The sequence below is a fragment of the Gossypium raimondii genome, chromosome 8 (assembly GCF_025698545.1).
Source record: "Gossypium raimondii isolate GPD5lz chromosome 8, ASM2569854v1, whole genome shotgun sequence".
Lineage (NCBI taxonomy): Eukaryota > Viridiplantae > Streptophyta > Magnoliopsida > Malvales > Malvaceae > Gossypium > Gossypium raimondii.
The window spans coordinates 44,622,986-44,695,074 of record NC_068572.1 but is presented as its reverse complement, the minus strand read 5'-3'; the positions used below and the strand labels follow the sequence as shown (position 1 = coordinate 44,695,074).

At 32.7% G+C, this 72,089-nt stretch overlaps 3 protein-coding genes across 6 annotated transcripts; 1 reads left to right on the top strand and 2 right to left on the bottom strand.

Annotated features, from left to right (window-relative positions):
- The first annotated feature begins 8,134 nt into the window (after nt 1–8,134).
- LOC105791585 (uncharacterized) lies at nt 8,135–10,939 on the top strand. 3 transcript variants are annotated; one of them, XM_052634600.1, is made up of 3 exons: nt 8,135–8,481; nt 8,564–8,710; nt 10,081–10,939. In XM_052634600.1, exons 1-3 carry the CDS (start codon nt 8,197–8,199, stop codon nt 10,168–10,170), a joined length of 522 nt encoding a protein of 173 aa, XP_052490560.1. In that variant the 5' UTR covers nt 8,135–8,196; the 3' UTR covers nt 10,171–10,939. The 3 variants fall into 3 exon arrangements, with proteins under 3 accessions (XP_052490560.1, XP_012475158.1, XP_012475157.1); XM_012619704.2 differs by lacking the exon at nt 10,081–10,939 and adding an exon at nt 9,510–9,657 and having other exon boundaries at nt 8,137–8,481; XM_012619703.2 differs by lacking the exon at nt 10,081–10,939 and adding an exon at nt 9,550–9,896 and having other exon boundaries at nt 8,140–8,481.
- Nucleotides 9,951–15,217, bottom strand: LOC105791583 (shaggy-related protein kinase theta). 2 transcript variants are annotated; one of them, XM_012619702.2, is made up of 13 exons: nt 14,612–15,212; nt 13,697–13,957; nt 13,232–13,324; nt 12,849–12,908; nt 12,465–12,737; nt 12,219–12,293; nt 11,840–11,896; nt 11,619–11,759; nt 11,118–11,168; nt 10,927–11,022; nt 10,761–10,844; nt 10,413–10,515; nt 9,951–10,338 (listed from the first exon to the last, which is right to left on the bottom strand). In XM_012619702.2, the coding sequence occupies exons 1-13, from the start codon at nt 14,669–14,671 to the stop codon at nt 10,277–10,279; spliced, it is 1,416 nt and encodes a 471-aa protein (XP_012475156.1). In that variant the 5' UTR covers nt 14,672–15,212; the 3' UTR covers nt 9,951–10,276. The 2 variants fall into 2 exon arrangements, with proteins under 2 accessions (XP_012475156.1, XP_052490559.1); XM_052634599.1 differs by having other exon boundaries at nt 9,951–10,515; nt 14,612–15,217.
- Nucleotides 15,218–57,212: 41,995 nt separating this feature from the next.
- LOC105793655 (probable pectin methyltransferase QUA3) lies at nt 57,213–59,861 on the bottom strand. The gene is made up of 7 exons (XM_012622515.2): nt 59,451–59,861; nt 59,168–59,371; nt 58,873–59,083; nt 58,511–58,769; nt 57,984–58,355; nt 57,524–57,619; nt 57,213–57,420 (listed from the first exon to the last, which is right to left on the bottom strand). The coding sequence occupies exons 1-7, from the start codon at nt 59,859–59,861 to the stop codon at nt 57,213–57,215; spliced, it is 1,761 nt and encodes a 586-aa protein (XP_012477969.2).
- Between the last annotated feature and the right edge of the window lie 12,228 nt (nt 59,862–72,089).

Sequence of the window (72,089 nt, the reverse complement as noted above, 5' to 3'; positions counted from 1 at the left end):
TATATATATTTATAATTATATACATAATGATCGAATATATATACATATATATATAGTTTTTGAATTTAGTGGAAGTATGAATGTTGTATATGTATAAAATCTTGGTTTTAATCCAAGGTAAGTATGATATATACATATATATGTATATTAGGTCCGAATATATGTATATAAATATATATATATGTATAAACTCTTAGATTTGATTAAGATATGTAACTTATATTTGTATATGTGAGTTGGTAATTATATATATATTATATTTGAATGATCGTATACATACACGTATATGATTTTATAGTGAATTTAGGTATGACAATTATACAAGGTTACATGAGGTTCGATTATGCTAATATACAAGTATATATTCATGTAAAGTTCTTGAATAGCATTGAAAGTATGAAATTATTAGTTGGATTATTAAAAGATGATCGAATATATGATATTAGTAGTAGATTAATGCATTAAGTGTTATATATATAGGTTTGGATGTATAATTAAATTATTGAGTGGAATTGATGTTTGAACTTTATACATCTATGTTATTTAAAGATATAGTTTATAAATTATTGAGCTGAATTTTATGTGGATTCTATATACAAATATGAGATACAACTTCTGTGAATTTAGATTTTTTTTAAAGCTTAGTACCAATCAGATTAATTGCCGGTGAAATGTTTCGGACTTTACGTCTAGCAGGCTAAGTGCCGGTGAATTGAATCAGGCTATAAGCCTAGCAGGCTAAGTGCCGGTGAACTGAATCAGGCTATAAACCTAGCAGGCTAAGTGCCGGTGAACTGAATCAGGCTATAAGCCTAGCAGACTAAGTGTCGGTGAACTGAATCAGGCTATAAGCCTAGCAGGTGAAGTGCCAGTGAATCTGTTTAAATTAAGTGATTATATGCATTGGGTATATATATATATATATGATTTTGGTTATATGTAATGGATAAATATATGAACATTTGTTTCAATGTATTTGATGAGCATATAAACGTTCGGATCTTTGTGATTAGTGAGTATGTACATATATTTGTTGTCATGAAATTGTTGGATATATATATATATATATATATACATTCGGCCAAATGTTAAACTTATGTGTATTTGGTTAAATATGGATTTGATGTATAGTACGTGTTTGATAAATGTATTTTTCGATTATGGAAATGTATATGAATATTGAAAACATGATTTGATTTTGTTGTAACTAATTAAATGTTGTTAAGTTATCTATTTGCTTATGACTTACTAAGCTGTAATAGCTTACTCTGTGTGTTTTTCTTATGTTTTTAGAGTTCTAAAGACTTGCTCGGGTTAGAAGATGTTGGAGTCGTGATCACACTATCCGGTTATGGCTTCGGTAAATTAAAACTTTGAGTTTTTGGTTATGTGGCATGTATAGGTTAGTTTTAATTTAGTTTTGTATATATATTTAGCCATGCGAAAATGGCTTGATCTAATGCTAATGATCCAAGGTTTAAGTAATTTTGGTCATAGTAAAGGCGTGGGGGATGCTTGGTATATGAATTTGATAAGACGTAATGATATATATATGTGTGTCTTTGATAAGTTATTTGATAATTCGATATGTAAAGGACTAATGGTTTTAATGCTTGAATTACAAAATGTGTTATATGTATACATAGTGGTATGATCGATTATGGTAATTGACTTATTATTGTAAGTATGAAATATTTGCGTTGGGTGTGTATATGAAATTTTGATATGATTTATACTGTATGGAATCGGCATGTTTTGAATGGCTAAAGTACTTGGAAAATGGCTAATGTTAGTCAAGTGAATAAAGTATGTATTGGTTTTATATGTATTTTAGGCTTAATAATTAGCATGCGAATTGAGTGTAAATTGTATGGTTAGTTTGCTAGCCAAATAGAAGATAAGATGAATGGCAAAGCATACACATGTTTTGTACTTAAATGGGAAGTTAGGCATGTATGACTTATTAGTTGAGTTAAAAAAAAGAAAAGAAAGAAAAGTGGTGCATAGTTGATAAGGTTAAATGCATTAGTGGATAATATGTTTATATGCTAAACTTGACTATTTGGTGAAATTGATTATGTTGCATTTTCTAATGGACAATAAGCCAAGCGATATGGATTGTTTGATTTTATGCACATGAATAGAAGTATGAATTGATATATTTGATATTCAGCTTAAGAAGTAAAATATGCTTGGATGTCTTAATGTATGTACATGGAATTTGTAATGTGATGAGTCATCTTATAATTTGATTTTGAATGATATGAGTAAGAGGTATATATGTTTCGAATGATGGGATTTTAAAGCATGTGTAATATGACTATTTTGAGCCATGTTTTATATGGTAATGCCTTGTAACCTTATTTCGGCGACGGATACAGGTTATGGGTGTTACAAACCATGCGAGTAGAAGTTGTGCACATCCAATAAATCTACCTTCGCCCGTCTTCCGGCATGCACTTAATGACCTGAAAGTTTCTGCCAAAATTGCTGGAATCGGTGTAACCTTCTTATCGAGCCGGTCGAATAAATCAGTGACTGCTTCATCCACATACCCCAAGGCTTTAGGGAAGAAAACCAAGCCGTATATACTTAAAGCAAAAACATCTAACCTTTTCCTTACATCTGGGTGTGTGAGAATTGCATCTTTCAAGCCTCTCCAAGGAACGCACTTACTATCCCCTTTTTGCTTAATTCGTGCGACAACCCACTGCTCACTCATTCCTGTTACACTCATCAGCTTCTTTGAAAAGGTTGGCACATTTACCGCTCTCGAATAGACCCTGTCCACTTGAAACTTTGAACAACAGAGTAAAGCCATATACTCCTCTATCGTAGGCACCAAATCAACCTTCCCAAACGTAAAGCAGCTGTAAGCAGGATTCCAGAATTGGGCGAGGGCTTGAAACAAACGCTTGTCTACCTTCACATCAAGCAAATAAGGAAGATCCCCATAATTATTATAAAAGAGCTGTCTAACCTCATCACTCCACTGACCCCAGATTTCCTTCAATTCTTGCAAATTATTTTGAGTTACACTGATATGCGTAAAGTCCCATAACTCCGATACATGCCCGTCAGCCAAATTATCACCCTTTTCTTGCTGCGTTGTTTTAGACCAAGTTCGGACAGCCGCATTGTCCTCCACTTTATCAAGAAACCCTCTTTCCATGATAAGCCTTCTATCTAACAACTGAATATAGACTGACGCCTTTTATGATGAAATGAAATGTCATGTCATGCAATCAAGATAAAACATAAAAAGTCAGTATCTCATAAAACATAAAAAGTCAGTATCTCATAAAACATTAGATATAATCAAGGAATAGTAAAATTCCTAATTGGATATCTACTAGGGTTTAGTATAGTTCTACCTAGAGTGGATTCCTAAGGTTCATTATATGAAGTTTGGCTTCTAGGGTAAAGGTACCCGAACCAGCAGATTTCTCAATCCTCACCCATTATAGGCTCATATGGATCGAGTTTGGTTCAGGGGAATACATTTCCCTATGGCTGCACGGAGATGAAAATCTCACGAAGACATAGGTACGGATGTATCCCGGAAGCAATCCACTACCCTACACGGAGGTGAAAACCTCACGAAGGCATAGCTTCTCACTCCCACTTAAAAGGGTAAAATTGTTCAACTCATGAAATGTATAATACAAACAATATTTAAGTAATAAGATAATGAATACGAAAGGATGTCATGAGTTTTTTAAAAAAAATTATTTTCTCGACAATAAGACAAAAATTAATCAACTTTGTGGCTCGACTTTCGTATGTATCCCCAGTGGAGTCGCCAAGCTGTCGAAACCGTTTTTTTGAAAACAAAAATTTTGGTTGTCGACTTTAAAAAATGAAAATTGAGAGTCGCCACCAATCTTTTATTAAGGTGTGATTGAGTCACCTAAAAAATGACTTTGGTCTACAAATTTTAGAAAAACAGGTCCGGGAGTCTGTTACGTATGAAGAAGGATTAGCACCCTCATTACGCCCAAAAATTGGTACCTAGTTAAATAATTAATGTCTTAATGTGGAAAATTTGAAAAACGTAATCCTTAGCAAAAAACTTAAAACGTTACGTATTAAGACCCTTATCATTTCAGAGAAAGAAAATACCCCACCCAATACGTTAGGGCACGACATTCTAATTTTCCCCAAAAATGAATTAGGGCAAAATACTAGTGCAAAAAAAATTTAAAGGAATATCCATTTATTTAAGATTTAAGAAATCCCGGCCCAATACGTTAGGGTACAATTCCTCTAGAATCTCAAACTCGGAATATTTCCTTTATTATTTTTTTAAAAATGTTCATTTCGAGAAATCAACGCGTCACATCCAATACATTAGGACACAACGTGTTGAATTCCCAATAATGAGTTCTTATTTTTTTGATTAAAGAGAAACGCTCGATTGTTAGATTTAATGAAGAAAATCGGAACCCAATACGTTAGGGCTCAATTTCCTTGAAAATCCTAAATACGAGCATTATCTCAATTTTGAAAATTTTCTATTTTTAAATTTGAGTAAAAGATGATGTAACGTTATATTATATGTGCAAATATCGTGATAACAAATACAACAATAGCATAGAAATAATATAAACAAATGAATATAAAATAATGACATGCAAAAGATATCAAATAAATAGGCAAGATAATAATAAAAATATGCAAACATAAATTAATAAGCAAATGATAAACAACAAAAAAATATACATGTACACATAAAAATACATAAGTTAAAAACAATTAAAATAATATCAAAATTAATTAAATAAATTAAACATGTGTATATACAATATACGAAAAATATTAGTTTTTTCAAAGGTATAAATACATACATAAAACCTATATATATAAAATAATGATAATTACTTATGAAAATTATAAAATAAAAAAATACATTATTAAAAATATTAATTTAAAGAGAAATATGAAAAAAAAACTAAATTGAATCGCAAGTAAAATTCCGGGGTAAATCCACAAATAAATAAAGTCTGGAAGACTAAATTGAACGCACGAATTACATAGAGGGGCTGGAAGGGTAATTTTACCTTCTCCTCTAAAACGGCGCCGTTCAACTGGATTAGATTGAAATTTAAAATAAATTAAAGGCTGAATTTAAAATAATAAAAAAACCTAATTGGGAATATATTAAAAGGCGGAGGGGTCAAAAGTGCAATTTGCCCCTCCGCATAAAAACACGCGGACCCTAAAGTGGATCGGATCGGATTCGGGTCGGGTACTCAAAACGACGAAGTTTTTGTGCGTCTGGAGGCTTTCCAAAATGGCACCGTTTTGGTACCGTATATAAGCCTCCCTTCCTCCAAAAAAATTCATTTTAAAACATTTCCAAAAAAAAAAACCAAATCCTTTTTTTAAAACGCTCCCAGCCTCTCGTTTCTCCGGCCATCAGTCGGTCATTGGCCCTTCGTCGGCCACCGCGCCGGCCGCCGATCTCCGGCGCCAGCACCACCATCTGCGTTGGCCGAGAAAAGGGAAAATCTCCCTTTTAGCCTTCTCGACACCCTTATGCCCAAATCCGGGCTTAAATCCTTCAAAACGCCAGCAAGGAGGTTCCAAAACAACACGAAGCCTTTCGGTTTCTGGCCACCGATCCTCGGGGGTGACTCCCTCGGCCGTCGTACGGCGTTTCCAAAGAGAAAAGGTTGTTTCTCTCCTTTATTTTGATTTATAATAGTATATAAAAAATAAATAAATAAAAAATAAAATAGAATAGAAAACAACCTTAGATTTCGTTTGTTTCACTGTTTGTGTTGTAAAAATTGTGCCTTTTTTTTTATTGATTTCCCATCCGCCATTACAGTATGTTCGATGGCCTCTTATAGCCATGATAATAATAAACCAAAGAAAGAAAAAAAAAATCTGAAAAAAAAATCTGGTTATATCTTTGATTCGCAAATCCATGATTTTCTTTCCATATGTTGTTGGTTTCCTTGCAGGTGAAGATCACGGAGATTCGGGGGCGAGGCTTGGCTTGCGGCGCTGTTGAAGATTAGAAACCCTAGGGTTTCATCCGTTTTGGGCCATTGTAATTTGGGCCACCGCTTTGTTTTGGTCTGGGCCTTGTAGCCCGTTTGTAATCGGACACTATGGACTGTTTCTATTTTACTGGACCGGGCAATAATTGGGTGTTACATTAGTTATATGATATTTTATCTATTATTCTTAATGAAATAGTTCAAATGAATAAAAACTCCATTATTTATAGAAAAATTATTTATTTAATATCAATTTAGTAATTAAATGATCATTAAAAATATTATTGCCAATTAAAATTTTTTTCCCAAACTTGTGCTTATGTATATATAGAGATTATTAAAAAATTATTTATTTTTAGGATTATTTATTTTAAATATTTGATGATGTGATAAAATGTCACATTAGTATAATGTACATGTGACACATCAAGTGTTGTTGTATACTTACTCATCAATCATGTCATCGCTAATTATAAAAATAGATGAAACTTTAACAAAATAGTAATTTATCTATTTGATCTAATGTAAATGAATTAATTGATCTATTTTAAGTAAATAAAACAAAATTGCAAATATATTTCTAATAAATAGCCACCACGATACTTTTACCGACATATTTCATAAAAGAATTTAGAGTAAAGAATTAGATTTCAGTTGGCAAAAGTGGAAGCCTTGGATCCTGAGTATCCAAGTTTGAGACTTATCATACGTAATTATATAGGTAGGCCTCCAAGTCCAATCATGTGCGGTTGTCATAAGCGAGTTTTAATTCAGTCAATTTATTGGCTTCAGTTTAGATTGTATCAATTCTTAGTCTGCTTCTGATGTAATAATTTGATTCTGCATTGTAATTACTCAAATAGTCCGTTTATAATAATTTAATACTTTTGATTACTTGTACTTATATTTATATTTTAATTATATTCTACTTGCCCTTAAACAAAAGGTTTAAGGGTGTAAAAAAGCCCTTAAACTTTTTCAAGAAAACCAATTAAGCCCCCTTATTTTTTTTGCACTCAATTAGGTAATTAAATTGTCAAATTGCATAAAAAAAAGCCCTTTGACCATTAAAATTAATGGCCCCAAAATTTTTTCCGGTTAAAGTTATTATGTGTTGCAACACGGCATGACATGTGGCATAAAATGATAAAAAATAAAAATCAATAAATTTTATAGAAAAATATTCAAAATTTATTAAAATAGAAAAAATTAAAAATATAAAAAATATAAAATATTGTAAAGAATTTATAAAGAAATTGTAATTTTTTATAAAAATAGTAAAAAAATAAAACATATAGTAATATAGAAAAATATAATTTTTTATAAAATTGTAAAAATATTATAAAAGATTATAAAATCAAGTAGAGGAAAGAACTATATCAGTGAATGACTTGATAAAAGTTGATGAAGTTTTTTACACCGAAATTGTTGTGAGAGTTGCTTCTAAGGGAGTGTTACATACATACATACACACACTAAAGATCATTACAAACATATGAAATCAGATAATTTTTGGATACACACGTACACTATATATCATTACAAATATTGACAAGGAAGCAGCACAAGGAATCAATGATGCATGCTATAGCATGACAAAATGCAACAACAGCTACAAGGACGTTCACTTTTTCTAATATTTCTAAAGTTTGGGTTGAAATTGGTTTGATAATCAAAGCCAACAAGAAAAGATTGAATGTAAGTAGAGGAGAAAGGTAAGCACAACTAAGGAAACATTGGATCTATTATGATCGACTTGGTTGTATTGGAGAGACACAATAATTTTTATAATTTTCTTACGACTTTATAAAATTTTATAATTTCTTTTCATATTTCTTAATTTTTATGATTTTTATAAAATTTTCAATTTTATGATTTTAATAACTTTTAAATATTATTTATTAAAATTTAATAATTTTATCAAATTTTATTTTTAATCGTTTTTTGTAACATGTCATGCAGTGATACCAATGACTTTAACTGAAAAAAATTGAGGATAGAAACTCTTAAAGTTAACAATTAAAATAGTTTTTGATTTATTTTAATAATTAAAGTAGCCAATTGGTTGGAAAAAGAAAAGGTAGGGATTTAATTATTTTTTTTGAAAAAATTTGAGGCTTTTTACGGAAAAAAAAAAGGAAAATAGTGAGGTTACAGTCATTCTACACTGAAATCGAGATAGAGAGATATGGCAAACCCCTCTTCCAAAGCTACAGTTCCTGGTTCCCGGGAGCTGCAAGCGTCATCAACTTCACCTGGTGGGGCTGCTACCTCCACCAAATCCGATGACGGAGCTAACCCCTACGAGCCTCAAGTTATGCGTTTCTTGAAAAGGGTAGGAATGCACGATCCCAATGTAGAAAACTACAGTTCCAGAGACTTCTACTCCAATTTATTATGCAACACCCTCAAGACCCACACTGTCCGACGTGGCCACGTCACCTGCTTCGCCACCGTCACACCCGCTGTCGCCGTAATTCTTTGTTTTGAACTTGTTATCGTTTTTATCTGAATTATTGTAACAATTATTCCTCTCAGTTTGTTTTGGGTTGCAGAATTATTTTGGTGGGTTACATGGAGGGGCCGTTGCGGCGATAGCGGAAAGGGTGGCGATTGCGACGACTAGGACGGTGGTCGGTGAGGATAAGGAAATTTTCCTTGTTGATTTGGGGATGTCTTATCTCTCTGCTGCTCCGAAAGATGTGAGCTCTTTTGGATTTTTGATATCTCATTTTTGGTTAAATCCCAAATTATAGTATAGTATTGATTCAAATTTCAGATTCTATCTCAGTTTTGAACCTGTTTCTGTTCCCCTTTTTAGTTATGTTGAGAAAGATTTGGCTGGAAAAGATAGGATTATATGCATGGAATCATGGGGAGATTGCAACTTGCAACCGTGACCTTGCTCAATTTTCATACCATTGTTAAAAATCTCCTCCTAATTCTCTAGTGAAGACCAAAGTCGTTCTAGAATGTCTTTAATAGAACGTTGATTTTTGTTGAACCTCTGGTTTGGAGTCAAAGTGGAATTGATATAGGTTGCTTTTGTCAAATTGCTTTGCATGATCTTCCTTGACCTCTCATTTAAACATTATGCCTTAGGCAAATTCTACCTTTGATATAGGTTAGATTCTAAATTGGTTTGTAACTTCCAAAACTCTAATTCTGTAGAATTACGTCAATCAAGTTTGGACGTTAGATACCAGTTTAGATAACATGAAACATATTGATCAATTTTATACATGTGTGTATCTACTACATTTATACCTTGGATTTGACGATGTTTAAAGAGACATGTTAGAGCCAAGCAGTTTATGAGATAGGTATAGATGTGCGTAATGCGTTTTTAATATACTCCGTGTAACATCGGAATTGATGGCTAGATAAACAGAATAACCTGATTGATGCTTGGAGGAGGAGACTTTTAGTGTAATTAATACTTCTCAGGAAATAACTAGCTTTGTATGATCTAGTCTTGTTCTTTTGCATGCTTGATTGCAGTCTTCCTTGGGATGTACATAAACCATCATTCAATATGCAGGCAGAGCTGATTGTTGATGGAGCTGTAGTAAAAAGTGGAAGGAATATAACTGCAGTTTCTATTGAATTCAAGATGAAGAAAACTGGGAAACTGCTCTTTACTTCTCGTGCTACCTTCCATAATTCACCCCTTGCCAAGTTGTGAAATTCCCAAAACAATATTATGCCCTTATTATCTCAATTTCCAACTCATTTTTCTCAATAAAAATGTGCAGTAGACAAAGTGATCCTAGGATTCCATGAGATCATTCTTGTGCTTATAAATATAATGTTTTATTTTCAAATCAACACAAATCTTTTGCCGCTAAACCGGCGTTTATTTAATGTAACGAAGTAATTTATTATTGATATAGTTCATAAATTAGCTACAGTGAAAAAAATCACCGGAAAACAAAGCGTGGATTTACATGGACACTTTGCATCTCTGTAGTAGTAGGAAAATTATACAATGTAATAAGTTCTAAATCTTCTGTTTTGAAAATTTAGGCTTTTTGAATCATGATTGCTAATAATAAACTACTATATGTGGCAGCCAAAGCCCGTACAAATGAGAAAAAGAACTCAAAAACCTGTTTGGCAAAGCAGTTCTTCTATATCTCATCACCAGCATATCCATTTATAGGGAATTTGGATATCCTGTGGGTGCTTGGCTTGATGGTAGGGTGGTGCGGCAACTAAGCATCCAAAACAATTTACAGTTTGACTATAGATGCTGGTCTCATTTGATCTTATGCCCTTGCGTGTTCCGGAATAAGACGTTGACGTAGTTCGGGAGATGCACCAGCCAATTCTGCAGTTGAAATGTGTAATTTGAGAAGTCAGAACAGGTATAAAATGCAAAAACGATTAACCCACCTAGCTTACCTTGAGCCGTGAAATCGAATAGAGGAGGTAGAGCTCGCCCGTTAGGCAAACATGCAGTGGGGTCTCTCAAATCATCAAAGAAAGGGTGTGCACAAGCCTCAATCTGAAAACCAGGAAGTAAAGATGGAGGTAAGAGTTTGCAAAAGAACATGAAACTATTTTAATCCGTTATGATGGCTTGCAGTCTGTTGCTACCATTCGAAATAGAGTGCTTAAGCTACAACTTGGTCATAAAGGTGGGTTGGGGGATAATCACACAACTGTTGTTCCCTATCAAGATTCAAGTCAATAAACAAAAAATGGATATGCAGCTGAAAACAACAATGATACATAATGTGAAATACTTACAGCGGTGCAACGTAAGTTTGGCGAATACTGAAGCAGCCTTGACACAAGATCCAATGCTTCAGGAGGTATTTTCCGGTTAAATATCTAAAAATTGTAACTTGAGTTAGATATCCACTTTTACTGCACAACATATATGGATAATTAGAAGACGATCCAATAAGCACACCTTATGCCATGGATGAGCTTTGATCTGAGGGAATTTGAACTCTGTATATTTTGGATTCATGCATTTGATTTCTTCCCTAGTGGGAGTTCCCAATTTCTGATATGATAAAGCAAAATGAAGTGAAAAAAAATTAAAAAACAGATAAAATGAAAAGAAAAACTACGAGTCACAAAAAAGCCATAGATGTGCACCTTTATAATTTCCACTAGCTGATCAACACCACTTTCACCAGGAAACAATGGCTGCAAATGGTGTAATACCCAGTATGCTTTAGAAAATACCATCTATCTACTACAAAGTACTAATGCATAGAACAGTTTTCCAGAAGATATGAGTTTAACACACTACAAATGGATGCCTTGGAGAAGAAGACAAAAGGAGGCAGATGGTAGATAGATGAAAGAATAATTTTGTAAAATCTGTTTCGATGAAGGACTTCAGGATGCCAAAGCCCTCTATATCTTACAGAGAAATGACAAGGGCTCAAAAGTGACTGCATAAAAGATGGTGCAGAAATAGATGCAAAGGAGAATATAACAATGTTGAAATGCAGACACATTTTGAATGTCAATGAAACCAGCAGATTTGAAATACATTGAAACTAGAACCACGCAAGCATTAGATGGAAAATAGAACATAAGTTGACACCAAAGCTACATCTAAAAGGAAATATACACATATTTTTAACCCACCTGTCCAAGCAGAAGCTCAGCCATGACACAACCGACAGACCACATGTCAATCGCAGTTGTGTATTCCGTTGCTCCAAATATCAGTTCTGGAGCCCTATAAAATCGTGAGCATATATATGATATGTTGGGTTCACCTGGCACCTAAGGATTGCAGAGTAAGTCTCAAAAGTTTTACAAACCAGATTAAAGGATTTTCAAACTTCCGAAAAATTTAAACATACCAACATCTTCGCACTGCCAAAATCACATATCTTGAGATGGTGAGTCTGGGGATTGACCTGCAAATCATCGAAACATTAGCTCCAATATGCTTTTACCATTTAATAAAACCAATCATTATAAGAACAAAAGCAATGACATGTTGGAGTCAACTATATATCACAGTGAAGAGAAGACACATTAAATCATGCGTGCACACAAAGAAATCCTTGAACAAGCATTATGACTGACCAGCATTACACCACAGTGTCACGTATTATAGCGCATTCAAGATGAAAAAATTTGTCAAGTCGAGGTGATAGGTAAAATTCTCAAACAAGAAATTGAAGTACTTCTTAATATCAATCACCAGTTCATAACATAAATGCAAAAATGTCTTACCAGTAAATTTTGTGGCTTAATATCACGATGGCATACACCAACCACACGGTGTAAATAATTTAGAGCACGGCATATCTACAAAAGAAGAAAAGAGAGAAAGAAAGAGGGAGAGAGAGAGAAAAGCAGTATAGCTTGTCATAATGTGCGCTTAAAATAGCAACACGAAATGGTTAGATCAATAGTTGAACCAGTACAATTTCACAACCCACTACTAATTAGCTAAAGCTAGGCAAGGTCAAGGATCACCTGGTATGTATACAGCTGTACATAAAAAAAGGGCATATGGCGATTCATTCTACAATAGTGTTTTGAAACTCGGAAAACTGTTTCAGGTACAAATTCCAGAACAAGGTTAAGATAGAGCTCATTCTTTTCGGTGGTTGAAAAGAAATAGTGCTTCAATTGGACTGTATTAGGATGATCAAGTAGATGCATAATCTGCAGCTCCCTATTCTTGTATCTTTTATCCTGCAGAACCTTCTTTATAGCAACATGTTCACCTCTCTCCATGCATTTAGCCTACATCATAACATAAAGTGTTATAACTCAGAGAAATATACTTGATAAATGCAAACACTAAGAGAAAATGGTTATAGACAAGAAGGTGATGACATGTCAATATACTCATACCTGAAAGACGACACCAAATGAACCAGTCCCAACCACACGCTCAGCCATATACGAGATTGTCTGGAGCACAATAGAAAAAGATGCTTTGTTAAGAATTAATTGCTGCTTAATACAAACATAGTAATCAAATGCAATGGAATACAAACATGTAAACCAAGTTTCTAACATGACTATGGCTTCAGCAACATTTTTTAGATATAACCTAGATTAAACAACCTAACAGAAAAAAACTTAATTCCCACTCCACCCAGAAGGAAAAAAGCAGTGGGAAATTTTCAAGAAGAAAAAGAATCAAGCAACATTAGTTCACACATAGGCTGCTAAACATATTTCAGATTAGCAGTTAACAATGTGCAACAAAATGTCAACCAAAATCAAATCACCTGTTTTGGATGCCCACCTCGACCACCAACAACAGTTGTAATTATTTGACCTGCTTCTGTTCCATTTCCATTAATAACATTAGATCCAACATCCTGCGCAATACAAGTTTCAAAGCAATAGGTTTAGAAATAATTAGGGAAGCTAACTTTAGATAGCTTTAAATCATTTCAAATAATCAAATAACATTATGCAGAAAGTTGGTCACAAAATTTCTTGAAGAGATAGATTGGTTCCCTGCTAAGGTTCAATTGAAGTCATAAAAAAAGATAGAAACTAGTAATTGCTTCAGATTATATCAAGAGCTTCAAAGCTTTTAAGTATGAAAAGACGAATAACTTCTCAAATGGATGGCATTCCAGCATACTTGATTATAAATTATAGAACAAGTTAGATATGAAGACAAGGTAAAAACGTCAACATACATGTACAGAGACATTTTGAAGACTACAAGACCACAGAATCACCTTATCATAATGGCCAGTAGTTTTCTCATCTCTAATTCTCATTTCATGCATTTCATTAGGGAGCTGATCGAGATCTAATTTCTCTGTTATATTACTAGAACTAGAAGCTGCATTGGACGTGCTTGCTACAGTTTCCGATGAAGTAGAAGCCATATGATGCTCTGGCCCAGGTGTACTCCTATCAGATATATTTGATTCCCCTGTTGCCTTGAATTCTGATTCTTGATCAACCTTTGCCCTCTTGGTGAAGCTATCACCACCCTGATGAGACAAGAAAATTTTCTCAGAAGAATCAAGAAATGGAAAACAAAAATCGAAAGAAAAACAAGCATCCTCATAGAAAGAGTAGCTTTTTATATTTCTATCTTTAATATTAGCCTCAATGTAACTCTCATATTATGTTTTTTTCAGCACATGGAATTTTGTATATACAGTTTAGGAAATTTCCACAAGATTGCATAAATATTACACAAACTGGAAGAGGAAAGTAGCTTAATACATTTACAAATCAATACCCAGTTCAGCCTCAATGTAACCATTTCAAAACAAGACAAAAACAATGCAGCAAAGAGGAAAACAATTACTATATAATTATCCAGCTGTAAAGCGACAAATAGTCACGTACGAAAAAAAACTAGTATTTTTTAATGAAAAAAAAACGCATATTCAACATAGAATAATTAATACCCCAGCTAAATCAAGAAATAATATACAGAAATCAAAAGAAAATTTTTCCCTGTTTAGCTACTCATGAATGAAAAGTGCAAATATATATATATTCAACGAAGAGTCTTAAAAATAAAATAAAAATAACCCGTTATATTTACTTTCTTTCCTTCAAACCATTTTCTTAACAAACAAACGGAGCTTAAAGCCCATCGGGTCCATAAAAAATAAGGGGGAAATAGAACTTACGGAATCGGAAATAGAAGAGCGAGAGGAAGCAATGCTCTTGAGACGACGCATCACATTCATGATCTTAGAAATTCACCAAAACCAAACCCTAATTTCTTGGAATAAAAACGACGAATTATGCCGTCATGAGAAACAAAAGAAAAAAAAACAAAAAATGTAGAATAGAAGAGAGAAGAGAAGAGAGAAAATCCGCTTTCTCTCTTCTACTTCCACCTTCTTCGATTCTATTACCAGAGAATATGAACCAAAAAATATCCTAACAAAAAAAATTAAAATATTCCTCGATCTCTATTTATTCTTTCCTATGTGTTTCTTAGAAAACACAAATTGAAAGAAAAAAAATTAAAAATTAAAAAAAATTAAAAGCCACCATATAAATTTCCTGGTTTGGTGTTTATGGTTGGTCAAAGCCGATCATACCAGCCTCATCTTTTGAACTTAAATCAAAGGATAAATTTGAAGCGTGGATAGTATTATTGTTAGAGATCCAACTATCGGTAATAGAGAAAATTTTGGGTAAATTGACAAAGTTTTTGTTTTGTTTTTTTTGTTTTTATGGTTTTGTTTATTTGGAAAGGTCCAAAAAGTGTATTTGCGGCGCATATAGGGGACACATATATCCATCGCCAAATATTCGGCGGAGCTTTGGCCAATCTTTGACCGTTCTTTTGCCGGTTAAGTTTAACTTTTCTTTTAACAAATTTTCTAATTTAAGGCTTAGGTCTGGACACTATATTTGTTTAGGATGGGGTTGGATCCGAACATTCATGAATATTGGATTTGAATATTATGAATTTAGATTTTATAATTATTAGTTGTGGTTATACAGATAAATATTTTGAGTGTTTATTATTTAAATTTGTATTGCTTATTTAAATAACGGATTGAGATTTAGATATTTGAATTTATTATATATAAAATGTTGAAGAAGGAGCACACCTTTTCGTCCATTGTCTGCACCAAAAGATATTTGCTCTTTGCCAAGAAAAAACCTTTATTGAGAATCAAAACATGCATGAAATGAGCTTTGGTGTCTTTAATCTGTTACTTTTGTGAAGCTCTATGGGGGTGGTTTATAAGTTCTATGCCAACCTCCTCAAGTCAATCAATGATCCATCTAGCAAACTCTTCTACAATACCTATGTTTTGGAAAAGATGGTATAGTTTTGACTGTAACACCCTTATACCCGGTTCGACTACAGGGACCCAATAAAAAGCTATTATATTTAGTGCCAAAGTGATCTTGACTAGACACTATGTAATTTGAACATTTATACATAGTATTATAACTTATTTAACTCAATAATTATTACTAGAAACGTCTGGAGCCATTATTGGTTAATTGATTACGTTTAGAAATTTTTACTCAAAACAGAGGTAAGTATCGATACTTAAACACATGGTAGCGATACCTTATGAAAGTTATTTATACCCCTGAACAATATCGATACCAAAATAGCATTCTGGAACTTCAAATTTTTAAAATTTTGATGAAGGTATTGATACCTTGGGCCTAGGTATCGATATATTGCCTTTAAAATCGATACCAAATATGATATCGATACCGATATCACATTTTGTTTTGAAAATTTTGAGTTTTAAGGCCCAGGTATCAATACTTGTCCCCTTGGTATCATTACCTTGGGTTAATCTTGATAAAAATCATTTGGAAATTTGCTAAAAACCACTGCAATACACCAGTTTCATCTCAACACTTAAAACCAATTCAAAATGCATTAAAACTACTTAAAACAACTCCAATTCAATCACAATTATCACATTATCAAACCACAATTGCATGCATACATATAGCTTTCAATAATTCATTTCATATAGAACCAAAATAGTTAAATCAAAATACCAAAATAGATAAGTTTTAAAAGTTTGTATTTTAGTCCGTAACACTTGGAACACATTTGGTCTACCTATGTACATGCCATTTTGACCCAAAATATAATGCCTACACTTATTCCCTCGGTGATGTGATGACATGAGAACTCACGACCCCAACTTAAGCTCGACAAGTCTAACTATACCTACGCGTTAAAAATATACGCTTTAAGCCGGTAAAGGCTTAGTAAGCACTACAAGAATAAATGAACATAACATATATTAAAAATGTTACTAAAATACATCATATACTCACACATGGACATCAATATAACAAAACATTCATTTCAAAAAATTTATTTACCTTGAATAATTTTTATACTTACCTTGATACCTTAAATACTTGTATTACTAGCATTTCACACATTTGCCCACAATAGACTGTTTAGAACAATTCAGGATATACGAATCAAGTACAGGGGTGCAACTATATGCATGAGTAAATAGAGAGCACCAAGATGCTATACAGAGAACACAAGTGCACTAAATAGAGAGCACTAACGTGCTAGAAAACGGAGAGCACGTTGAGGATCCTTAATGGCATGCCACTAATATCCTAATAGTTCTAATTCTGTCTATTCGGGTATAAAAGCTAAATTTCATACATTTATATATTTTACATGAGTATTTCGGAAAAGATTTCATATTTTTCCATCTTTCACAATTTAGTCCCCATTTCATAAATCACAAGTATAATGCTTTTTCTATACACTTTTATTTTTCTCAACATAAATATTTAACATTCAACCAAGTATATCATTTTATGATCTTCACCTATACTTTTCTTAACATATTTCATAATTTCACAATTTAGTTTTTTATTTAACATAATAATATTTACTTAACTACCCTAGGTAACTAACATACTACAATAAAAATATTTAAAGAAAATAGATTGAAATTCCTTGTAGTACTTACAAAAAATTGAGATGATATATTTCCTCCTCTTCTCACTCCTTGGTTTTCTTTTCCTTTTCCTTCAATTTGATCATCTCCTTCCTTTTCTTTTTATTCAATTTCATAACAAACATTTAACATTTATATGTTAAAACCACAATCAAGTGACTTTCCTATGATATTTAATATAAATAAACATGTATGGCATGATAATTTCTTCATCTTTTACCTTAACTCCTTGAAGACCAAAACCTTAACTCTTGCTTTTTCTCACCTTTAATATATCTATGGAGATTCTCTTATGAAAATAAGATACTCATTAGCCTTATCTGTAGGTTTTACTAAAGAAATAGCAAAGAAAAAGGAAGGTTTTGAGCTTGGTTTGTTCAACAATGGAGGAAGGACACAAATGGCATAAAAACAAAGATAGGTAAAAGTAGAAATGAAGGTGACGATTGGCTTGTGAAAGATGATAACTTTTCATCTTTTCTTCCATTTTCTACACCATTTCACAAAATATCTCATCATTTTTAATTAAAAAGGTTAAATTGCTAATAAGTCCTCTAGCCATCCATCATTACATTTTACCTTTAATCATTATGTCCAGAAATATCTACTTGGCTAATTACCAATTTACCCGTCTTCATCTTTCATAATGCCTAGGATGACATACTTAACTTTTGGTAAAATTTATTCTTAATCCTTCCTTCCTTTCTACCACCATTATGTATCTCCTAACTTTTTATTTTTACTACTTTGGCTACAAGAATTTCTATTCTATTTCAATTAAGTCAATACTTCTATTTAAAATTTTCCTATCTAAGGAGTATTTTCTAATTTCCTGTTGGGTCTAAATACTTTTTAATTTAATACTTAAAATTTCTATTTATTCTATTTCAAGAATTTCCAACTAAATCATAACTCGATACCTCTCTGTACCTAGCTCCAAGGCATACGCAGATGTTACATTGACCTTGCACAAATCAGGGAGTTGTTGCTTCATCTATGCTCCACTGATATCAAACTTGATGTGTTACACCCTAGGTTTGTGAGTCAGCTCAGTTCGGGAGAGTACGCTGGTGAAGACCACCAAAGTCACGAGACATAGACCAAATATGGATGGTAAAAGTACTTCGTAGAACTTCGCCAAAACTGTGGAGTGCCAAAACTGTGGAGTTCCACTCCACAGATGTCGGCTTCTTGGTTATTGCGTGAACCTTATTAGGCGGACTCTCCCGCTAATAAGACTGCTACCCATATTTTTGTGTCATTGCTAGTGTAAGTATAGTAATTAGTAGTGCACGTTTTAGTCATCTAGTGTTTTAGTTGAGGTAGCATGTCAGTAATTAGGACACTTCGATAGCCTTATAGGAAGTGGTTAATTAGTGGAAGCATGTGAGAACGAGTAATGATTAGAGTGAATCTTGAGTGGGATTTGGATGTGAGTTATCTATAAATAGGATAGCCTGATAGTGGAGAAAATATTTTGTTTCATCTTCACTGCTAGAATTTGTTATCATTAAAGAAAACCAGAAGAGTTCTTCATCGTTAACGAATATGTTATTTGTGAAGCTTACAAGAGCTTCTGACTTAAGTTGTCTGTTGGTAAACTCTTACACCTTCTTTTAAGTTTTACTAGTTAGTAAGAGCTTGTTGTAAGAAAGGTTCAATAGGATTTTCTTTGGATACCGGATAGGAAGGAAACTTCTATCCAGAAACTATTTGTATGTCTTCAGCTTCATGACAGTTCATAAAGTTTTGGTTATTTTTTATGTTTAAAGAGGTCATTTTATTATTTTAGCCAAAGAAATGGGAGAATGTCCCAGTATTAGAGGGAAGGAACCTGTAGAGTAGTTAAGCTTTGAGTAAAGAATTCTGGTGAGTTCATTTGTTCATTGAGTCTATAAATCTGCGTTATTTGATTAATTGTTATCACTGTACAACCAGGTAATTAGCTTTGTCTTTTGAATTTGGTGTCTGTGTCTAAGGAAATGTATTTAAAGTGTCAGTGCATGCAAGGGTGTAAACAATTAAACAGAACTAGAAATATGATATATTCACAGTGAAAATACTCCTTCCTTAGTGCACAAGCTTCATATCTAGAATGGTTTAAGGAGGCAACGGAGGGACGTTATGTACAATGATAAATAGAAGATAAAGGATAATTTTTTTTCTCATATGGCACTTGAGTGCAAACCATGACTGGTGAAAACCCGATCTTACGGGGGAACATGTGTGTGTTTGAAAATAATGAGGAATGTTAGGGGGTACGGAGGTGATGAATAGCAAATGGCTCTGATGAGCAATATGAAGATACAAAAAAAGAGTTATTTGGAACCAGAATCAAAAGCTAGCACAAGGAATGGGGTATGTGGGAAAATGGTGCTTGTGTGAAAAATAGTAGTGCATGTTGCATGAAAAGTACTAGTAAGCCTGGTAGTTGAAAAAAGGTAGTTCGCTCAAGTGGTATACACGCAGAGCAATTGTGCTTGTGTCCGTCATAAGATAACCTATAAATTAGTTAATGTTCGTCGATAGGCTGAGTTTGATCGCGATAGTATCCTCTAGTTGATACTTCAGATCAGAGAGTTGTATCCATCGAATGTGGCATGCTAGTCTATTAGTTGAGTTTAATCTCCTAATTTCTAATGATATTTTAGTGGGATTTATTTCCCAAGAAATCAATGAGTTCTCTCGAACTTACCTAGTTTCTTATTACTTTCAGGTTGATAGTTGAACGTAGTGATTAAAGGAAAATAGCTAGATCATCAGCCATTTGTGAGCCTTCTTTGTTTTAATGGGTAACATGTATTTGGTAGGGGGTAGTAGGACGATTTTTAGATACCGTCATTTTAAAAGTCATTAAATTGTATTTTGACAATGATATTTTGAGATCTTCGAACGTTGATTAGTAGCCTTGTTAGCTTATCATTAACTGTGAGTTATAGATGTTGTCTAAGCTGTCGTCAATGATTATTTACTTGTATGTTAATCTTTTAAAGTGGCGTGGTACTATTTTAATTTCATCTTCAATTACATATATACTTTCAAATTTGTGGAACATCATTTTGGTAAATGGTCCTAAATTTGTGTGTTGCTGCGAATGAAGAAAGAAGAAAGATGTCGATAAATTCAATAAATACTAAAGGGGGAAATAGAAAGCAATGCCCCTTCACCAGTGAGCATCCCTATGCCTTTTGCGAGCCAGGGAGTTTTGGGAACGGAGGCTAATGAAGCCTTGATGAAAATGATGAGCCATATTTTGGGGCAATGGTTCAACTGGTATACGGGAGTTGCCCCAAACTAGTCTCATAAACACTATGACGAATCAGTGAGACAAGAGGAGGCTATGAGGATAGTAAAGGTTGCACTACTAGCAAACCTTGCACCTCTAGTCTCAACTATAATAGTGTCTAGAGAGGACCTTGTGAAGGTCATCCGTAAGCGTAGTGCCAAAGAGTTTCGAGGAAGTAAAAAGAATGATCTAGTTGTAGCAAAAAAATGGCTTTCCCAAGTCTATCGGGTAGTTGAAGAGGTGCATTGCTCCCCAGCTGAAAGTCTGAGATGTACCATCTCTCTACTTGAAGATGAAACGTAGCAATGGTGGACCATAATAACCAGTATGGTCCAAAGGGGGCAAGTGAATTGGGAATTCTTATTATACAAGTTCGGAAAAAAGTTCATCAACAAACTCTTCATCGAACAGATGAAGAAAAACTTTCTGGAGCTCAAGCAATGAAGGATGACAGTATTTGAGTATGAGAAGGAGTTTATCAGGTTAAGTACGCCAAGGACCTGGTTCCAGACGAGGAGGGTTTGTGTATTAGGTTTGAAGGAGGTTTAAATAAGAAGCTTAGGGTATTGTTTATCTTCCCTTGAGATTATAGATTTTGCTTCCTTATCTACGAAGGATCAAAGAATGGTGACAGTTATCCAAGAAAGAAATAAGGTCAGGGACAAAGAAAGGAGCAAGCGCAAAGGTTCTGACGCGATTTCTAAAGTTGGGTTCAAGAGATCCAGAATGTAAAAGGATATTCTATTGCCCCAGCAAGGGAGTCACAGATTGTGGGTTTCCACCAAGAGTGGAGTGTACGATAAGCGACATCTTTAGTTAGCATGGGAGGAACCCAGAGAATGAAGGTTCCCATGTGTAATAGTTGCGGGAAGAACCATATGCTTGGAACTCTTCTATGGCACAATCACTACAAACTTGGGATTCATAATGATTTTTTCGTGCCATGAGCACCATATGCTTGGGGTTGAAGTTATCATCAAGGAACTTGCAAGCCTTTATATTAGGAGATCTCTACTTGACAAACTTATTATGATGGTTTTTCTGTCTAGTTTTATTTTGAAGATTTTTGGGTTATAATATTAAAGATTTTAAACTTGGATTTCATTTACTTTGGGTGTTATTTTGCGAACCCTTCTTCTATCTTCTTACCATAATATAATTTTTAGTACTTTGATTATTAATGCAACCCTCATTACTTATGCATCAATTATTAATTTGTTTGATTATGTTACTAGTTGAGTATGATAGATTAAGGGGGAGTTACTTAGGGGGAACATTTGTATTTATTGATTAAGGCTATTCTCCTATTATGATTTTGTTTAAAAATTTGTTGTAAGAGGAGATTGCTGAGGCAATTTTTGAGTAGTGCCTAGACCAGTGCCAATTAGTTATGGCACAATTTGCTCAGAAAACTTTTTATGTTTAAGTTGGAAAATTTTGGCACCAAAAATCCTTGGGCTTTGATTCTTGTTGGTACTTTGGATGAAAACTTGTCCATATTTGATATCCAAACTACACATAGCAAGATATCTTGGAGATTGGTTTAGATTTAGATCGCAACAACCAACTTCCCAAGTTTGGTGGATCGAATCCAAAACTTGGAAGTATATCCTGAAGATTCAATACTTATCCTGAGTTGATTGAAGACATTCTTTATGCTTATTATCTTGCTTGTTTTGGGGGAAGATTGATTGTAATTGATATAATATGTTATAATGTCTCAATTACTTATATATTGTGGAGACTTGTATAGGTATTATAGTGATCTGAGAGCACTTATTATTATTGTTGACCTAAGCTTTATGAAAAATCATTTTGATATAACAAACACTATATTTTCAATAAAAATCATTTTAAACAACACTTGGAAAAATTGCACTTCAAATCATATCTAAAATTAAAAAATGTTAAATTTATACTTGGAAAATTTTTCAACGCCAAGTCAATTAAAAACAATACTTCAAACAAGTTAAAAATGCTCTAAGCCAAAAAGTATCGATCCAGTATCAATACTTTTGGTCAGGTATTGATAAATTTCTAAAAAATGATACCAAAATAGGTTACTGACTTGCAAATAAGTTACTAAGTATCAATATGGTATCTATATCTTTTTGCTTGGTATCGATAAATTTTAAATGGTATCGATTTTGGTATACTTTTATCGATACATTTTTTAGTATCGATACGAAATTAGCATTCTATCATTTTGAGGTATTTATTAAGTATCAATCTGGTTGATCGGCTGTTTAACTTCACAGCAATAATGTGCAAGCGTACACTGTTGATGCAAGTATACTAGACAGATATGAGTCTATCGGATATTAATCCCGCGAGGATGGTTGTCTTTTGTCTATCAATGTCAGTGCAATAAATATATAGAAACAAGATGAATTGTGAGAGTAATTGTCGAAGAAATAACTTGAAAATAATAAGATAAAATATGATACTGATAAATTGGGACCCCTAAAGTGAATATTCAACAGAATAGTAAGTGCTCATAAGGTATAAAAGGATAGGTGATTGTTGATACTTTAAATTACAATGAATATCTTACCAAGCTTAACTTCTATATTTAATCTAAGACTTAAACATGCACATTAGCCGCACCTTCCAGTGATGGCAATGGAACACTATTAAGAAAAAGTGGATTAAATTCCTCTAATCCTCAAGCAACTTCCATTGTCATGCTTGTTAGCTTGAACTGTCACTGCACTTTTCAGTGTCAGTGACTGCAATAACACATCCATGCTAAAAACATTCAAACCCAAAGATTAAATAGTAGAAGCAAGATTGAATAAAATAAAATTGAACCTAGAAATCATGTATACTTTCATACAAACATAAAATAAAATTTAACCTTCCGTATTGACAACGCATACATTTTTTTTCTTATCTGAACAGCTGTCAAGTACGGCGAAAATTCTGTGCATAATCTGAAAATACTTATGCAACGACATTGGTACCAAAACATGACAAAATTTAAGGATAAATAGGTTAAGATCCACTGAGTTATAAAATGCAGTTTACTGAACTAAAAATGCTAAAATATGTACTAAATATAACTACATGGGGACAAATTAACCAATAAGTAGGGAGAAAACATATGTTCTTTCTAGTACTATCACACCCCAAAACTTAAGTTTTTACTTGTCCTTAAGTAAAACAGAAACTAGCAAGGCTACACAATAATTCACTAAGGCAAATAATCATTCTAGGAACTTGAATCATCTAAAATCCCAATGAATGAGTTACATTCAGATGATAGAATATTGCATCAACAATACATAAACAAGAATGAATTAGATTGCAACTTCATCAAAACTAGCATCATTCTTTAACTCCTAAATTATATATATCAATACATCTTTTATTGTACAATATATGTCTCCTTTTTTGTGAATAAGGGACATCATTGCATTACTGTAGGAGGGGTCACATTGAGTGGTCTGATATAAACTACTATCGCCAATAAGTTGTGGTGTTTCTTACTGGTTACCTCTATAGCTTCCGCCAGTCTAGCTCCATCTCGCTCCAGATTATCAGTAGTAGCACCCACAAACTCGGATACATTGACAATGTTCTCAGCAGATTCTTTCTCAGTATTTTCTTCTTTGGCCTTTTCGTTCACAACTGCAGCACAGACTTCCTCTTTTCCCACATCAACTTTCTTCTCAATAGTAGGCGCGTTTTGACTAGCATTGAAGTCACCCTCGACCTGGCTATCAATCTTTCACATACATTCCTCAGTGTTCCTTGAGTTCTCTTCTTTCTCATCATCAGAGACGTGCATAATGAGAGTGGATTCCACTGATTTGTCTCGGTCCCTTAATTTGTCTTTCTCAGATAAGGGTTCATAATCTCGATAATCAGTGGGAACACTGGAAATTCTGGGAGTGTGGCCAGGCTTAACTGACTTAGTGCGGTTACAATAGAGTTGTTATAGGCCTTGGTATAAGCGTAGAACAAATTTTGTGATCTATCCATATCCTCTACTGTAGCGAAAAGCCTAACTTGCTTATTACTGATGAAATTGGTCAACTTCTCGATATCCTACATTTTGCGCAACAATGATGTCTCTACAGTTAGGTTTGTTCCCTTAGTTTCTGCCTTGGTTTTTCCCTTCCTTGTCTTACTGATCTCTGCCCCTTTCATTGTCAGTGTATCTTTGCCATGAGTTATTCTTTCGATAAAGGCTTCATTTATCGGGCCTTTATTCTCCAGGACCTCTTCATCATCACGGGGCACGATCCCTTTCTGCTGGCACAGTAGCATCACCAATGATGGGAAAACCAAAATTCCAGTTTACCTTGTGGTGCAGTCAGCAAGTTCTTGGTAGAGTATTGAACCGACATCAATCTTTCAGCCCTTGGTAATTGAATGTAGTAGGTACATTCTATCGAAGTTGATTGTGATGCTGTGAGTAAAGGGCAGTAGCATGCAGTTGACAAAATAAAACCAGATTTTGATTTACAGTGTTAGGAAGCGGCGATGCATCGTATAATTATTTTGATGTGAACCCATCAACAATGCTCCTTTGACACATGAATCCTTCACTAACAGTTCCCTTTTGTCATCTGTGATATCCTCAATAAACTCAGAATGTTAATTTACATCCACTTTAGTGTTGTACAACTTATTGATTTTTTTAGCATCCTGTGGGATTAAGCCTTCTCGAACAAAGATAAACTCTTAACTCATGGTCATAAAGGTTAGCGTAAAACTCATGTACCAATGAAGAAGAATAGCTTCCAGGATGAGTGTAGAAAGTTTCCCACTTTAGCTTAGAGATGGTTTTGTAGACTTGCTTGCCCAATTCTTACTGTTGTGAAAGGAGAATGCCCTATTCTGGGTGGAAATTTAGCTTTAAAATGTTGTCTTAGAATCGGTCATTGGCCGCTTTCGTTAAAAAGGTCACCGGCTCTTTTTTCTTCGTTGGCATGGAGGATTCTGATTTGTGAACTGCAATTGCAAATGATGAGTGTTCTTTAACAGGCTTGGTGGCTTTCTTGACCGATCCTCTCGTTCTTGCCATATTTTGTTTATTTTGTGGAGTGAAGACAGTTTAAAGTTATAAAGATACGAGCTTGGGGAAGAGAAAGTGAATAAAAATGGCTACTTTGTATGTGTTACAGTTGGCATAGTGAATGGGGTTTATAGCGAGTAAAAGAAGAAGATGGAAAGGCATGATTTTTTATTCATGTGAAGATATATAAAGCTAGTAGGAATAAATGTGTCCAATAGGAATTGCACCCGTTCGGACAAATCAAACGGCTAGGTCACTTTTAATCAAATGGTGGGATTTGAAAATTCTGATCTACCCTTCATTTGCGGTGAGTCATACGTGACAGTACAATAGTATGAATTGGGTTGATAATAAAGCCCAAGTGCGTCGACAATAGTACTTAACTATTCTACAAGAATAAAAAAATAAAACAAACTTGAGCAGAAACAAAAATAAAATTACTTTGAACTGGTGTTCATCATGTAAACCTCTGATTGTGGCTGTAACATGAGGAAATACTTCGACAACTTCAAAAGGTCTAGACCATCGTGAACATAATTTACCCGGGTGCAGTTTGAGACTAGAATTGAATAATAAAACTTGTTGACCCGCGATAAATTGTCACTGTAAAATAATTCTGTCATGTCATCGTTTGATCTTTTCCTTGTAAATTGCAACATTTTCATTGGCATTTCGCCTAATCTCCTCTAGTTCAGTGATATCCAACAACATTTTCTTTCCAACAACTTCATATTCCATGTTCACTTGCTTAATTGCCTATATTGCTTTATGCTCCAGTTCAACTGGCAAGTGACATGCTTTCCCAAAAACCAATTGATACGGCCACATCCCTAATGGAGTTTTGTATGATGCCCGCAATGCCCATAAAGTGTCATCCAATCTAGAAGACCAATCTTTCCTCGAAGGGTTCACAACTATCTCAAGAATGTTTTTAATTTGTCAATTCGATACTTCGGTTAGTCCACTAGTTTGAGGATGATAAGTAGTAGCTATTCTATAGTTAACTCCATATCTCTTCAGTGCGGCTGCCACTTGGTTGCAATGAAAGTGTGTACCCTGATCACTAATCAATGCCTTTGGTGTGCCAAAGCGGTTGAGTATATGCTTGTGAAAAAAATTTAAGCACTGTCTTTGCATCATCCTTTGGGACTGCAACAGCTTCAACCCACTTCGAGACGTAGTCAACAGCTACTAATATATAAAGATTTCCAGTTAAACTTAGAAATTGTCCCATAAAATCCATACCCCAAACATCAAATAATTCAACCTCCATAATTGGCTACTACAACATTTCATTGCGTCAAGATATAGAATCAGTGTGCTGACACCTATTGCATTGATTCACAAAATTGTAGGTATCTTTGAATAATGAAGGCCAGTAGAATCCTGATTGGAAAACATTAGCAGCATTCGCATGCCACCGAAATGACCTCCATAAGGAGCATCATGACAGTGCTTCAAGATTGAAAGCATCTCTTCTTCCAGAACACAATACCGAATAATGTTGTCATTGCATACCTTGGATAAATACAGTTCGTTCCAATGATACTTCACTACTTCACGAAGAAACCTTTCTTTTTTATAGCCTATGGCACCTAATGAGACTTTTCCACACACTAGATAATTAACCAAATTCGTATACCAACGAGTTGTATCTACAACAAATAACTTCTCATCTAGGAACGCATCGACAATTTGAAATATGTTTCCGTCTTTCCTGCCAACTTCTAATCGAGACAGATGGTCTACAACTTGATTCTCTGAACCCTTGCGGTCTTTTATCTTGATGTCAAATTCTTGAAACAGTAAGATTTAGCGTATCAGTCTTGGTTTTGCACCCTTCTTTACAAAAAGAGATCTCAACACCGAGTGATCAGTAAATATGGTAACCTTTGCACCGACAAGATAAGAACGAAACTTGTCGAAAGCAAAGACTACAACCAAAAATTCTTTCTCTATAGTGGTATAATTGATTTGAGCCTTTGTAAGAGTTTTGCTAGCATAATAGATGACGTGAAATATTTTTCCTACGTGTTTTCTTAGAACAACACCCACAACAAAGTCGCTTGCATCGTACATAACTTCAAAAGGTTGAGACCAATCTGGTGCAACGACAATGGGTGCATTTACTAGCTGCGTCTTTAATTGAATGAATGCATCCTGACATGCATTGTTGAAGAATAATTTTTTATTCTGTTCTAGTAATGAGCATAAGGGCTTTGTAATTTTTGAAAAACCTCTAATAAATCTTCGGTAAAACCCCACATACCTAAGAAAACTACGAATACCTTTCACATTTTTCGGTGGAGGTAATTTCTCAATGATTTCCACTTTAGCTTTATCTACTTCAATGCCTTGACTAGAGATGCGATGGCCTAACACAATGCCTTCAGTTGCCATGAAATGACATTTTTTACCAATTTAGAACAAGATGTGTGTCTTCACATCGCTTTAATACTTTATCCAAGTTGTCAATGAAATGATCAAAATCATTCCCATAAGCTGAGAAATCATCCATAAAAACCTTTAAAGCATCTTCAATCATATCCGAGAATATTGCCATTATGCACCTTTGTAATGTGGCTTGTGCATTGCAAAGATCGAAAGGCATACGACGAAAAAAAGTACCAGAGGGACAAGTGAAAGTTATTTTCTCTTAATCCTCTGGTGCAATAGCAATTTGATTGTACCCAGTATAGTCGTCTAAGAAGTAGTAATAGGCTCTTCCAGCAAGCCTGTCCAACATTTGTTCAATGAAATGAAGTGGGAAGTGGTCATTCCTTATAGCAACATTAAGTTTGCGATAATCCATATAGACTCGCCATCCTGTAGGAATGCTTGTAGGAATTAATTTGTCTTTGTCGTTGCTAACCACAGTGATGCCACTCTTTTTAGAAACGCATTACACTGGACTTACCCAATTGCTATCAGAAATAGGGTAAATAGTTCTAGCATCAAGCCATTGTATAATTTCTTTCTTAACAACTTTCTTCATCTTCCCATTTAATTTTCTTTGTTGCTCAATCGATTGCTTGCCTTCATCTTCCAACTTGATCTTGTGCATGCAAAAAGATGGACTAATGCATCAGATATTGAAAATACTCCAAACAATAGCTCTTTTATATTGCTTAAGAATATGAACCAATTTCTCTTCTTGAGTTACATCTAGTGCTGTGGAGACTATAACTGAAAGAGTATTGTTATCACCAAGAAAGACGTATTTAAGATGTGTAGGTAGTGGTTTCAATTCCAAGGTAGGAGCTTCGTCGATAGATGGTTTGAAAATTGGAGCTGTTCTGTTGGTTAAGTCTAAGGATTCAATCTGCTATCCATGCTTGAGTTTAATATTATTAGCTTCAACCATGCTGTCACAATTATTTAAGAATTCATCATTAGATTTCATTGCAAACTCCTCAGAAAGTATTGTGCTTTGGTCATTGAATTCTTCCTCAATTAGATCATCTAGCACATTGACAGTATGATATTATTATTTATCCTTGCATTGAATAGATTCGAAACACTGAAGGTAACGTGCTCATCATTAAGTCTTGTGGTCGTTCACCTTTGTAACCATCAATAAGAGTCTGTCCGGTGGCTCAAAATGGTCGTCTCAAAATTATGGGAACCTCCTTATCTGCCTCACAGTCAAGTATGATAAAATCGGCCAAAAAAATGAATTTATACATACGAACTAAGATATCTTTGATTTGACCTTCAAGTTGAGCCAATGATCGATCAGTTAGTTACAATGTCACTGTAGTAGGTTTCATATGACCAATTCCCAACTTTCAGAAAGTGGATAGTGGCATTAGGTTGATGCTAGCTCCTAAGTCATATAAAGCCTTACCCAAATAATGGTTGCCAATTGAGCATGGGATAGTAAAGCTCCTAGGATCTTTCATTTTGAAGAGCAACTTATTTGTCAAAACAACACTACAGCCTTCTGTGAGTGCAATAGTTTCCATATCGCTGAGCTTTTTCTTCTTGGACAAAAGCTCCTTCATAAATTTCCCATAATTCAAAATTTGCACAAGAGTATCTGCTAAAGGAATATTGACTTGAAGTTGCTTTAGTGTGTTTAGGAACTGTTGGTACTGCTTATCCTACTCTTTCTCCCTAAATCTTTATGGAAAAGGTAAATGTGGAGATACATCTGATGCGCTGACACCTTTGATTGCGTCGATAGTTTCGAGGGTCGAATAATAGGCATATGAGTGACAATTTGTGGAGCTTCTTTGTCTCGTACATCGACAAGCTCTTTAGATTCAACCTTTTCATTAGGGGTCACTTTACCAGTATCTTGAGGTGCTACAGTAGAGACTGTAATCGGCTCGCCAGTTTTTTTATCACTCCTGAGAGTGATAGCATTGCAGTGTTCTTTTCCCCTTGAACTGGGATTTTCTGTGTCACTAAGTAGTGTGCCCAGTGGTTGAGTATTCAGATTCAGAACTAGTTGTCCTAATTGTGCCTCCAACGCTTGAATAGAAGATGAATTCCCTTGCACAATAGCTTCTGTGCGAGTCATATGCTCCCGTATTGAAGCCTCAAGAGCTGCTAATGGGTCAGAAAGAAAAGCTTACGTGTGCTATTTTCGTCAATGTTCTTGAACACGCTGACGCGGCATTGAAGAGTGTTGTGGCTGCGTTTGATTCTGGTGTGGATGCATCTAGCTTTGTTATGGATGCATCTAAGTATGCTGATTGTAGTTCTGCTGTTGTTGATTGTAATTCTCTTGTATTGAATTATAATTGCCTTGAGTAGATATATTCCCATATCAGAATGTCGCAGCATTTTGTCTAGTATTCTGAGTTCCCCAAGACTGTTGATTGTCTGCAGAATTATTATAAGAGGTGCCATAAGAATTGTTGTGGATGTTACTGACATAAAAGGCTTTCTTTGCATGTTGTGGACAATCTTCATAGCTGTGGTGGTCACTGTAAATCTCACAAAAAAAGGTAGGAGCAACAACTTATTGAGCGACTTGTATAGGTGCAACGTCAATTGTCCATTGCATATTTTTTTATCATATTTACAAGAGAAGAAACTTGAGCACTAAGTGCAGATATTACGTCCAATTCAATAACTCCCAGAGTAGCTTTTGCTTGTGCAGCTTTAGAGATAGGATATTGATAATCATGCTAAGTAATTGTCTCAAGAATTCCAATAGCATTATTATAAGTACAATCCAACAAAGGACCATTTGCTGATGCGTTGACAGGATTCCTCGTGTATGAATTCAACCCATTATAAAAAATCTCAATTTGTATTTTCTGTTGAATGTTGTGCATGGGACAACGTCGAAGAAAAAATTTATAACGTTCCCATGTAGTGTGAAGATTCTCATCATCCAACTGATGATAAGCTGTAATATCATTTCGGAGACGAGCATTCATTGTCAGCGGGTTAAATCGAAAACAAACTGTGTTGCTAGTGCATACCAAGAAGTAATTAATCTGGAAGGTAGCCCAATGAACCAAGTGCGAGCTCTTCCCTACAAGGAATAAAGAAATAATTACATCTTCAAAGCGTCATCAGGAACGCCTTGTTGACTAAAGGAAACACAAATCAATAAAAATGATTTAAAATGTTCTCGTGCGTCTTCATGTAGCAGTCCAACATATTGGCCATCAGAATTCAACATTTGAAACATTACTGGCTTGAGTTCAAAATTTCCAACTTGGATTGTTGGCCTAACAACTCTCGGTTGTAAGTCATCCAAGACAGGTATTACAAAATCTCGTATAGTCTTGTTTTGTATTTCAGCGTCTTGTGGCAACCGCTGGTCATTAGCATTTTTCTGTTGCATCGAGGGTATGACTTCATAGTTTCATGGTAAAGCCATATTCCTTTGTTCTCGAAGTCTCCTCCAAGTGGTTCTTTTATTTTTTGGATTAAAATCGACAATAAACTCCGAATTGGTTCGGGTCATGCAACACCTAAAAGAAAATGTGAAAATAGCGACAAAAAGAAAACAAGTTAGTAACAACTAAATATTATGAAATAAAAACAAACAAAAATAAACATCAAACAAACGCTATCCCCGACAACGACACCAAAACTTGATCAGCTGTTTAACGTCACAACAATAATGTGAAAACGTGCACTGTCGATGCAAGTATACTAGATAGATATGAGTCTGTCAAATATCGATCCCACGAGGATGGTTGCCTTTTGTCTATCAATGTCAATGCAATAGATAGATAGAAACGAGATAAATTGTAAGAGTAATTGTTGAAGCAATAACTTGAAAATAATAAGATAAAATATGATAATGATAAACTGAGATCCCCAATGTGAATTTTCAACAGAATACTAAGTGCTCATAAGGTATAAAAGGATAGGTGATTGTCGATGCATTAAATTATAATGAATATCTTTCCAAGCTTAACTTCTATATTTAATCTAAAACTTAAACATGCACATTAGTCACACCTTCCGATGATGGCAATGGAACACTATTAAGAATAAGTGGATTAAATTCCTCTAATCCTCAAGCAACTTCCGTTGTCATGCTTGTTAGCTTGAACTGTCATTGTACTTTCCAGTGTCAGTGACTGCAATAACACTTCCATGCTAAAAACATTCAAACCCAAAGATTAAACAGTAGAAGCAAGACTAAATAAAATAACATTTAACCTAGAAATCATGTATACTTCCGTACAAACATGAAATAGAAAGTAATCACCAGCGTTTAGAAAACAAATATAAAAGAAACATAAAAGAAACAAGTGGAGAGTACTATTCCTTGAAAATCTTGACTTGATCTCTCAACTCCCTCTTGTGTCGCACTTAGGGCTCCTCGTCAAGAGCTAATCTGTATCCCTTTCATGCTAGTTCACCTATAGTAAGCTTAACCTGCCATGACAGAAATGCTTCAAAAGATAGATTGAAGAAGATAATACCCCCCAAGAAGCCCTACTTTTTTTTTCTTTTCACGTGAATATTTATATTCTTCCAAATAGCCCAGGTGTCCTTTCATCAGAATCATGTTGCCTTTGTATGTACAAGTTGGTTATACTAGACTAGACATCGCACACATTTTTGTTCTTATCTTGACAACTGTCAGGTGCAGAGACAATTCTGGGTGCAATCTGAAAATACTCATGCAGCGAGATTGGTACCAAAACGTGGCAAAATTTAAGGATAAATAGGCTAAGATCTACTGAGTTATAAAATGTAATTTATTGAACTAAAATTGCTAAAATATGTGCTAAAGATAACTAAATGGGGACAGATTAACCAATAAGTAAGGAGATAACATATGTTCTTTCTAGTACTATCACCGGTATTGATACCTTTTATTTGGTATCGATAATTTTCTCTTGGTATCGATTTTATCGGTTTAATGGTCACTGAATCAAGGCATTAAATGTTAAAATTAAGTATCGATAACTTTTGTTGCAGGTGAATTAAATGAAATGGTATTGATACCTTTTATTTGGTATCGATAATTTTCTCTTGGTATCGATTTTATCGGTTTAATGGTCACTGAATCAAGGCATTAAATGTTAAAATTAAGTATCGATAACTTTTGTTGCAGGTGAATTAAATGAAATGGTATTTTCATCTCAACAGATATATTAACTTCCTCAATAACCACAACGGTTGGAAATCAATTAGAGGGTATAAATTCTATCTTCCAAAGGTTCTACAATAATAAGAAGGAGAATCAAAACCAAAAGGTCAATCAAACAACCTTTGTGCACAATTTTTCTATACTTTTCTTACATACACTTGTGAGATTTATTATTATTCTATTAGTTCAAGTATTCTTCTTTGTAATTGTGCTTAATTGGCAAACACTTTGATCTTATAATGATTATTTCTTTATTTGCTTATTTGTATTTCTTTGAGAGGGTTTATGTCTTAAGGTTTGGGTAGAAACCTTAAGGGAGTTTGTAAGGTTAAACTTTATGCTTAAAGGTTGTCAAATTAGTGAATTTTGGAAAATCTTTAGTTGTGGAAAGTTAAGGTATGGGAGTAGACAATTGGGGACGAACCACTATACATCACTGTGTTCATTGTCTTTATTTATTTTCATTGCTTCCACCAAAATTTTAAAAGGATAATTCACCCTATTTTGGCTATTTCAAGTTATTTTATCGAGTTAAAAATTGGTATCTAAGCTAGTCTTTTTTAAATGATTTAACAACCAAAAAGAATATCCTTGACGAAGCTAATCAATCAACAACTCAATCCAAACAATAACGTCTACTTCTGGGTTAATTTTTCTTGGTGAATCTCATTCTCTCTCCAAGCCTCCTTACTCCAATGGTGCTAACTATTCATATTGGAAGACAAGGATGATATTTTTCATCCAAGCAAATGATCTTGTCGTATGGGATATCATCATGAATGGTCCCTCCATACCACTCAAGCAAGAATGAGAGCTCATAGTTCCAAAGAGCAAGAAGGAATGGAATGAGGAATATAGGAGAAGCACTCAACTTAATGTTAAGGCAATGCAGACTCTATTTTGTAAACTTGGTCCGACGAATATAGTAGAGGGTCGTCATGCTCAAATGCCAAGAAATTTGGGACAAGTTGGAGGTCACTCATGAAGGAAAAAGTCAAGTGAATAAATCTAAAATTGAAATTATCACTCTCAATTGTAAAACCTTCAAGATGAAGCCGGAAGAGGATACTAAGACGATGTTCGATCATTTCACCATCGTCATCAATGGTCTAAAGTCTTATGGGAAGATTTATCCAAATGAGGAGGTGATAAGGATGATGCTTCAAAGCTTACCTAAATCTTAGGAAGCCAAAGTGACTGTAATTGAAAAGGCAAAGAATTTGGAAACATTAACTTTAGATGAGCTTGTCAATTATTTGCTTACACATGAGATGAGACTCAACGAAGGGGCTAAAGAAGAAAAAGGTTGTTGTTACTCTTAAATCCACCACAGATGAAGATAGTGAATCAAGTGGAAAGGTGGATGAAGACAAAGAGATGGTTTTGTTTTTTAGGAGATTCAAGAGGTTTATGAAGTCTAATAAAAGAAGAAGATTCCAAAAGAAGGAGGGACTGAAGCTTGAATCTACGAAAGAGAAACATCTCGTTATTTTTTATGAGTGCAAGAAATCGGGACATATCAAGTTTTATTATCCTCAATGAAAGAAGAAGGGATCAAGTAAACAAAAGCTTAAGGTCAATGTGCCTACTTAGAGTGATGATGATTCCTCTAATGAATAAGTTCAAGAAGTAGCCAACCTTTGACCTTATGGCCATTAATGACTCTATGGTAACTTCTAACTCATTAATTTCTTATTCATTTGATGAGTTAAAATATGTTTATGATGAGTTGGGTTTGGAATTTGAAGTCATGGTTTCAAAGCATAAGAAAAATATTTCAAAATTGAAAATGAAAATGACTTATTTTTAAAACAAATGATGAACTTGAAGAGAAGGTAAACAAAATGTAAGAAATTATTAATGATTTTGAGAAGAAAATTTAGACTTGCATAATTTACTCTCAAAAGTTCATAAAGATCATGAAAAGCAAATTGAGTTGCTTAAGAGAAAAAACTCACTTTAACAAAGTTTTTCCAACAAGTTTTGAAAAAAGAGACAATTTCAAACAAAACTTTGTTAAAAATATTGTTAATCACTATAAACATAGAGGTCCTTTTAAAACTTATAAGGGAAAATTAGTTAGAAGTATATGGGTCCCTAAAGGACTCATTACTACTAAAGATAAGGATATCCTTTCTAAATGAATACCTAAAGGGACTAAAATCTTTGAAACTAATGCTTATGGACCCAAAAGAATTTGGATACCAAAAATAAAAAATTAACGCTATGCTTGTAGGAAAAGAAGCATTGGTTCAAGGTGAGAAATTCAAGCAAAAACTCATAGTACCTTGATAGTGGATGCTCAAGGCACATGACTGGTGACAAGCAATTGTATCGAATTGAAGCCAAAAAGTGGAGGAGAAGTTACATTTGGTGACAACTCCAAAGGACTTATTAAAGGAAATGGTATTGGTAAAAACTCTTCAATCTTTATTGAAAATGTTTTGTATGTCAACAATATTAAGCACAATCAATTAAGTATTAGTCAATTATGTGATAAAGGTCTCAATGTCATCTTTAAATCAAATGGATGTAAAGTAATTGACATTGTGTCTAATAAGATTATGCTTGTAGGATATATGATGAGAAATATTTTAGATGATATGCATGATTCAAACATATGCCTTATTGCCAAAAATGAAATAATTCTTTATTGTGGCATAGAAAATTAGGACATGCTAGCATGAACATATTGCATAAATTAGCCAAAAATGGCTTAGTAAGAGGTTTACCGAAAATTGACTTTAGTTTAGATAAAATTTGTGATGCATGTGTTAAAAGCATGCATAAGAGAGGCATACTAGTAGAGTTCTTCAATTAATTCACATTGATCTTTTTGGACCAATAAGGACTACTAGCTTGGGTGGAAAACAATAAGCTTTTGTGCTTGTAAATAATAACTCTAGATTTACTTGGGCTCTTTCCTTAAGTGCTAAAGATGAAACTTTAGAAAAATTCATTACATTTTCAGAAATTAATAAAAAAAAAGTTTCTCTATCACTAATGTTAGAAGTGACCAATGGAACAAAATTTCAAAATATTGATTTTAAATTTTTTTTTGCAACTCAAATGGGATTAGTCATAACTTTTTAGCACCTAGAACCCCTCAACAAAATGGAGTTGTTGAGAGGAAAAATAGAAGTTTCGAAGAAATGGCCAGAACCATGCTTTGTGGAAACAATTTACCAAAATATTTTTAGGCAAAAGCCACAAACACCGCTTTCTATATTGTTAATAGAGTAATTATTAGGTCTATTTTAAAGAAAACTCCATATGAACATTTCAAAAAACAAAAAGCCTAACATTAGCTATTTTGGATGACAAAGATAATCTTGGTAAATTTGATGCAAAGAGTGATAAATGAAATTTTCTTAGTTATTTTTAAATTCTAAAGCTTATAAAGTCTTTAATAAAAGAACTTTAGTAGTTGAAGAATCAATACATTTTGTTTTCGATGATTCTAATCCTTTTCCTAGAAAGGATACTTATGTTGATGATGATGATGATTGATCTTCCGTAATTTGATATAGCAAATTAGGCTTTCCCAGTATACTTAAGGATCTTATTCTCAAGAAAAGTAGTGTCTTTTCTATAGGTTTTTTTTGTAATTTTTATATTTAAGTTAATAAGTGTAAATTCCTTGTTTTTTTATTCATTTTGAGACCTAGTTCGGCCAAGAGTGTTATTGGGGGCCCTAACGTGTGGTTGCGTGATGTAGGGATGTGTTGGAGGTTGAAAATGAGCGAAAATGACACCAAAAGAGAGGGTATTATGATATCCAAATCTTGAAATCGTGATACCTCCAACTGACTCGAAGATTGGATACCACCCTTCATTGGTATCGCGATATCCACCCTCCAAGAAGACCCCCAATTTTGAAACTGTTTGAGGTATCACGATATCCTCTTGCTTGATATTGCAATATCGATATCGTGAGGGGAAAAATTGAATAAAAATGGTAGTCTTTGTCCACCCAAAGCACCAATCAGTAAAGTCCCGTTCAAGGGTATTTTGGGCATATAAAGTGAGTTAGAATAGTTACTATATGAACCAAAATTTGGCTGAGAGAGAAAGGAGGCCACATTCCCTTAGTTTAGGCTTAGTTTTCTCTAGGTTTTCTCTTAGATTTTCTTCTTTTTTTTTCTTCTTCTTCTTCTTTTTCTTCTTCTTCTTCTTCTTTTTCTTCTTCTTATAGGGTTTTTCATTTTCATTTCTTTAGTTGTAAATATTACATTTCCTAGCAACTTTTCTTCTTGTTTTAGTTTTTCTTAGTGTTAGTTATATTAATTATCACTGTAGTTTAGGTTTATTTAAATCTTTAGTCCTGTACCTTAGTTGTAAGAAATTTTAGATTTAGTTTAATGTATTTCAGTTTCTTTTACTTTGTTGTTGTTAAATTTGTCTCTTTTATGTTCATTGCTTTAGATTTTCTTATTGAATGCTTTTATTTACATGCCTTTTACATTTTATTGCATAAAAATCTCAACTTTTATATTTTTCTTAAACTTTACTTTAATGGCTTCTTTGCTTTTTCATTTTCTTGGTTGTTAGTTTTATTTCCAACATGAGTAGCTGAACTTTTAAAGGGGTTGGTTGATGAAGATGTGGTGAGTTGATTTTTGGATGAAGGACCAAATCATAATAAATTTGTCTAATTTGAATAATCTTAAAAGCTTAGGATTGACGACCCTAAGGGAACATTAAGGCAAGTGAGATTGAGAGGAGATATTGTTGGGCACCAATTCATTAGTCCCAAGTTAACTGGTGAGATCGAGAGATAATCCGGATTAATTTGTCTAACTTGGTAAAGTGGAGGCTAAGAGGTAAAACGGAGCCATTTTAGGAGTTTAAGTGATTTGGATCCCTAATCCAAGGATTAGTAAACCACATCAATGTCAACCAACCACCAATTATTATTTAAAAGTTAATTTTGTAACTTTTCATGTTTTACAATTTAGTCTTTGTTAGCTAGATAGTAAAGTACATTAATTTCTCTTAATTTTTATCATTTGCCGTAATATAGCTTTTTGAGTTTAGTTGGTTAGATTCTTTATTTTACATGCACGACATTTAGAAGTCATTTCAATCCACGATTCTCATGGGTTCGATCCTTGTAATACGCTAGTGTTCCATTGCAACACTACAAATATTACAACTGACCTGTCACACTTGTAGTAAAACTGGGATTTTGATATCTTATCTTAAATTCCCGAGTGTTTATTTTCTACTCTCTCCGGTCATTTGCGAGATCGAGAGAGAGAGGCGATCAATGATCTAGGAATATTAAACAATGATGATAAGGCTAATCATTAATCAAATGACAAGATTCAAGAACAAACACAAGAAGCTCTAAAGGAGCTCACCATAGAGGAGAGAGAAGTCAATCATCCAAGAGAGTACAACTTTGTGAAGGATGATAAGATTTTGGGAGATCCATCAAAATGGGTAACTACTAGAAATTCTCTTAGAAATACATGTAATTATGTTGCATTTATCTCATGCATTGAGCCTAAAAACATCAAAAAAGAATATTGGGTATTGGCTATGCAAGAGGAATTAAATCAATTTGAGAAAAGTAATGTATAGGCTATTGGAAAAACAGGTTTGGAAAACGAAGCAGAAAATAAATTTAGGGAAAAACCAAAGTTTTAAAAATTTTTCCAAAATAATATCTTGATTGTGATACCTAACGTAATAAACATTTAATCAAAATTTCATCGTTTCGATTCGTCTAGGATGAGCATTTCGACCGAGCAGTCTTCTCCGCTATCCTCAAGCTTACGTCTTTCGAATGTGGGCTCGCTTCGAATTAGAAAATTTTTCAAAGAAATTACTAGTGGGGTAATTTTGCAATTTCTCTAAACTTTTGGGTCAAGTTGTAAATAAAAAATGTCTCTAGAGATTTTCTAGAATAATCTTTTCAGAGAATTTTCTCTCTACAACTTTCTCTTGAATTCAAGTGTGTGTATAATATTAAATTAATATAATATTTATCAAATAAATATTAGATTAAATTTCATATTAAATCTTATTAAAATAATAGAATGTTTATCTATAAGATAAACATTAAATTAAAGATAATCACATTAATCTTAAATTAATAAAATACTATTAAGATGAGTATTAAATTAAATTTAATATTAAACTATTAAAATGATATTATTTTGGAAATAATTAATCTGAAATCAAATTCTCTGGTAGAGTCACACTAGGAGTGTAACTCTTCCACTGCTCAACCACCGACGACCAACCACAGGCCACTAGGACACCGTTGTCGCAGCCACTTGCACCGTCGTGTTCGGTAATGCAGGTACGGCACCCTTACGGCATCCCAAGCCGATTCGGCTACTGCCGGACCCAACTAGACCGGTTCGATCTAGCCACCGGTTGGACCATCAGCTCAATTTCACATATCGAGCCGAGTTCGACCAGTTTTTGGGTCTTGGTCTCGGTTTTGGGCTCCTGGGCTCAATTTACGATCTCATGTCCAATTTTCAAGTTCAATTACCCATTAGACCAGTTGTCTGACTTGAAAATTAAATTCTAAAAATATCACATTAATTTAAATTAATTTTATTAATTTAATTTTACTTGATCAAAATTAATTTTTTCAAAAATCACTTAGATTTTCCAAATTAAATTTTTAAGAAAATTCTTTAATCAAATTCTCTAGTTGAACAATTCTCATGACCACCTAATTTAATTCCACATCGAATAAATCGACTCAATTAAATTATTCCCAAAGTCATAGAATTTTTTTCTGATTCAAATGCAGTCCGATCGAGCTTTTGTTGAGCTAGCGGATGGACCAACCGGACATATACAATTAGGCTCTAGTGATTGCAATTATGTTCAGAAGCATCGTTCCAATAATTCACAATTACTTACTCATGGAGTAAGTCCACAAGAAGTATCATGATTGAAAACTCTTTATTGCATACTCTTTCCTAAAGTAAGTCATACAACTGTTTTGTCCAATGACCTCGTCATGTGTGTGTTACCCTCATATGATATCCTTGATTTCTTTGAGTTAAATCCGTTCACTCAATACAATCTTATTTTATCTCATTGTCACCATTGTGTCTTCTTAATGATTAATATGATCACTGTTAACAAATGACTATGATAAATTGCTCGTTCGAGAACAAGAAACTCGTGGCCACGTTCCATATTTATCAATCCACACAATGCCAATGAGAGGATATCATTAACTCTTTAATTGATCTATGAATTCCACTATTGCTAGTAAATCCATGCCATACACAAGTCATGTACCCATCATACTGGCTAAGGGCTCGTTCATCTTTAGAGCATAAGCCTCCACTTATATCAAAGCACATGAGTTGCATATGCATAGTCAGTGACTAACTCAAGATTTAGGTAAAGCACACCATGAGCGTCACAAGTGAATTAATTCACAAACGGATTTAGAATTAATTCATCTTGATTCCAGTCCAATGTATCATTCTACCAATGAATACATCTATGTCTCTATTCATAAAGTCAACTGCTCTGATAACCAAGACTAGCCATCTCCCTAATTAAAATTGTAGACGACATAATAATCCTTCTCAGTATTTGAATCAAATGCTCACTTTGATTATTTTACGGGATTACGGACTCATTTAGATTATCTACTGAAGTAAGTTGTCTTTCTCGCAATGTAAACATTCTTTATAATGCCACTTATCTTCAGTTTGAACTTTAGACAATCAACGAACTAATATTTGCCTTGTCACAATTTCGCTATGCATGCAAAATATAAAAGACATAAATACAAAAGACATAATAGTGAAATGTGAAATTAACTTTATTTATTATTCATTGTTCAAATAAATAGAAAATAGTAACATATTTACTACAATATGTGCACATTTCCCAACATGGACCCTTGTAGAAAAACCTTGTGAAAAATCTACTATAGGTGCTAAGTGGGTTTTGACGAATAAGCTACATGAAAGTGGTAAACATAGTGAGGAACAAGGCTAGGCTTGTTGCTCAATGATACACTCAAGAGGAAGGAATAGTTTATGATGAAATGTATGCTCCTATAGCTAGAATTGAAGTCATTAGAATGCTCTTAGATTTTGCATGCTTTAATGATTTTAAATAATATCAAATGGATGGGAAAAATGTTTTCTAAATGGTTTTATAAATGAAGAAGTGTATGTTGAACAACCACCCATTTTTGAGGATCCAAAATTTCCAAACCATGTTTTCAAACTTGCAAAAGCTTTATATGGTTTGAAACAACTTCCTCGAGCTTTGTATGAAAGACTGTCAAATTTTCTTGTTGAAAAAGGTTTTTATAAAGGGAAGGTTGATACAACACTTTTTATCAAAAGAAAAGAAAAATATTTATTAGTGGTACAAATTTATGTTGATGACATTATCTTTGGTGCTACTAATGGTTTTCTTTGTGAAGAGTATTCAAAGCTAATGCAAGGTGAATTTGAGATGAGCATGATGGGAGAACTAAACTTCTTTTTGGGACTCCAAATCAAGCAAAGGAAGGATGTCATCTTTATCAATCAAGCTAAGTACACAAGGGAAATGCTCAAGAAGTTTGGAATGGACAATCTCAGTCCACAAGCTACACTATGAGCTCTTCTACAAAGCTTAACAAAGATAAATAAGGTAAATGTGTAGATATAAATTTATATAGGTCAATGATTGGTTCTTTGCCTTATCTTACTGCAAGTAGACCCGACATTATGTTTAGTGTTTTCTTGTATGCTAGATATCAATCTTGTCCTAAAGACTCTCATTTACAAGCCATTAAGAGAATCTTTAGGTACATTAGAGACACGTCTAATTTAGTGACACGTCCAATCTAGCTAGTAAGGACTAAATTGTAAAACATGCAAAGTTATGAAATAATCAATTAAATAACAATCAATGCTTGGTTGACATTGATGCGGTTTACTAATTCTTGAATTTTGGATCCAAATCGCTGAAACTCTCAAAATGGCTCTATTTTACCTCTTGGTCTCAGTTTTACCAAATTAGACAAATTAATCTGGATTATCTATCGATCTCACCAATTAACTTGGGACAAATGAACTGGTGCCCAACAAGATCTTCTCTTGGTCTCACTTGCCTTAGTGTTCCATTAGGGTCGTCAATCCTAAGTTTTAAAATTAATTCAAATTAGTCCAATTTATTATGATTTGGTCATTCATCTAAAAATTAGCTCACGTCATCTCCATCAACCAACCCTCTTAATGGTTTAGCTACTCGTGCTGAAAATAAAGTTAACGGTCATGCAAATGAAAAGAAAAGAAGACATTACAGTAAAGCTTAAGAAATATATAAAAATTTGGATTAAATAAGAAAATCTAAAGCAATAAACATAAAAGGAACAAACTTTAGCAGATTTAAAGTAAAAGAAATTAAAATACATTAAACTAAAACTAGAATTGTCATTACAGTAAGGAAAAGGAATAATGCTGTAAATAAACCCTAGCTACAATGCTACCTAACTTAACTACTATAAAAAAGAGATGAATAACAAAAAATTAAAGCAAAACTATATCTAAACTAAGGAAGAAGATGAAACTAAAACCCCTAGAAACAGAAAAGAAACTACAAAGAAAACTAAAGAGAAACTTAAGCTAAAACTACCCTAATGTGGCTCTAATGTGTCTCTCCTCTCTCTCAGCAAAATTTTGGCTAATATAGTAGCTATTTTGACCCAATTCTTGTGCCCAAAATTCCCTTGAACGGGCCTTCAATAGTTGGTGCTTCGGTCGGTCAAAGAGTACCATTTGTGCCATTTTTGTCCCATCACGAAATGGGTATCGTGATACCTTTTGTCCCATCATGAAATGGGTATCGTGATACCCAAGTATAGATGTCTTGACACTGTCAACAATCTTGAAATGGAGTCCTCCAAGGCAAGTGGATGTTTCGGTACCACAGGGCGGATATCGCGATACCACTATAGGTTGTCTTCATCAAGGCCTTTGTATGGGTATTGCGACCCCCATGCTTTGATGTCGAGATACCCCTTCCTCTGGTGATAGGTTTGCATAGTTTTGGGCCTCCGATAAGCACTTATAACACTTAAAAGCACGTTAGGGACCCTAATGGCATAATTGGCCAATTTTGATATCAAAAACTAGAAAAATGAGATATTCACACTTATTAAGTTGAAATCCTAAAAACTACGAAGAGCTACGAAAAAGACACTAATTTTCTCAGAAACAAGCTCATTAAGTTTATGGGGAAGCCTAATTTGACATATCAAATTACGGTAGATTAGTATCGAATCAGCAAAAAAATATTGATACTTTATAAAAAATTATCAATACTCATTTAAAAATATCGATACCCGTCGGGGTTTTATAATCTTGCACCGTTTTTTAAAAACAAAAAGTATTTTTCCCCCAAAATCTTTTCACCCATTTTTTTAAAACTCTCTAAAACCTTAACTCTCCAATAACTTCAAATCTTCTAATTTTTCTTTAAAACTTCTAAACATAGCAACTCTCATTGTCATTTTAATCAAGGATTACACAAGGTTGCTCAAGAATTTCATCATTTTAAAACCAATTTTGAGGTGAATTTTCTTTTTCTTTATTTCTAATTTCATTCAATATTTGTTAAATTTTTTATTTAATATTGTGTTTTTGGGATGATTTAGAATCTATATATCGTGTTTTTGTGCAAGGGGTTGCCTATTTGTGCCCACATTCTTGAAAATTTTGTTTTAACCTTTTACTCACCAAGTGTTTGTAAAAATTCCCAAACAAAATTTCTTAATGAACTTAGTGTGTTTTAGAGCCTTATATTATCATTATGCCTGTTAAGAAATGACCTCGCTCTGGTCCCTCATATGTTGCTACCTCTAGTGGGTCTAATTCATCTTTTGGTAAATCTTTTCGTTCTCCAGGAGAACGAGAATGTTTTGATGAAAACTTTGCCATTAGAATTGTTAATACTTCTAGAATTCTAGACCTTGACTGCTTAGAAATGTTTAATTTTCGTTATATTCCTATTTTACGTGAGTGGCAATGGCTTGACTTCTTTAGAATCCATTCTCCAACTTACAAAATCCTTGTCCAAACCTATTGTAGCGCCAAGCTCAAGGATGATGAGTCTAACGAAAGTCTTATTGCTATCAACTCTTATCTTATGAATACAAAAATTCTCTTGACCTTAAAAGATTTCGAAAATCTTTTATCCTTACCTCCCGGTGGTGTGTCAAACGAAAAGGGTCTGTTTAATCCCGCCATCTATGTTCCATCCAACCTTGTTGTAAATTTTAATATGCATGATCAATTCTTTCATCTTATCATCTATTGGATCTTTAGACCTGTGACAGCCTGATTTTGACCCTAATCGGAACAGTGGTTTCGGGACCACAAATCCGAGTCTAAAAGAAATTTTAATATTATTTTCTGTGTTAATTATGTGTGAATTTACATATGTGAAAGTTTCGTGAATTTATTTTATTGTTTGTGTGCTAAATTTGATAAAAGGGCTTAATCTCGTAAAATAAAAATTTAATGGTTAAATATGAAAGTGCCTAATTGTTGTTGTCTTTATAATTTGGAGGTTCTATGATGCAATTATCCCACTATATAAGTTAGTGGATGAAAATGGTCAAGAATGACCTTATATTATATGTTATATTTATTAACTTATAAAGGTTAAATTAGTAAATAAAATATTATAATGTATTTAAAATAAAACAAAACATAAATTAAAAGCATTATCATGTTCATCTTGCCGAAAGTTGCTAAAGAAAAATAAAAGAAAATAGCTTTGAAGCATTCGACCATTACTAAGCTCAATCAAGGTATGTTTCGGTTTCAGTTTTTGATGATTTTTATGTTTTTGAGATCGTTGCTTTGAGTACTACAAAGCCCATGCTTGAATTTTTGAATTGGTTGTGTATTTTATGATATGCCATTGAAGAGATCTTGTTGTTTTTGTTGTTAGATGATGGAAAATAAATATATGTTGTTAGATTTTTCATGTTTTAATTAGTAATTTTTGATAAAAATGTGTATTAAGGACTAAATTAAGAAAAGTGTAAATTGAGGGGTCAAAATGTGAAATAAATCAAATCTGTGGACTTAGATGGACTATAGGAATATTCGGCCCTACCATGATACATGCAAATTTTGTGTATTTTGTGTTTTATGCAATAGGGACTAAATTGTAAAAAGTGTAAAATGTCAGGGGCAAAATGGTAATTTTCTCATTTATGTGTTTTTGGATTAAATTGAATGGAATTATATTTAAATAATTTTAATTTGAATATGTTTAGATCATGAACCAAAGAAAACGGATTTGGATCGGGGAAAAACAAAAATAATCGAATAGTCGTCTTTTCCGTCCGTCGATATCCGAGGTAAGTTTATAAGCAAATAGATGTTATAATTTTTAATTAAATGTGAATTATATATGCTGAAATGAATATGTGATTAAATATATGTATTAGCTATGTTTATGAATTAATTTCGACTGAGTTACGACGTCCGAAAGCCCCGTATGAGCCTTAGGAATAGTTAGGATACATATGTCATGACATAGGATTTCGATATGTATTTTCGTGTAAGACCATGTCTGGGACGTTGGCATTGACTTGTGTATACGTGTAAGACCATGTCTGGGACAGTGGCATCGTAGTTGATTTGTGTACGACCCTGTCTGGGACAGTGGCATTGATATGTGATTACATGTAAGACCACGTCTGGGACGTTGGCATTGTACGAGCCTTCTGACTATCCGAGTATCCTTTTTATTTTCGAATGGTTCAACAGGTAAAGATAAGTTGTGTACGAATGTTTAAATCAGGCTAAGTGACCAGGTATGTGATAATTGGTTATCTATTTGAAAATAAGGTAAGTTGTATACTTGAATTGATGATATGAAGTTACGTGAAATATGAATTATGTGATTACATATTTGAATATATATGTATTCGGCCTTTGATGTATATGTGTATTGAGGAAAGTGATGATTAGTTATATTAATGTTCAATTGATTATTTGGTAAAGAGGAAGTTAGTACAAATTATATAAGTTTTCATATATAAGTTGATAAATTGAATTATAAGTGAAATTATAATGGTTTATTACTAATTGTATAGCTTAATTTATGTAAATGATTAAATGTTTATTTGCTTATGACTTACTAAGCTTTGATAGTTTACTGTGTGTAATCTCTATCTGTTTTATAGATTTGGAAGTTGGTTATGAGCTCGGCGATCGTCAGAGAAGTCTATCACACTATCGAGTACTGTTTTTGGTATTTTACTAAGTTTGAAATTGAACTTATGGCATGTATAGTCTAATTAATATGTTTGAGTTCGTGTATGTTAATATGAGCCATGTGAAAATGGTTTATTTATTTTGTTAAGCATGGTTTTTATGTTTTTGATCAAGTGTTAGGTATGTTGATTTTGGTATCTCGGCTATGGCATATTTATTTATGTGAATTATGTTTGAGATGTTTTGTTAAGAATGTGGTAAATAATTCGGCATAGGTGAGCTTAGTTGAAGCATATAAGTGAAGTGAGTTTGGTATATATATGTTATGGTGTTTTAGTCATGTGCTTCGACAATGAGGTAAATGATATTCAAGCTTAATTAATCTTGGTTATGTGTTATATATATATATGATATGTGTGATATGTTTGGTTTTGGTATTGGTGTTTCGTCTATGGTTTATTTATAAGTAAATATATGTGAATCTTGTTTGATATGCTTTGTTAAGGTATTGTTATGTAATTTAGTAATTAAGTGAACTTCGGTTATGGCATATAGGTGAAATGCTAAGTAAATCATAGATGAAATGATAGTTAAAATTGGTTTGTAAGAGTAAATTTACATTAATAATTGATTTGAAAGAAACTAGTAATGTGCATGTGCATGTACGGTTATAAGGTATGGAAGAACATGTGTATATTTGGTCATGATCTAGACCTATTTTGGAAGTGTGTTTTATGCTATAAATTGGTGTATGGATATAGGTTTGGAAAATGTGAAGTGATATGTATGATTTTATTATTTGAATCGATATGGTTTGATTAGGAAATGACATATTTTGACTTATGATTTAATGGCTAAATCTTGTACAATTTATGAGGTTATTTATGGATGCCAATTTGTTATGAAATAAATTAGGAACGTGAGTATTTAATAAAGGTACGATTTGCTCATGCAAGTGGAGTTAATATTCCATTTTGTATTTGTAAAATGATATGAATTGTATGGATTTTTGGATATGGCTAAAATGGTGTATTCATATGCACAAACTTGTAATAGATAAATATGCATGTTTTGGTCTTTTAAATGATATATATAAATGATTTTTAAAGTAGGCTTAAAATTTATGAATAAGATACATACAAATTTGGGTAATGATAGTTAAGTGAGTAATACAAGTTTGAATTTAACTTTTATAAATTTATTGGATTAGTCGATTAAAGGATAAGTTGATTTGTATTGAGCGTGTATAGTTTATGATTGAATGATTTCATTGAAATGGTCATATGTGTATAATATAATGACATTAAAGGTATGTAAGGCCATAATATAATGTTACTAATGTTGCATTTGTGATTGGACATTAAGTTGTATACATATTGGTTTCATTATGTACATATGCGAAGTTATGAAATGCAAAGTTTGATATTTAGATAATGAAATTATGTACGTACATATCCTCTGTATATGAAAAGTGAGGATATATGCTTGAATATGATTTAATTATGAAAATGTTATTAATCGATGGATTTAGGGAAATCGAATATTGAAAGTATTATATACTTGAACATGACTCGATGTATACAAGTTTGGTTGAATTTGTTAATTATAGAATATGTTCGATTGAGCTTTGATGTATGTTTAAATTAAATTAGTTTGAATTTTGTAATGTGTTTATTTGTGATACATGCTTAGTAAGGTATGATTGATTTGAATTGTAATTATCATTTATATATTTGAATTTAAAATAATTGAATTAAGGATATTCAAGTTTGATAATGTTATAAATGTATCGTTATTCTTTGGTGTATGAAAGGTGATAAATGACTATGCTGAACTGTGTCTTGTTCGGTAATGCCTCGGCACCCTAATACGACGACGGATACGGGTTAGGGGTGTTACAAGACCTATTTCTAAACATATTGTCATTCGAAACACCGACTATTGGTGGATCAATTGTTTTAAGTCTAATAGGCGTCTGAAAGTTGCTTTTATTATGTACAACAACACAACCAAAGCCATTGGAGGGATCTAGGTACCTATCTAACCTTACCTTTTGGGACATATCTTTCTTACATCTTCACTCATTTACATATAAATAGTCGTGTCAATACCCTTATCTGAAAACATCAACCTATCAGCATGAGGGCACTTCATCATGCCGGGTACAAACGAAACCCTACTATCAGAAAATGGGAGAAAGTAGGCCAGCACGTGCTTAATGAAGATGAAGACCTTAGAGTTGATCTTGATGACATTCCACCTCTTACCGAGTAGGCTCCTCCATTAGCTTCTTCATCAGCTTAACCATTTGCACATTCTCACTTTGATGACTTGTTTGCTACAATCCTTGGTGCTATTACTTCTTTGAGTAAGGAGTTTAGAGGATTCCGTACTCAAGTCAATGATGCTTTTGATCGTGTTAATGATACTGTTAGTAATCTAGGTTCTAGGATAGGAAGTTTAAAAGAGCAAATGGCTCAACTACTTCCTTATTTTCCTCCGTCGAATCCTCAATCATCACCCAGGGATGATTAGTTCTAGTTTAGACCACTCATACATTTGCATCATGTATCATTTTGGTTTGTTTTTGCACTTTATATTTTCTTCTATTGTCCTCTTTCACTTTGGTTGCACTTTAATGTCTTATTTGGTATTTTTGAAATACTATCATGTTTAATTTTAATGTTAGTTCTTTGTTTTTCCAGTTTTCAATCTCTATTATTGAACTAACGACATTTCTCTCTTGTAAGCTTTATTTGTTTTATTTTGATATAATAAAAAGGCGGGAAGAGAAAGGTAAATTTAATGGTTGATTGATTATGATTAATTGATTGTATGCCAAATTTAGTGACCAATTGTGATAACACTCTAGAATAACGTATTTTTATGTATTAACTATGTATTTATTCTGAGTATGATCCTGCTAATTTGAGCAATTATGATCTTTTATCTCATAGGGACTAAATTTGAGGCAAAAGCAAAATTAAAGGCCAAAAGCGTGAATTTAGAGATAAAACGGGCCAATGTGCGACACAAGGAAAAGTTGGTGCCAAAAGTGCAAGCATAGACGACACAATGGATGAAATGCAAAAAGAAGAGATTTTATTCTATCAGACTCTATTTTAATTATATTAGGATAATTAATATTAAGATAATTATTAAGGATTATTTAATTTTAGGATTTTATTTTATTTATCTTTATTTATCTTCAATTAAATGTATTTATCTTTTGGGAATTTAAGTAGGATTAGACTATCTCCCCTAGCACTATAAATAGGGGGTGAAGTGACTCAAAAGAGATCCATCTTTTTCTGTAAACACTCTCTCCCCAAAAGTCTAGGCTTTTGTTCTTCTCATATTTCCTTTCAATAAAATCTCCATTTTTATAATATTTATTTTATTTTCCACTACAACCATGAGCCACTAAACCCATCTCGCCTAAGGTTGTCCATATTCCCCAAAAAGGGTTCTTGAGGCTTAGAGTCCGTACTTAGCCTCCCCGCTGAGTATTCATCGTTTCTCTGCACTACTGGGTTGACGCTTCTGTAACATCCCTTACCCGTATTCGATGCCGGAATAGGGTACGAGGTATTATCAGAACATATACACTTTTAACCGTAGTAAACCAAGTTGTAAAATTTCATCTAAATTAAAACTTTCAAGTTGTTATTCTCGAGTCGTTAATTAGGGTTTTCTTGGCTAAATATACTCACAATCTTTCACTTCCTCGTCGTATGAATTTATAAATTTTCACTTACTTGTTGAATTCGTCCTGAGTACCTGAATTTATCTGTATCATTACATATTCTCATATCGTCAAATTTTCTTTTTTAACTAATGTAATATATCAATTACTCAATATCTAGTAAGCTAATTGTCACATATATATATACATTATCCATTCATCTCCCACAAAGTTAACAAAATTAACCACAATGATAGTACAAATTTTCTCTATTCGATATAAACCAAAACCTGTTATTTCTTTTCCAACAAATCTTACTAAATATACACTTTATACTAACCTGTGTGTTTAACCATTCACCCATGACATAAATATATCTTATCCATTATTGTCGAATATAGATATGCTTCACAAATCATAATTCACCTCACATAGTAACCGAATTAATTTTATCATTTGTCAAATAGATTACAAAATAAGTTATATAACAAAATATAGATACATTTTAAACCACACAAATAAACAAATTTTCATGGCATTACATGATCATCACATATCAAAGACAAATGTTCTTGACATTTCTATCACATAAACCGAATTAATCAATGCAATCTCAATGATATAAGCATCCATATATCATTATTTTCACACATATAAATATCATGACTAAATTTCTTAAACATTTGATCAATTGTTTTCAATCTCGCAATAGTCCTTCAAGATCAATACATATTTACCATTCAATTTAACATTTACCGATTATAATCGGGCATATGACCATTTATACACAATTCATTCATACATTTTATTATCCTCATCCTCCTCTCCATTCCACATCCTCTATGTATAAAACATGCTTAATTAGCATTATACATAATTTTACTATTCACTTATATTTAAATTCAAAGCTGTCTAGTTGAGTCAGAGTCACTAAATCATTTTTATCTGAAGCTACAGAGCTCCAAATTAAGTTCTGTTAATTTTTCCCGAAACTAGACTCACATTTATTCTTACCATAAAATTTTTAGAATTTTTTACTTCGAAAATCAGTACATTTTATTCTTTAAAGATTCCTCCATTTCACTGCTCAACATCTCTGACCTCTCTTCACTAAAAATGAATTATCTCATTGTACAGATTTTGGACGATATTTTTGTTTGTTTCCTTTGAAAATGGACTCATTAAGAATTCTAAGCATATAAATTATAACTCATAATTATTTTTTTACAGTTTTTAATTATTTTCCAAAGTCAGAACAGGGGATTCCGAAATCAATCCGACCCTGCCCCACTAAAATTCAAATATCTCAAAATATAACTCTTTTGCTTGCTCTGTTTCTTTTATGTAAAAATAGACTCATTAAGATTTAATTCCATATCTCACTCAACCACTAACTCAATTCCTATAACTTTTAGTGATTTTCAAACTAACGCCAACATCCATTGTCCAAATGCTTGCTTTCAAATTCACTCATTCACATAACACTATAACAATTTATTTTGTAAGCACGGTACAAAACTTCATCACTCCAGTGACTCTTTTTCAACTCATCGTATTTCAATAACATATTCTTATTGGTTTGCAATTTCTCATATCCCGTTAAACATGTCGGTATAATAGCGAACATTCAGTGGTTTGCACATAGTACCACTCATTTAACTATTATCATTCGATACATGTAGTAGCCTTCACATAGTACTACACACGTGATAAAACTTTCCGGTTCACATAGTAGCCTGCACATAGTACTACACACGTGATCGAAGCTATCCGGTACGCATAGTAGCCTGCACATGGTACTACACATGCGACCTTTCATTTCGGTACACGTATTATCCTACACATAGTACTACACACGTGACCATCACTTTCACTTTCACACAGTGACCTACACACAGTCCATGTCACACATGTGATCATTTCTGTCACCTCATTCGTATCCCTTTTTTATTCTAAATATTCAATCGGGAAATTTTTCACTTTTTCTCATTTTTTTTTCTTTTTCACTAATCAAAGTCAATTCCTTGTCTTTCTTGACTTATAATAACACATTTAACTTATTTTACACTCACATTATTCAATCCAGTCCAAAAATCACATTTTGGAAAAATTACATTTTTTCCCCTAAAGTTTCACAAAATTATGATTTTGCCCCTAGGCTCAGAAATTAAATTTTATTCCTTTTTCTTATGTTTTATGACATGATAAACAATTTTTCCTTCTATAGCAACATCAAATTCTTGCTCTAAAGTGCACTTATGAGCAATAATAATTTTTAACAATTATACCGTTTCACTCGTTTTCGCTGAAAATCGTTTAGCAAAAATTGTTTAAAATATTCTAAGCTTCATATTCTATCATGAAACATAAAAATTCACACTTTTCATCTATGGGTAATTTTTCAAACATAATTTCTAGCTCGAATTAATGATAGAAATAGCTTAAGCAAGTTACCGAGATTCTAAAAATATAAAGAACAAGAAAAACAGGGCTAGAACGGACTTACCATGAAGCTTGAAAGAATGAAAAAACCCTATCCATGGAGTCCACATGATATTCGGCTAGCACTCATGGAGAAGATGATGATTTTGGCCTTATTTTATCTTTTTAATTTGTTTTAATTATTAAATTATCAAAATGCCCTTGACTTAAAAATATCCTATTTCACCTATTTCATGTCCATTTTTGTCCATAACATAACCAATGGTCTAATTTCCATTTAAAGACCTCCAATTTAAAATTTCATAGCAATTTGACACCTCTAGCTTCTAGAACTCAACTTTTGCACTTTTTACAATTTAGCCCTTTTGATTAAATTGAGTGCCCAAACGTCAAAATTTTCGAACGAAATTTTCACGAAATATTTTCATGAAATTGTAGACCATAAAAATATAATAAGAAATAAATTTTTCCTCATCGGATTTGTGGTCCTGAAACCACTGTTCCGACTAGGCTTAAAATCGGGCTGTTACAGGCTCCGTCCATGTCCCTTAAGAAGTAAGCTTTTCAACGTATGCAAAGGTGGCCGCTTTGTATGTTTTGGGAAGGCTGCACAGTCGGTTTGTTAGCTTACTGTGTCAGAGGTTGGCGAGCCGAAGAGACAAAATGGCGTGGGATTCGCCATTGAAAAGTGTTGATCTAGCATAAGATGATCCCACAGAAGCGATTGTTGGCTAGAGTTAGGTTCCACTAAATCGTAAGTCTAAATCCTTGGAGCTGGTGGTCGTAGGCATCCTCTTCCATTATAATTGGCTTATTCGGTTTGGGAAGGATCATCTAAAAGCCGAGGATTGAACCTAAGGCGGAACGAGACAATAGGAGGCTGGAATCTCCCATAAGAAATTCCTTTCTCTCAACTCTATTTTTAATTTCTCGAATTTTTGATTCAATATTCTTAATTCTTTTTTTATTTTATTTTTCATTTCCAGATCCAAACATTTAATTCTATTATTTTTTTTAGGCACGCAGGTTTTCTTGGGCAAGATTCTACCGGGATTTCATGGAACAAGATATTGTGCAAATCCAGTCCCTGAGGATTCGACCTTACTTCCCTTTTACTATTCTTTTTCATTATTTATTAGGGATATGATATTTTTGGTGCTTTCAACGACCGCATCAAATTATTCCAAAATGTTTTTCAACTAATAATGAATACAAATGAATGCTAAATTTAACAATGAGCAACAAAGTTTTCTAAGCCTTAAAGTGAAAATGGTTTTTAGAAAGGGGGAACAAACTTATTCAAACCCAAAATTCACAAATTGTTTTGTTATATCAAAAAGGGGGAGATTGTTGACCCAAGCTTTCTTTAACAAAATCATTTTGATATAACAAGCATTATGTTTTAAATAAAAATAATTTTAAACAACACTTGGCAAAAATTGTACTTCGAATCATATCTAAAATACAAAAATGTTAAATTTATACTTAGAAAAAATTTCAAGGCCAAGGTAATCACTTGTTGTGCGAAGTGCTAAGATATTCTCTCTGGGTAAGGCTTCGCAAATGTATGGAAATCAAACTGAGTAAACATATAATGTGTTTTTCATTTTTCTGCATTTTTCATTTTCGGTGCCTGAAGTGATAGAAATTGGTCTTAACAATGCTTTGGTATTACTTGCTTTTTTGCTTGCAGATATCAAATTTAGACCCAATACAATTAATTGAGAGTTGATTGCACTAAACATCCTCAAACTATGATTCTCATTTTAAATTGGTCTCCAAACTTTAAAATGTTCTAATTACATCCCCAAACTATCAATGTTATATCAATCATGTCCTTTCATTAATTTAACTATTAAATGACACGTCAAATCCTTTGTAACTAAATTTAAAATGAAATTTTAAAATAAATAGAACATTATCGCATAACTTTTAAGAGTAAAAACTAAAAATAGAGTGAATGATAAAGCTTTTATAAAAGCTTTGAAAACTTAAACTAATATTTTAAAATGTTTATTTTACAATATTCATTTTTCTTAGATTTTCACTTTAAATTATATCACATAAGATCTGAAATTTCATTTAACAATTAAAATAACTATTTTAGTAATTCAATGACCTAATTGATATAACTTCAATAGTTTAGAGATATAATTAGAACGATTTAAATTTAGGGACCAATTTAAAATGAAGGTCATAATTTAGGAATAGTTGGTGCAATACTCATTGATTAATAATGAAAATATTTAATTGCATTTTTTCTCCTTTTCAAAAACCTAAATCTTAGAGAGTTAAGAAATCAAAATTTTATATAATAATAATATATAATTTAAGTCATAAAACTTAGACATTGTTGAACCTTAAGTTGTGGTCTATTGGCGAGTGTTCATTTACTTTACAATTAGCCTAAGTTCAAATAATTGTTGTACAAAAATACTTAGACACTACTTGGTTTGTAAAAATATTTTATGTTTTCATTATTAAAAATTGATTTTAATTCTTTTTTATTTTAATTTGAAAAGCACACTTGGTAAAAGATAAAAATTTGTTTGGTACACTATTTTCTTCTAATAAAAGATTAGAAATAAAATAAAAAAAATACTACATTCATATGATTATGTATTTAAATAAGTTTGAATCAAGATTAATTCATTAATCAAATTTAAAGTTAAAAAGCACTGTTTTCAACTTTTTCAATTTTTATGTAAAAACAAAAAAAAATAAGCTTTTGTTGTTTTCCATTTTTCATTGTCTAGGAAAATGAAAAGGAATATGGTCTATGTTTTTTGCTATTATGATTGGATTGGAGGTAGGGAGGGGAAAGGAAATTAAGGGAAATGATCACCTTATCCTTTGTTCGGGTAGGATTTGAAGTTAGTTTAGCAAATAAAAAAGTCAAAATTACTTCATCTTCCTTTCGTTCAATAGGTAATTTATTTGCATTCTTTAGCTTTCCACTCTTTTACTTTCTTTTCTTTTTCTATTTTCTCATTCCATACATTTCACTCTTTTGTTACTACTATTTTAGAGACATTTGCTTGTTAAATTGTACCTATCTTAATGTTATTTAAATATAGTGTTTTTGATTAATTTTATTCTTTAAAAAAATTAAATAAAAATAAAATAAAATAATTTTAATATTGACGAGTCGGGCCCGAGTTTCACATTTTATCCAGGTCGAGCTTGAGAAAAAAATTAAACTCATTTTTTAGGTCAAGCCTGGGCATAGAATTTTGTTAGAACCCGAACTTGGTCTGGCCTGGGACACGGACAACTCTAAATAATAATTTAGGCATCAAAAGTGGGAAAAAAAAGAGTATAGGTACCGAAATGAGAAAATGCATATAGTTTAAGAGTCCAAGCATGACATAAGCCTATTATGAAATACATAACTAAGTTGGTGTCACAAGTTAAACGAAAACTATTTCAATTCAGACAAATCTAAACAAACAAATTTTTATATAGATGGTTATATTTTTCAATAAAAAGAAATAACTTAAACTACAGAGATTCATTATCTTCGCCCACAACATGAGGGTAAAACTAAAATTAAATAAAGTAAAAATATTTGAATGAAAGAAAAGTGATGGGTTTTTGAAGAGGGATGATAGATTAATAAGATACGGTCATTGAATATACCTGATGATAATTTTTAAATTTAAGAAAACATCTCTTAAAATATTCTTTATTTCTTCTTTTCTTTAAAACATCTTACTGTTGTAGTTAAAAGTGTGTTTCCACCTAAATCTAATTTTGAGCTTTTCCATTATTAATTTTAAAACAAAAGGTATTTAAAATTTATATTCCATTTATCATTATATTAAATTATTTAAATATCATATAACTTATTTAATTTTTACTTTCTACAATCATTTCACTTTTCTACCATTTATTCTAATTTCACTTTTTCATTGCAACAGCAATGAGGATCAACAACTAAGATTATAAACATGAGTTGATTTGAAAAGCTTTTGATTTACCTTTGCTTTTAGTTTCAAGTCATGGTTTGCAGGTTTTAATTTTCAATTTCTTGTTTAAATCTATAGTTTCTTGATAACCTAAAGTTTATATGATTTCGATTTTAGAACCATCAACAATACTAAGTATATAACTTTTGAAACTATTTTATGCTCAGCAAAAAACATTTAATCCATTCTATTTTATGTAATATTTAAAATACATATATAATTAATATTAATTGTTTAAAAAATTCAAATCTTAAATTTCATATATTGCAATAAATTATTTTTAATATTTTATCAAAATATAATAATATTAATGAATTTAAACCTTATTACTTCATAACCTCATATTTAAAATGGACATTTTATTATGCAAAAATAATTTTTGACAATAATATTTAACACTTCAATCTTAAACTACATTTTTTAAAACATTTTTCTCCCTGAAATGCTAAATTAACCCAGATCCCTTTTAATTAAATAAAAGCTGCTTTTTATGCTTGGGAGGACATAAACATGGCTTCAAAAGAAAAGAGAACCAAAAAAAAAAAAAAAACCTACATTAGAAAGAACAAAGGCCGAGTCAATGGGATGCTGGAATGAAGAAGCTAAAGGTGCCTGAAGGTTTTAGTAGCAACCAGAATCTTGCCTCTCCCATGTGATTCAGGTTCTTTGTTATTTATGGTAGTTACCCACCTTAGTACATGTGCTATGCGAGCCACCTTTTTTATTACCTCTGGCGAATCTTGAATCACAGCCGTTCCTTCCGGGCGCAACATCCGATCGATCTCCGCCATTAGGTCCACCAGGCTACAGCTGCAGCAACAACGTTGGAACCATGATAAATGTTACTTGACTCGAAAGCCAACGAAAGATGTGATGAATCCGTTCAATAGCAACAGAGGATCAATGCATCTACCTTCTATTCCTCGAACCTGGAAGCTTTGTTAGTGAATCTATGCTAGCTACATGGATGAGATCATAAGTCCGGGGGTACGTTGAGAAAGGCTCACACCTGCAAACATCAATCACCAATTTAAGTTTCCCGTTAAGACCACCGCATCATCATTGGAGAATAAGAAAGAGGAACCCGAAAGACGAGCATCCATGAAAAAGATTTAAGGATAAGGATTAAACATGGATCTAGTTTGAAGGCTTTAACTCTCCTGTAGATAATACAGTTTTCTATGGGAGATCCGATCAACGGGGGATAAGCAATACAAGGTTTGCCTTGAGCAGAAAGGAACCAACACGGTTTCAAGGGTGTCGTAGAAATTTTAAGGCTAAGTACTATTATCAAACGGGCAACTAATTGTTAGTAACCATCAGCTCTGATTCAATTAGGAGTAAACAAGGCTAGAAATGCTATAGTAAATCACCAATCGTGGTATACTCCAATAAGGCCTCTGTCGTAAATAATATCGAGAGTTAATGGCTTCCGAGCAGGAACAACATTCATCACCCATACTGGATCAGTCTCGAGTGCTGCTGCAAAACCTCCGAAAAATGCATTCATGTCCATGACATTGCGTATTGCTGGCGTCCCAAGCTTAACCTTCAACGTATTCTTATAATAGGCAACTCTTGTTGCCCACCGCCTCGTGTCTGCCTGAAACAAGTCAATCCCATTGTTCATGATCAACGCCCTCGAAGGAGCCCTTAATAGCCTTTCTGGCCACCCAGGAATTTTCCCAATAGCATATCCTCCATTAATAAAAGATGGAGTCACACATCTTTTCAAATTAACATACCTATCAACCAAAAACAAGAGAACTTCAGAAGATGATAAACAAGATAGAATGGCAACCATAAACTATCAAACGTGCAGCTAAATTGGTGGAAATTAAAAGGCAAATCCCATCAGAATTCTAAATAAATCTAAACTAAGCAGGTCCGTGATGATCACCATGCAACATTTGGGTCATCTGATTCATCACACAGTCCAATCCTGAATTCATTTGGTTTTAGACACGGATCTCTATCAGGCTTTTTCCAAATGACCGTGTTTCCTTCGACGATAATCAACTCATAGCACAATGCTCTTGCCACAGCCTGGAGCTCTTCCCACTCTCTTTCTTTCTTAGGCCACTGCACAGGGGGTCCAGAGATGACCAAAAATCCACCCGGACGAAGTAACCGGTCCACTTCAATGAAATAAGTTGCATCTGCAAAACCAATCCAATATTTCTTCATGGAACATCGAACAAAAGAGGTTGATATAAGAAACGAATATATCAAAAGCATTTCAAAGAAAAAAAAAAACCCCACTATAAGCTGCAAAAGGGATGAGGCATCGAGAGCAGTGGATGAAATCGAATGCAAATGCAGGAAAGGGGAGCCTGCGAGTGCCGAACATTAGAACAAAGGCCGGTATGCCTCTTTCCAGTGCAAATTGTATTTGTGCTTTGTGAGAATCCCTTGGAGCAAATGAAAGTGTCAAAATGCCTTCAGCCAACAATGAACCCCCAAAACTTGCGACCTGCAAAAAGGATTCATTTACATGATATTCAAACATTACAAAGCAATAATCACAACAAGATGCTAATACCATATATCAACTTACCCCACATCCCATATCAAGAGCAGTCCTAATAATTCCACCTTTGATGGGCATGAAACGTCGGAGCTTGTCAATATATGGTAAGGCTCCATCAGGGAACATGGTTCCACCACCAGGAAAAATGAAATAAGGACCTTCCTCTTTCATCCATCCTTGGTGACCTTTCCTAGTAGCAATTTTGTTGTGTGGCATATTTGAATGCCATACCTAACCATTACACAACTTAATGGAACAGTTTAATAATTTCTATAATAATAAAACCAAGACAAAACACAAATTTGTTTACCTTGTGCAAGCTTTCAGGCCACTGAATGGGAATCTTATAGTCAAGTGGAGGTGGGATCAAACAAAGAGGCATTTCATCAGGCAAAGGGCAATGCCTTTCTCTATAAAAATTCATGTACCTACTTAGCTGACTGTTTCGCTTTGGGTCCTCGCATGGCATGTGATCAACGGAATCGGGAGGGCAGGGGTCAATGGGCTGACGGTGTTCCCCCAGTTCCACCAGTGACACAAACCGATGCCGTTGCTTCGGATCCGACGTGGAAAGCAACAAGGCTTGCCTGCCGGAGTAAGCCAAGGGATCACCGAAAGGGGTGAATACCAACAAGAAGAATAACAATACGAGGCTGAAAAACATGGCGGTAAAGATATCCAAAAACTTCCATTGCCGCGCGTTTCGATTCGGCTGAGCCATGGTTTTGGATGTTCGAAGCGATTAAAGCTTAATCATTCATCCCTGGGTTTCTGGTTTTGGATCCAAATTTCATGGGAAAACGGTGACCAGAAACGATGGGTTGTTGTCCGAATTTGGAGCTTTTGTTGCAGAGGGTGGGGAGCTTGGAACTGATGAGATGAGAGAGCTGGGGGAGTGTGAGAGCTTTCGAAGGATATAGAATTTGGAAACAGTTTGTTTGAGTGGTGAAAATGCAGAGTATGGTAATGCAAAAAAGCATGCAGCGTGGCGTTCAGGTGATGGAATTGCTTGGCGTTGGGAAACTCGGACAAGCAGCAAAGCTGCTTCGATTAACTGGGAATCAAAGGTTTGATTCAAATGGCCCAATGATAGTTTCTTACCAGATTCAGTGAAAAAGGCCCTAATGCCAATATCATAGGCCTAAAATACTTTCTCTCTCTCTCTCTCTCTCTCTCTATATATATAGATATAATTACTTAACTTTATAAATATTATAAAATAAAGAGAGATAAAGAGAGTAAAGAACAAAAAAATATGAGAAGCAATAGAAAATGTATTTTATTGATCGATAGAATGATTACAAAGCTTCTTCAAAGTCTCTATTTATAGGCATAAGAAGTATAAATGAAGTAAATATCTAATTCTAATGAATATTAGAATTTAAAGTACATCAAAACTTATCTTGATCTTGATGAACATCCACTTAATAAGATATTCATAATACTCCCCCTTAGATGACCATTGGTAAATAATGTGTCTCGTTAAAACATTATTAGGAAAAACTCTGTGGGATAAAAACTTAATGAAGGAAAAAAAGTACACAATCTTGTATTACAAGTTGCCTCGTTAAAAACCTTTACCAGGAAAATCCAATGGGACAAAACATTGGTTAAAGGAAAAGAATACAATTTTTTTTAGACTCCCCCTAATGGCAACATTACATTACATCTTTGAGTCGACGCATTCCAATATTGTGTAGTAGTCTTTCAAATGTTGAAGTTGGCAATGCCTTAATAAAAATATCTGCTAAATTATCACTAGAACAAATTTGTTGAACATTTATAACACCTCTTTTCTCAAGATCATGAGTGAAGAATAATTTTGGTGAAATATGTTTTATTTTGTCACCTTTGATGTAATCACCCTTCAATTGAGCTATACATGTTGCATTATCCTCGTATAAGATAGTTGTCATCTTTTCTCGTAAAGGCAAATTACATATCTTTTTGATATGTTGAGTCTCTTCAGGAACCCTCGCCTCCACTATATGACCATCTTAAATGTTTGCTACTTTTCTTTTACAAGGATTTTTATCTTTGGAACAGACCGGTCTTCAACGCTTTAGGCGTGGATTACTTTCTTTTGCACTAACAGTTTGCCCTATTAGAACATCAATTCGTATTGGAGCATTTTCAGCTGGTATGTGAGATTTAATGAATCTGACAGTTGATTTGTAAAATAAATTATCTGTTGAACTTTTGGTTCACTGATAAATGATAAAACTAACATATTTTAATCTTATTCTTAATGCGTTTTTGGATGATTATTTATGCAAATTGGTGAATTTGATGCTCCTAATCCCTTTAATTCATATTCTTATACTTAGGTGAGCATTTGGGAGCAAAATAAGAGAAAATCAAAGAAAAAGAGTAGATTTCAGTAGCCACACGGGCTGGACATGCGCCCATGTGCCAACCCATGTTGATTTCGCAATTTGCTTCCCAAACACGCGGAAAAACTCAATTTTTAGGCTTTTTGAACATTCGAAAGTTTATAAATACCAAATAGAAGAAGAGATATGGGGGCCATAAGAGAATATCGAAGAAAACACTCGAAGAACACCATTAGGAGCCAACTCTAAAGTGAATCTCCATCAAGATTGAATATCTCCTTTTAATTTCTCTTGAAGTTTTTACGAGTTTCTTTATGTCTTGTGATTATTCTGACTTTGAGATGTTTTATTTCAGAATTTTGAAATAATTCCTTAGATACCTAGGGAAGATGAAACCTATGATGAATTCTATTATTTGATTTATGTTTTACATGATAAATACTTGATTCTTGTTCTCAATTATGTGTGCTAATTTCTTGTTTTATATTTCTGGGATATTAATTCATGTTTAATGTGCTTAATTTAGTGGAGGAAAAGTTTCTGTTTAAGAGTAGATCTAGCATAATTGAGTGGAGTTGTATGCAATTCTAGAAATAGGTCGACATAAATCTACCAAATTAGAGTCAAATCTAATGGGGGAATCTATAAATCGAGTTAATGTGACGATAGGAGTTTTAATTAGAAAGAGATTTCAATTAATCAACCTAGAGTCAGTTGTTTCTTACTCTCGAAAGAGATATCAACATAATTTAGGGATTTCTACGGATTAAGGCACCAAGTGAATAAATCATTTAATTCATATCCAAAATAATAGGTGAAGTCTAGGTGAATTCTTTCCCGAGTATTGTCTCTCTCATTGGTTATCTTTCGATTATTTTCCTATTTCATTCTTTGTTGAGTTCTTAAATTAGTTTAGTAAATCTTAGTTTAAAACAATCACTCCAATTTGTCGACTAAATAATAGGAAAACAGTAATTACTAATATTTTTAGTCCTCGTGGATATGATATTTTTACTCACCATAGCTATACTATTGTTCGATAGGTACGCTTGCCTTAGTCGTATTTTAGTTAGTCATGTTTAGTTAGTCATATTGTTTTGTATGAGGATCTTAGACATTGATAATTCACTTGAAGTACTTTATTAATCAATTTAAATGTTGGGAAAACTGGCAACTCATGTCATAACTAAATTTCAAATTAATAGCTTAAAAATATTTGATAATATAAGGAGACTCATATAAATATACATTCCCAATCTCTTATGATTACCCATCTTTGTGTGTTGTGGTGGAGCAGTTGGAACATATTCCGCACATCCAAAAATTGTAAAATGGGAAATATTTGGCTTTTGACAAAAAATCAATTGTAAATGAGATTATTTATAATTTATTGGCTTGATGAGTACAACATGTAAATCAATACAATCTCATGCTGAAATAGGAAGTTTTGTTCTAATAAGTAATGGTTTAGCTATTAGTTGGAGGCATTTGATAAACGATTCAACTAAATTGTTTTATGTATGAACATGAGCTATAGGATGTTCAACTTTTATCCCGATTGGTATACAATAATTATTGAAATCTTGGGACATAAACTCACCAACATTAGCAAGATGAATTGTTTTAATTGCATAATCTGAAATGAATCATTTAAACAAGTAATCTTGCAAACGACAGGTTGCGAGTTGATAACGCATGTGATTATTTTGTAGATGCATCTACCAAAATCATATAATATCAAAATCATTCACATGGTGGATGAATGAGCCCATATTCATTTTAGAAATGCAAGACATTAAATCTCAACTTTATCCAGTGAGTTTGTAATAATCAATTATCATTGAGAACAAGCAACACATGAGAATTCTTTAAATTAAAGAATCTTTTGGTTCTTTAATAAATGTCTATATGAATTCTCAATTAATTTTCACATCATATATAATCTAGGATGGTCTAACTGGTCACGCCAAATAGTTAACAAAAATTCATAAACTATTGCATACATGTATGAAATTTACTTCAAAATCATACATCTCATGCTCACTAAAACTTTTCCATTTATAATTGCTCATATAATTTCTCTAAATAATTAACAAATATAAAGTGTATGAACTACCTTTAACAACTTTACGAAAGTAACAAGTTTCATAGGATTTTATAGTAAGAAAATGTAAGGCATTTACAAAATCAAACCACACGAGTTATTTTAATGCTTCTTATCGAACAACAATTGATTATACAAACGAAATTCATAGAAATGCAAACGGTCATATTAATATAGTAATTCTCATTTTAAGTTTATAAAATGTTTCCAACCAAAAGAATTCAAGAATTAAAATGACAATAATTAAACTTGAAATTCAATATTAGAACCAACTCAAAATCAATTTAGACATTTCTCAAAAAATTGTCTTTAGAACTAAGCATATATGAGTATTGAAAATTTCAAATTGAATAACCAAAATAATAAGAGACATTAAAGGAACGTAATCTATATTCGAACCAAATCAAATCTAAACAATCATAAATTTCATAGGTTTATCAACACAAATTTACCTACTAATATGTTTTAGCCAAATACATTATTTAATTATAAAACCTACTATAGCAACATAAAGAAGTCAATCAATATTCATTTTCATGAACAAATAAGATGTTTGAAACCTTAAGTAACCCACGGAACCAAAACTTAAAGTAAAGTCATATCAAATATTTAAACCATATATCAAATTGATTTAATATCTAAAGATGCTATTATTGAGAAAAATTGTAAAGATAGAGATCTAATTAAGTTGATGTACCTTTCTTGTTCAAGGAAGTTTTGATGATTTTATCAACAAGTAAGCAAATTTAAACTCCAATAGTAAACTTTGAGTCCGATCAAAATTTATCAATAGCAAACTTTGAGAATGGATCTTATTTCACAATTTCATATAGATAGTGGTATCAAATACTTCACCATCCTTAATAACATAAAAATAAAATAAGTTAATCAAAATAATTATAATTGATCACAAATTAGCTAAAAATAATCAAATATGAAACATTAAATAAAAGAAACTTCCTGCAAAAACTTTGCATCTTGCCATCTAAGATCATGGAAATCATGGAGAATAAATTTGATCATCGATAAAAGGTTTTATCACTTTGAGCAAGATAAATTTAATCGTTGATAAAAGGACCTATCACTTTAAGCAAGATCGTGCTGATAACGTGTTATAAAATAAAGAGAGATAGAGAGAGTAAAGAACAAATAAAATATGATAAGCAATAGAGAATATATTTTATTGATCGATGGAATGATTAAATGCTTCTTCAAAGTATCTATTTATAGGCATAAGAAGTATAAATGAAGTAGATATCTAATTCTAATGACTATTAGAATTTAAAGTACATCAAAACTTATCTTGATCTTGATGGACATCCACTTAATAATATATTCATAGCACCTTCAAGTTTCTTTTGTATTTTTTACTTTTTACTTTTTACTTTTTGAATTTAAAATTACAAGTTTGATTGTAAATGAGGTTAAACTTTGTCTATTAAATTTAAATTCATTATAATGTTATTTTTTTACATATCTGTTAAGTGAGTATTTTTAGGCTTAAGGTGTAAAAGCTATTAAACTTTTTCATGAAAAACAACTAAGTCCCCCCATTTTATTTTTTACACTCAATTTGGTATTTGAACTGTCAAAATGCATCAAAAAGGTATTTTGACTGTTAACTTTAATTGTTGATCGTTAAAGTTAACGACCCCCATTTTTTAATTAAAGTCATCATGTGTCGCAACACGGCATAACATGTGGCGAAAAATGATAAAATAAATAAAAATCAATAAAATTATAGAAAATATTAAAATTTATAAATTTACATATAAAAATATTTAAAGTTTATTAAAATAGAAAAAATTATAAATATCACAAAAATTATAAAAAATCAATTTTTTATAAAATCATAAAATATATAAAATATATAGTAATATAGAAAAATTATCATTTTTTATAAAATGGTAAAAATAAAAATATTATAAAATATTATAAAACTTATAAAATCAAGTAGAAGAAAAGTTATACCGTGAATGAATTGATAGAAGTGATGAAGTTTTTTAATCAAAGCGCAATGGAATTGCTTTTATGGGGAATGTTACATACATACATACATACATACATACATACATACATACATACATACATACATACATACATACACACACACATACATACATACATACATACATACATACATACATACATACATACATACATACATACATACATACACACACACACACATACACACATACACACACACACACACACATACACACATACACACATACACACATACACACATACACACATACACACATACACACATACACACATACACACATACATACATACATACATACATACATGCATACATCCAAATGGATTCTAAATTCGGGGTGTTCTTTCCATATGTGTCTCAATAAAGACTGGTTCTCCACATACAGTTCAGTTGAAGGTGGAATTGTGTGCATAGGGAATGGTTCACCTAGTAAGGTAACCGGTATTGGTACAACTTAGATCAGGATGCACGACAAGACAATTAGGACACTGTCAAATGTCAGGCATGTGCTTAACTTACAGAAAAATCTCATCTCCTTGGGAATTTTGGACTCGAAGGGTTGTAAAATTAACATTGAGTCAAGCGATATAAGGTATCCCATGGGGCTCTCGTTTTGGTGAAAGGTAAAAACATTGTTTGTCTTTATGTTTTGGAAGGATCAACAATGACCGGTGAAACAAGACGTCCCTTGTCTGTCAATGAGTCGAAGTTGACAACTTGGTCATAGGAGGGAAAAATGTATGATCGTTTCATATAAGAAAGATTCTCTTTTGGATGCAGGTTTTGAAACGATAGGGCATTGTGTTCGTAGAAATCAAACCCAGGTCAGTTTTAATTTGGCAGTGCACAAGTCGAAGATTAGAAGACTTCCAACTTCTAACTGAATATGTTTAGGGGCATTATTAGTTAACCGAGTATGTTTAGAAATGATATGTTTAGAAATGATTTAAATATGATTTTCAATCAATACAGAGGACAAGAATCGATACTAAAACGTGATGTATCGATACTCATATAAAAGTATCCATACCTCTGATGAGTATCGATACCAAAATAGCATTTTGGAACTCAAAAATTTTAAAATTTTAATGAAAGTATCGATACCCTAGGCCTAGGTATCGATACCTAGCCTTCAATATCGATACCAAAATTTCTTTTGTTTCAAAAATTTTTTATTTTAGGGCCAAGGTATTTATACCTTGGGTTATAATGAGACAAAAACAGTTGAAAAATTGCAAAAAACCCCTTACATTGATTCAAAATAGTCAAACACCTAAAAACTAATTAATTAACCTCAAACTCTTTAGAATTCATGCATATGTTAAAATCTTATAAACTCATTTCAAAAGCTAACAAAATATGCCATTAGATCACCAAAGTAACAAGGTTTCCAAAGTTTGAATTTTAGTCCATCTAACATTCACCTATACCAAGAACCTATGTACACGCCATACTAACCCCAAAATTCGTATATACAATCTTGCCTCTTGGAGCGGTGATGAGATGGGATGCTTTCGACCTCGATATTAGCCCGATGGGATCTACTGCACTTATGCATTAGAAAATTAACACGGTAAGCTTGTGAAGACTTAGTAAGTACTTCAAGATTTTTTTTTAAATCTATTACTAATAAAATAAAAATAAATTCATTATATAGAAATATACTTTATATAAAATTAGTCCCTAAAGTTCAATATTTTCCAAAAATCTTACTTACCATTACTTATCGTAAACCATTATTTGGTAATAACTGAATTACAATACTATAGCCCAATGTAGAATAGATGAACACTTAGGATATACGGAAATGAATCTATAATGCATTGTTAATGCATATCATATATCACTAAGTACAAAGTGCAAATAATGATAAGCACCGAAGTGCAAAATAATATCGATAAGCACCAAAGTGCAAATTTTTACAATAATAAGCACCAAAGTACGACATAATACGATAAGCGTGCTAATTTTCCTTAATGGCATACCATCAATATCCTAATAGTTCGAAACTCGTCTACATGGGTTTTTCTTATTATTAAAATTTTACATTCATTCACGTGACAAAAAATAATATAACTTTGTATTTTTCACGATTTAGTCTTTATCACAATAATAGAACTAAAACTTGTAAATTCTCTTTACTTTTATCACATACAACACTATAGTTTTTACATTACTTCATCTAAACCCACCTTCCACATATTCACAATATCATAACATATTTTAATTTCTTTCAATTTAGTCCCTTTTCACTATCATTACAATTCATTATATGGTACACCAAAACCACAATTTATAACATTTACATTATTTACCTCTACTAAATACTTTTCATAACATCATTAATATAGTAATTAAACTACTTAATTAACATAATTATCTAATTAACATAACTTAAACAAAATTAACTACTTGAAGTACTTACAACCAAAATTTGAGATGATAAGTTTTCTTCTCTTCTACTTCTTTTCCTTTTCTTCAATAATATATCTAATTTATAATATTCACATGTTAAACTCTAATCAAATAACATCTCTACACTACTTTGTTGAACTAAACATGTACGTAATGAAAGTTTCATCATTTCTTACCTTACTACTTGATATCACCATTAAATCCCTAACTTTCTATTTCATCTTTATAGCTATGGAAACTATTTTCATGAAATGAAGATGATTGCAAGCTTTATCTATGGTTTTTAGCAAGAAAAGACAAAATAAATGGAAGAATATGAGCTTGGAATGGCTAAAAATGGTGGAAAAGAACCTAAATGGAATAACAGAAAAGGGTTTGGTAAAGAGAAATGAGGGAAACGGTTGCTTTTAGGAGAAGATGATAACTTTTTCATCATTTTCTCATCTTTTCTACACAATTCCACTAAAAAAATCTAATGATTTTTATTTAAAAATGGTCAAATTGCTAGCTAGTCTTTTGGTCTATCATCTTTACACTTAGACCCTAATGATTACACCTATAAATATATTATTTAACTATTACTATTTTACCTTTATTCATCTTCACAAATCCATGTATAAATCATATTTTAGTTTGGCAAAATTTCCTATTAGTCTTTCATTGTTTTTCCACTACTTACATAAGTTCCCATAACATTCTAAATTCCTACTTCTACCATAACAATTTTTATACTTTTTCAATTTAGTCTACGCTTCTACTTTAAATTTTCTATCTTGAAAATATTTTCTAATTTCCTATTGTGTCTAAGTGCTTCCTAATTTAAAACTAAAAATCCAGATTTAGTCTATTTCAAAAATTCTCCACTATTTCCTGACCTGATCCATCACTATACCTAGCTCCAAGTCAAAACGTGGTCATTATAGGTCGTCTCATAACAGAGCCTTCCCCGCCCACATACTTTTCCAAGTATATGAAGGTATATTCCCCAACCTAGCATTTAAAAAGTTTGAATCCGAATAATACTTAGCTTTTAAAACATGAGCTAACAATGAATTCGGATAATTAATAAGACGCCAACCTTGTTTAGCTAGTAATGTAAAATTAAATTTCGTTAAGTACCTAAAGCTTAATCATTCATTTTCCTTTAATTCGCACAAACGCTTCCAATCACACCAATGAATTCCCCTCCTTCCATGGCCTTTTTGCCACCAGAATCTTGCCATAATGCTCTCTAACTCCCTACAAAGAGCTTTTGGTAATAAAAAATAAGTCATAGAGTATGTTGGGATAGCTTGCAAGACAACTTTAATAAAAATATCTTTACTGCCCTATGGTAACTGCCTCGTACTCCAGATATCAATTTATTTCCTAAAACGATCCTTCAAGATCTGAAATGACAACTTCTTTCTTCTCCCTACTATGCTTGGCAAAGCTAAATACTTTTTCAGATCTGTTGACCATCTAACCTCCATGATATATGACACCCCTCCCTTTTTCTTTTGTGGCATATTCGAACTATAAAACACTTTTGACTTTTCATAGTTGATACTTTGTCCAAAGCAGGCCTCATACTCCCTTAAAATGTCTTTCAAAATCTGAACCCCACTTTCAGTTGCTTCTACAAACAAGATACAATTCATTAGCAAACATCAAATGTGATATTTGAATACCTCTCCTACTCACGTTAGCCCATTTTATCTAACCTTCTACCATTTTCATTCTTATAAGGTCGATAACCCTTCGCTGCATATCAAAAAAAGGAACAAACTCAACGTATCCCCTTGCCTTAGTCCCCTTGAAGGTATAAAAATGCCACCAACCTTCCCATTAATAATCGCTGAATATGAAACGAAAGTAATACACCTCATTATAAGCTCTACCCACGAATTAGCAAAATCTATTCACTCTATCATGTCCTGTAAAAAGGCTAATTCAATTCGATCATATGCCTTACTCATATCCAATTTCAATGCCATAAACTTCTTATGCCCATTTTTCCTCTACTTAAAAGAATACAAAATTTCATACGCCAAAAGCACATTATCAGAGATCAACCTACCCAGCACAAAAGTACTTTATGCCTCATCTACACAATAGTTTAAAACTTTCTGAAACCTATTAGAAATGGCCTTTGAAATCACCTTATAAAGCACCGAACATAAACTAATTGGCCTAAAATTCGCTAATCTCATCGGATGAAAGATTTTTAGAATCAAAATAATATGAGTAATATTCAGGGAATATAAAGCCATACCATTCATTCAAGACACCCAAACAATAAGAATTGACGTAATTCCCGATGATATGCCAAAATTTTTGAAAAAACAAAGCTGAAAAGCCATCTGCCCCAAGCGTGTTTGTTGGCCCCATCCTTTTCAATGCCGAATAGACTTCTTTCTTTGTATATTTTGTTGTCAACATCTAATTAATCTCATATGAAATACACATATTCACCCCTGACAGTACATGACTCGTATCCCTTATCCCTTTTATCGAAAAGAGATTTTGAAAATAATTCCTGACAATATATAACATTTCCTCCTCATAAGTAACCATATTACCATCCTCGTCTTGTAAGCTTCCAATATAATTTACTCATCTCCGTTGAGAGGCACAATTATGGAAGAGAGCTATATTTTTGTAACGACCCGTAAGTCAGTGGTGTTGAAAAGTGTGGTTCGAGACCTCATTTTCGTAAACTGAATCCATAAATATTTTTATAAAATATTTACAGAATTATGTTGGAAGTGAATTGAATTTTAGATAGTTAATTTTTTTGAATTGGTACTTAATTCAAGATAGGGACTAAATTGTGTAGATGATAAAATAGGAAGTATTATTAAAATATAAAGTAAAACAAAGCTAAAGGATTTATAATGCAATTATACCTATCTTTATAGTAGTGGACGGTCATGAGTAAATTTATTATGTATGTATGTTATATATATTATAATTAACATTATTATAAGATAGAAAATTTTATTATAATAAAAATGATGAAATGAAAATTAGATGGGAATAAAATGAAAACAAATAATATAGTGGGAGAAAGAGAAACAAATTTTATATTTTCATTTCTTGCATGCCAAAGGTGGAGAAGAAAAACAAGGGTGAACGACTTAGGGTTTTTTATTTTTCAAGGTTCAATTGGTTAGTCAATTTAGTCCATTTTTTATAATTTTATGTTTTTAAAATCCTGATACCATAAGCTAGCCACCGATGTTATTTTTCGGTACTGCTTAAGATTTTAGATGATATCATTGTTGATTAGTTAAAGCTTTAATGACTAATTTCATAGATTTTTAGGTTAGAAGTGAAAAAGGACTAAATTGTGAAGTAATTATTTTTTTGACAAAAATTGTGAAGTAATTGTTGATTTTGAGCAATAGGGACTAAATTTGACAAATTCAAAAGTTTGGGGTATAATTGAGAAATAAAGAGTTGAATTTGGCTTAAAGTGAACTTGGTATAAAAATTTGGGGTTAAACGTGAAAGTTAGGCTAGTCCCGATTTTAAGAACTAAATTGAATAAAGTGCATAAGTTATGTAAATTCGCAATTAAATGTGAAATTGTTTGTGTATTGATTATATGTATGGTTTATTTATTTCCGTAGCTAACGTCGACCGAATTCCTCGAAAAATAAGGGAAAAGACAAGGTCGTTGGCGAATAGCTCGGAGTTTAAGGTTTGTGTTTCTATAATCCGAACTAATTTACATTTTGTTGCATATTGTTTTGTTGTTCATGGTAAGCATTGAGGTGACATTTTTTGTTCAATTGAGCTTAATTGAATCAGGTGAAGATTATAAAAACTCAATTATGTATATTTGAGAAATATATGTATTTTTATAAATGTATTAATTGAATATAAAAATATATTAGGATATTATGGTTGTTATTGATATGAATAAATGTATATATATATATATATATATGTTAAGAATAAATGTGGATTGGAAACATTGGTTGGTATTAAAATATGAAACAAAAACCCTATTAACTGTTCGAGCTAAGTCGAATATAGATAGAATGCCATAGGATAGGAAAAGTTTAGGGTTACTTCGACTACGAGTCATTGAGGCACTGGGTG

Coding starts and splice junctions, on each gene's coding strand:
- LOC105793655 (XM_012622515.2), bottom strand. CDS start 59,861: ATGGCTCAGCCGAATCGAAACGCGCGGCAATGGAAGTTTTTGGATATC. Junction 58,356..58,510: donor GATGACCCAAATGTTGCATG/GTGATCATCACG, acceptor TTTGGTTGATAG/GTATGTTAATTTGAAAAGAT. Junction 57,421..57,523: donor CCAGGTTCGAGGAATAGAAG/GTAGATGCATTG, acceptor TTGTTGCTGCAG/CTGTAGCCTGGTGGACCTAA.
- LOC105791583 (XM_052634599.1), bottom strand. CDS start 14,671: ATGAATGTGATGCGTCGTCTCAAGAGCATTGCTTCCTCTCGCTCTTCT. Junction 12,294..12,464: donor TACAGCTGTATACATACCAG/GTGATCCTTGAC, acceptor CTTCTTTTGTAG/ATATGCCGTGCTCTAAATTA. Junction 11,760..11,839: donor TTGGCAGTGCGAAGATGTTG/GTATGTTTAAAT, acceptor TGCAATCCTTAG/GTGCCAGGTGAACCCAACAT.
- LOC105791585 (XM_012619703.2), top strand. CDS start 8,197: ATGGCAAACCCCTCTTCCAAAGCTACAGTTCCTGGTTCCCGGGAGCTG. Junction 8,482..8,563: donor CCGTCACACCCGCTGTCGCC/GTAATTCTTTGT, acceptor TTTGGGTTGCAG/AATTATTTTGGTGGGTTACA. Junction 8,711..9,549: donor TCTCTGCTGCTCCGAAAGAT/GTGAGCTCTTTT, acceptor TTCAATATGCAG/GCAGAGCTGATTGTTGATGG.